General features: G+C 39.5%; 6 non-coding genes across 6 annotated transcripts; 2 read left to right on the top strand and 4 right to left on the bottom strand.

Annotated features, from left to right (window-relative positions):
* Positions 1-3,057: 3,057 nt before the first annotated feature.
* Positions 3,058-3,165, bottom strand: LOC130971945 (small nucleolar RNA R71). Its single transcript, XR_009083149.1, has one exon. It is a non-coding gene; the product is annotated as a small nucleolar RNA R71 (small nucleolar RNA).
* Positions 3,166-14,907: 11,742 nt separating this feature from the next.
* LOC130971061 (small nucleolar RNA R71) lies at positions 14,908-15,011 on the bottom strand. Its single transcript, XR_009082296.1, has one exon. It is a non-coding gene; the product is annotated as a small nucleolar RNA R71 (small nucleolar RNA).
* A 29,014-nt stretch (positions 15,012-44,025) lies between these two features.
* On the top strand, positions 44,026-44,133 carry LOC130971623 (small nucleolar RNA R71). The gene has a single exon (XR_009082835.1). It is a non-coding gene; the product is annotated as a small nucleolar RNA R71 (small nucleolar RNA).
* Positions 44,134-51,472: 7,339 nt separating this feature from the next.
* Positions 51,473-51,580, top strand: LOC130971622 (small nucleolar RNA R71). The gene has a single exon (XR_009082834.1). It is a non-coding gene; the product is annotated as a small nucleolar RNA R71 (small nucleolar RNA).
* Positions 51,581-64,990: 13,410 nt separating this feature from the next.
* On the bottom strand, positions 64,991-65,094 carry LOC130970975 (small nucleolar RNA R71). The gene has a single exon (XR_009082216.1). It is a non-coding gene; the product is annotated as a small nucleolar RNA R71 (small nucleolar RNA).
* Positions 65,095-71,143: 6,049 nt separating this feature from the next.
* On the bottom strand, positions 71,144-71,247 carry LOC130972464 (small nucleolar RNA R71). The gene has a single exon (XR_009083630.1). It is a non-coding gene; the product is annotated as a small nucleolar RNA R71 (small nucleolar RNA).
* Between the last annotated feature and the right edge of the window lie 842 nt (positions 71,248-72,089).

Genomic DNA, 72,089 nt, shown 5'->3' with positions numbered 1-72,089 from the left:
TGCCTAGACCTTGTTCTTATGTATTTTCAACGGTAGAGTTTCTACACACCATAGATTAAGGTGTGGAGCTCTGCTGTACCTCGAGTATTAATGCAATTACTATTGTTCTTCTATTCAATTCAGCTTATTCTTGTTCTAAGATATCACTTGCTCCTCAACTTCATGAATGTGATGATCCATGACACTCATCATCATTCACACCTATGAACGTGTGTCTGACAACCACCTCCGTTCTACCTTAGATTGAGTGGATATCTCTTGGATTCCTTAATCAGAATCTTCGTGGTATAAGCTAGAATCCATTGGCGGCCATTCTTGAAAATCCAGAAGGTCTAAACCTTGTCTGTGGTATTCTGAGTAGGATGCAGGGATTGAATGACTGTGATGAGCTTCAAACTCGCGATTGTGGGGCGTTAGTGACAGACGCAAAAAAATTACTGGATTCTATTCCGACATGATCGAGAATCGACAGATGAATAGCCGTGCTGTGACAGAGCGCGTTGAACATTTTCACTGAGAGGACGGGTGTAGCCATTGACAACGGTGATGCCCAACATACAGCTTGCCATGGAAAGGAGTAAGAAGGATTGCATGAAGACAGTAGGAAAGCAGAGAGACGGAAGGGACAAAGCATCTCCATACACTTATCTGAAATTCTCACCAATGAATTACATAAGTATCTCTATCTTTATTTTATGTTTTATTTATCTTTTAATCATTAATCCTCCATAACCATTTGAATCCGCTTGACTGAGATTTACATGATGACCATAGCTTGCTTCATACCAACAATCTCCGTGAGATCGACCCTTACTCGCGTAAGGTTTATTACTTGGACGACCCAGTGCACTTGCTGGTTAGTTGTGCGAAGTTGTGATAAAGAGTTGAGATTGCAATTGAGCGTACAATGTTGATGGCACCATTGATGATCACAATTTCGTGCACCAAGTTTTTGGCGCCGTTGCCGGGGATTGTTTGAGTTTGGACAAATGACGGTTCATTTTGGTACTTAGATTAGGTAATTTTATTTTATGTTTAAGCTTTTTACTTTTCGAAAATTTTTCAAAAATACAAAAAAATATTTCTATTTTGTTCTTCAGAGTTTTTAAGAATGGATTCTAGAGTTTCATGATGATTTGTTGAAGTATGGCTGGCTGTGAAGCCATGTCTAATTCCTGGACCGGAGTCTTAGACTAGCATTGCAATGATTCCTGGAATTCTCATTAAGAATTTTGAACCCTTGTTTTTCTTTTCCACTCAATTTTCGAAAAAGCACAAAAAAATTTATAAAATCTTAAAATCAAAAATATTTTTATGTTTCTTGTTTGAGTCTAGTGTCTAATTTTAAGTTTGGTGTCAATTGCATGTCTTTATTCTTCTAATTTTCGAAAAAAATTACATGCATTATGTTCTTCATTGATCTTCAAGTTGTTCTTGATGATTTCCTTGCTCTGATCTTTAAATTCTCTTGTCTTGAGTGTTTTGTTGTTTCTCATATGCATTCTCAATTTGTTAGTGTCAATAGTATACAAACTTCTAAGTTTGGTGTCTTGCATGCATTGTTTATTTGATCTTAGTTGCATTTTGATTATTCCTCATCATTAAAAAATTCAAAAAAAATTTTAATTTCTGTCTTTTCAAGTCAATAATACAGAGAATTGAAGACTCAGAACATGCAGCAGAGGAATTACACAAAAAATGCTGGGCATTCAAAACGCCCAGTGAAGAAGGAAAACTGGCGTTTAACGCCCAAAAGGGTAGCATTTTGGGCGTTAAACGCCAGAATGGATACCATTCTGGGCGTTTAACGCCAGGATGATACAAGAGGGAAGATTTTGTTTTTAATTCAAATTTTTTTTCAAGTTTTCATAATTTTTCAAAATCAAATCTTTTTCAAACCATATCTTTTCAATCATATATTTTCAAAATCAATTTCTTTCCATTCTCAAAAATACTTGCCTACAATTAATGATTTGATTCAACATTTCAAGTATGTTGCCTTTTCTGTTAAGAAAGGTTTAATGTTTGAATCATATCCTTTAAATTTCTTGTTAGCCAAGTCATTAATTTTAAAAATCAAATCTTTTTAAATTGTTTCTCAATCATATCTTTTCAATCATATCTTTTTAAAACCATAACTCTTCAATCATATCTTCTTAATCACATCTTTTTCCAAATAATTTTCAATCTTTTTGATTTCTAATTTCAAAATCTTTTTCAAAAATCACTTTATTTCTTTCCCAACTTTAATTTTCGAAAATCATTCTTCAATTTTTCAAAATTTCTTCAAAATCTTTTAATTTATTTTCGAAAATTCTTCCCCTCTTCTCACATCCTTCTATTTAAGGACTAACACTCCTCCACTATCAACAATTCGAACTCTATCTCTCTTGATAAGTTCGAATTCTTCTTCTTCTACCTCCTCCTTATATTCTTCTTTTCTTCTGAAATCTCAAGAAATCTCTATACTGTGACATAGAAGATTCCATATTTTCTTGTTCTCTTCTCTTTCATATGAGCATGAGCAAAGACAAAAGCATTCTTGTTGAGGCTGACCCTGAACCTGAAAGGACATTGAAGCGAAAGCTAAGAGAAGCTAAAGCACTACTCTCTGTAGAGGACCTAACAGAAATCTTCAAACAAGAAGAAGACATGGCAGCCGAAAACAACAACAATGCCAACAATGCAAGGAAGGTGCTGGGTGACTTTACTGCACCTACTCCCGACTTCTATGGGAGAAGCATCTCTATCCCTGCCATTGGAGCAAACAACTTTGAGCTTAAGCCTCAACTAGTTTCTCTAATGCAACAGAATTGCAAGTTCCATGGACTTCCATTGGAAGATCCTCATCAGTTTTTAGCTGAATTCTTGCAAATCTGTGACACTGTCAAGACCAATGGGGTTGACCCTGAGGTCTACAGACTTATTCTATTCCCTTTTGCTGTAAGAGACAGAGCTAGGATATGGTTGGACTCACAACCTAAGGAAAGCCTGAACTCTTGGGAAAAGCTAGTCAATGCCTTCTTGGCAAAGTTCTTTCCACCTCAAAAATTGAGTAAGCTTAGAGTGGAAGTCCAAATCTTCAGATAGAAGGAAGGTGAATCCCTCTATGAAGCTTGGGAAAGATACAAACAATTGATCAGAAAGTGTCCTTTTGACATGCTTTCTGAATGGAGCATCATAGGTATCTTCTATGATGGTCTGTCTGAACTGTCCAAGATGTCATTGGACAACTCTGCTGGAGGATCTCTTTATCTGAAGAAGACGCCTGCAGAAGCTCAAGAACTCATTGAAATGGTTGCAAATAACCAATTCATGTACACTTCTGAAAGGAATCCTGTTAACAATGGGACGAATCAGAAGAAAGGAGTTCTTGAGATTGATACTCTGAATGCCGTATTGGCTCAGAACAAAATATTGACTCAGCAAGTCAATATGATTTCTCAAAGTCTTTCTGGAATGCAAGCTGCACCAGGCAGTACTAAGGACGCTTCATCTGAAGAAGAAGCTTATGATCCTGAGAACCCATCAATGGAAGAGGTGAATTACATGGGAGAACCCTATGGAAACACCTATAATCCTTCATGGAGAAATCATCCAAATCTCTCATGGAAGGATCAACAGAGACCTCAAAAAGGTTTCAACAACAATAATGGTGGAAGAAACAGGTTTAGTAATGGCAAGCCTTTTCCATCATCTTCTCAGCAACAGACAGAGAATTCTAAGCAGAGCCACTCTGACTTAGCAACTATGGTCTCTGATCTAATCAAAACCACTCAAAGTTTCATGACTGAAACAAGGTCCTCCATTAGAAACTTGGAGGCACAAGTGGGTCAGTTGAGTAAGAAAGTTACTGAACTCCCTCCTAGTACTCTTCCAAGCAATACAGAAGACAATCCAAAAGGAGAGTGTAAGGCCATCAACATGGCTGAATTTGGAGAGGAGGGAGAGGCAGTGATCGCCACTGAGGAAGACCTCAATGAACGTCCACTGGCCTCCAATGAGTTCCCTAATGAGGAACCATGGGAATCTGAGGCTCACACTGAGACCATAGAGATTCCATTGGATTTACTTCTGCCATTCATGAGCTCTGATGAGTATTCTTCCTCTGAAGAAGACGAAGATGTCACTGAAGAGCAAGTTGCTAAGTACCTTGGAGCAATCATGAAGCTAAATGACAAGTTATTTGGTAATGAGACATGGGAGGACGAACCCCCTTTGCTCACTAAAGAACTGGATGACTTGACTAGGCAGAGATTACCTCAAAAGAGATAGGACCCTGGGAAGTTCTCAATACCTTGCACATTAGGCACCATGACCTTCGAGAAGGCTCTGTGTGACCTAGGGTCAAGCATAAACCTCATGCCTCTCTCTGTAATGGAGAAGCTAGGGATCTTTGAGGTACAAGCTGCAAGAATCTCACTAGAGATGGCAGACAATTCAAGAAAACAAGCTTATGGACTTGTAGAGGATGTTCTGGTAAAGATTGAAGAACATTACATCCCTGCTGATTTCATAGTCCTAGAGACTGGGAAGTGCATGGATGAATCCATCATCCTTGGCAGACCCTTCCTAGCCACAGCAAAGGCTGTGATTGATGTTGACAGAGGAGAATTGATCATTCAAGTGAATGAAGAATCCTTTGTGTTTAAGGCTCAAGGATATCCCTCTGTAACCATGGAGAGGAAGCATGAAGAGCTTCTCTCAAAACAGAGTCAAACAGAGCCCCCACAGTCAAACTCTAAGTTTAGTGTTGGGAGGCCACAACCAAATTCTAAGTTTGGTGTTGAACCCCCATATTCAAACTCTAAGTTTGGTGTTGGGAGGTTCCAACATTGCTCTGAACATCTGTGAGGCTCCATGAGAGCCCACTGTCAAGCTACTGACATTAAAGAAGCGCTTGTTGGGAGGCAACTCAATGTTATATTTATCTATTTTCCATTGCTATTTTATGTTTTCTATAGCTTGATGATCATGTGAAGTCACAAAAATAATTGAAAAAGCAAAAACAGAATGAAAAATAGAATGAAAAATAGCACACCCTGGAGGAAAAACTTGCTGGCATTTAAACGCCAGTAAGGGCAGCAAATGGGCATTTAACGCCCAGTCTGGCACCATTCTGGGCGTTTAATGCCAGAAAGGGGCACCAGACTGGCGTTTAACGCCAGGAATGGGCAAAAAACTGGCGTTTAACGCCAGAAAAGGGCAGCAGCCCGGCGTTTAATGCCAGGATTGGCAGAAAGGGCATTTTGCACGCCACTTGGTGCAGGGATGAGCTATCTTTGACACCTCAGGATCTGTGGACCCCACAGGATCCCCACCTACCCCACCACTCTCTCTCTTCTTCACCCATTCACCAATCACCTCAATACCTCTTCCCAAAAAAAAAACCCCTCACCTATCAAATCCCATCATTCTCTTCACCACTCACATCCATCCTTCATAAAACCCCACCTACCCCACCATCCAAATTCAAACCACTTTCCCTCCCAAACCCACCTATAATGGCCGAACCCTACCCCTCTCTCCACCCCTATATAAACCCTTCTTCACTCCTTCATTTTCACACAACCTAAACACTACTTCTCCCCCTCAGCCGAACCACAAAAGCCCCCTCCATCTCCTCTATTTCTTCTTCTTCTACTCTTTTCTTTCCTCTTTTGCTCGAGGACGAGCAAACCTTCTAAGTTTGGTGTGGTAAAAGCGTTGCTTTTTTTCATAACCATTTATGGCACCTAAGGCCGGAGAAACCTCTAGAAAGAGGAAAGGGAAGGCAAAAGCTTCCACCTCCGAGTCATGGGAGATGGAGAGATTTATCTCAAGGGTGCATCAAGACCACTTCTATGAAGTTGTGGCCATGAATAAGGTGATCCTCGAGGTCCCTTTCAAACTCAAAAAGAGTGAATATCCGGAGATCCGACATGAGATCCGAAGAAGAGGTTGGGAAGTTCTTACCAACCCCATTCAACAAGTCGGAATCTTAATGGTTCAAGAGTTCTATGCCAATGCATGGATCACCAAGAACCATGATCAAAGTGTGAACCCGGACCCAAAGAATTGGCTTACAATGGTTCGGGGAAAATGATTAGATTTTAGTTCGGAAAATGTAAGGTTGGCATTCAACTTGCCCATGATGCAAGGAGATGAACACCCCTACACTAGAAGGGTCAACTTTGATCAAAGGTTGGACCAAGTCCTTATAGACATTTGTGAAGAGGGCGCTCAATGGAAGAGAGATTCAAGAGGGAAGCTGGTTTAACTGAGAAGGCATGATCTCAAGCCCGTGGCTAGGGGATAGTTAGAGTTTATCCAATGCTCAATCATTCCCACTAGCAACCGGTCCAAAGCTACTATAGACCGGGCTATCAGGATTCATAGCATCATGATTGGAGAGGAAGTAGAAGTTCATGAGGTTATATCCCAAGAACTTTATAAGGTGGCGGACAAGTCCTCTACCTTGGCAAGGTTAGCCTTCCCTCATCTCATTTGTCACCTCTATAATTCAGTTGGAATTAACATAGAGGGAGACATCCTCATTGATGAGGACAAGCCCATCACTAAGAAGAGGATGGAGCAAACAAGAGATCCCACTCATGGACATGAGGAAGTTCCTCATCATGAAATCCCTGAGATGCCTCAAGGGATGCACTTTCCTCCACAAACTATTGGGAGCAAATCAACACCTCCCTAGGAGAATTGAGTTCCAACATGGGACAACTAAGGGTGGAGCACCAAGAACATTCAATCCTCCTCCATGAAATTAGAGAAGATCAAAGAATCATGAGAGAGGATCAACAAAGGCAAGGAAGAGACATTGAGGAGCTCAAGCACTCCATAAGATCTTCAAGAGGAAGAATAAGCCACCATCACTAAGGTGGACCCGTTCTTTAATCTCCTTGTTCTTTATTTTTCTGTTTTTCGAAAATTATGCTTTATGTTTTATTTCTGTTTGTGTCTTATGATCATTAGTGTCTTAGTATGCCTTAAAGTTATGAATGTCCTATGAATCCATCACCTTTCTTAAATGAAAAATGTTCTTAATTGAAAAAGAGAAGAATTGCATGAATTTCGAATTTTATAACAGATTAATTATTTTGATGTGGTAGCAATACTTTTGATTTCTGAATGTATGCTTGAACAGTGCATATGTCTTTTGAATTTGTTGTTCATGAATGTTAAAATTGTTGGCTCTTGAAAGAATGATGAAAAAGGAGACATGTTACTGAGGATCTGAAAAATCATAAAAATGATTCTTGAAGCAAGAAAAAGCAGTGAATTAAAAAAAAAAAAGAAGAAAAGCAAGCAGAAAAAGCCAATAGCCCTTTAAACCAAAAGGCAAGGATAATAAAAAGGATCTAAGGCTTTGAGCATCAGTGGATAGGAGGGCCTACAGGAATAACATCCTGGCCTAAGCGGCTAAACCAAGCTGTCCCTAACCATGTGCTTGTGGCGTGAAGGTGTCAAGTGAAAACTTGAGACTGAGCGGTTAAAGTCGTGATCCAAAGCAAAAAGAGTGTGCTTAAGAACCCTGGACACCTCTAATTGGGGACTCTAGCAAAACTGAGTCACAATCTGAAAAGGTTCACCCAGTTATGTGTCTGTGGCATGGATGTATCCGGTGGTAATACTGGAAAACAGAGTGCTTTGGGCCACGGCCAAGACTCATAAAGTAGCTGTGTTCAAGAATCATCATACTTAACTAGGAGAATCAATAACACTATCCGGATTCTGAGTTCCTATAGAAGCCAATCATTCTGAACTTCAAAGGATAAAGTGAGATGCCAAAACTGTTCAGAGGCAAAAAGCTAAAAGCCCCGCTCATCTAATTAATACTGATCTTCATAGATGTTTTTGGAATTTATTGTATATTCTCTTCTTTTTATCCTATTGATTTTCAGTTGCTTGGGGACAAGCAACAATTTAAGTTTGGTGTTGTGATGAGCGGATAATTTATACGCTTTTTGGCATTGTTTTTAGTATGCTTTTAGTATGTTTTAGTTAGTTTTTATTATATTTTTATTATTTTTTTTTTAAAATTCACTTTTCTGGACTTTACTATGAGTTTGTGTGTTTTTCTGTGATTTCAGGTATTTTCTGGCTGAAAATGACGGACCTGAGCAAAAATCTGATTCAGAGGCTGAAAAGGGCTGCAGATGCTGTTGGATTCTGACCTCACTGCACTCGAAGTGGATTTTCTGGAGCTATAGAAGCCCAATTGGTGCGCTCAAAAATGCGTTAAAAAGTAGACATCCAGGGCTTTCCAGCAATATATAATAGTCTATACTTTGCTCTAGATTTGATGGCCCAAACAGGCGTTCCAGGTCAGCTTTAGAATTCCCAGTGTTAAACGCCGGAACTGGCACAAAAGTGGGAGTTAAACGCCCAAACTGGCACAAAAGCTGGCGTTTAACTCCAAGAAAAGTCTCTACACATGGAAGCTTCAATGCTCAGCCCAAGCACACACCAAGTGGGCCCGGAAGTGGATTTTTATGTCATTTACTCTTTTCTGTAAACCCTAGGCTACTAGTTCTCTATAAATAGGACCTTTTGCTATTGTATTTGGGGGAATCTTTCAATCTTCGGATCATCTTTTGATCATGTTTTTATGATTGAATCCTCTTTGGGAGGCTGGCCATTCGGCCATGCCTAGACCTTGTTCTTATGTATTTTCAACGGTAGAGTTTCTACACACCATAGATTAAGGTGTGGAGCTCTGCTGTACCTCGAGTATTAATGCAATTACTATTGTTCTTCTATTCAATTCAGCTTATTCTTGTTCTAAGATATCACTTGTTCCTCAACTTGATGAATGTGATGATCCATGACACTCATCATCATTCTTACCTATGAACGTGTGTCTGACAACCACCTCCGTTCTACCTTAGATTGAGTGGATATCTCTTGGATTCCTTAATCAGAATCTTCGTGGTATAAGCTAGAATCCATTGGCGGCCATTCTTGAGAATCCGGAAGGTCTAAACCTTGTCTGTGGTATTCTGAGTAGGATTCAGGGATTGAATGACTGTGACGAGCTTCAAACTCGCGATTGTGGGGCGTTAGTGACAGACGCAAAAGAATCACTGGAATCTTTTCTGACATGATCGAGAACCGACAGATGAATAGCCGTGCTATGACAGAGCGCGTTGAACATTTTCACTAAGAGGATGGGACTGTAGCCATTGACAACAGTGATGCCCAACATACAGCTTGCCATGGAAAGGAGTAAGAAGGATTGGATGAAGACAGTAGGAAAGCAGCGAGATGGAAGGGACAAAGCATCTCCATACGCTTATCTGAAATTCTCACCAATGAATTACATAAGTATCTCTATCTTTATTTTATGTTTTATTTATCTTTTAATCATTAATCCTCCATAACCATTTGAATCCGCCTGACTGAGATTTACAAGATGACCATAGCTTGCTTCATACCAACAATCTCCATGGGATCGACCCTTACTCGCGTAAGGTTTATTACTTGGACGACCCAATGCACTTGCTGGTTAGTTGTGCAAAGTTGTGATAAAGAGTTGAGATTGCAATTGAGCGTACCATGTTGATGGTGCCATTGATGATCACAATTTCGTGCACCATCCATACAAACATATTGTTAGTTTGACAGACTTGGTAATCTAACTTGGATATTGAATGCTTGATCCATGCTACTCATGCCTTTGCCGGCATGCCACTAAACACCTTGCATTCAATTGTCATCACATGCACTTGCTATAATTCCATTGATGGACTTTTCACATGTAGTCTAGACCATATGATAACGGCATCTTTCTTTCCCATGCATTGATTACCACCCATTATATTCGCTCCCTTGCTCGAACCATTAGCTTTATATATTACTTTCTCTTTTCTTTTTTAGGATGGCCACCAAGAAAGGCAAAGAGAAAGCTACTCCCAAACCACCAGCAAGGAGAGGAACAAAACGAGCATTAGTGGCAGAGCCATCTTCAACAGCAGTAAAACCCTCAACAAAAAGAATCAAGAGGATCATCAAGGTCAATGAAAAAGAAAAAGCCTTCCCAGCGAAGGACACTGCGCGTTTTCCTAACCGCTACTGTGAGCAGATGTTCCCTATCCTGGCAGAGAGGAATTACAACAATGAATACCTTCTTATCCTCCCGACCAACATTGCTACCTTTGTTGAGCCGCAAATTGAATGAAGACAATGGGGATTCCTATGGAGACAGTCACGGCAGGTTAATCTTTCATGGGTAGTTAAATTCTATTCCAATTTCCACTTGCCAACCCTGTAGTCTGTCTATGTCCGTCAGAAGTAAGTCCCCATTACAGAAGAGGCCATTCAGCGAGCTCTAGATCTTCCCCCTACTCCAGAAGGATTGGACGCATTCCAAGAAGCCTCACTCAAGCGCCAGACATACCAATTTGACTGGGACGCCATTCTCAGAGTTATCATGCAATCTGGCAGCAGATGGATCTACGGACACCATCAATCCTGACCTAAGGGGATCTCGGCTTCCGCACTTACCTTGGAGGCTCGCGTATGGGCACAGATTATGTTCCATTACGTCTTTCTGAGCACTCATGAGTCCTCCTTCACTGCAGACATGGCCGTTCTACTATGGTGCATCCTTACAGACCAGCCTTTAAACTTACCAAGACACATCCAGGATGCTATGGGACATGTACAAATTGCGGGCAACTTACCTTTTTCCTCCTTGGTCTCAGATCTTGTCTCAGTAGCTGGAGTCTCCTACAGAGCTGGGGACACCAAAGCCATGCTTCCACGTGATGATCAGTACGTCCCTAACGAAAAATATCTCAGGCCACCAACAGCCACTACCAGCCTGCCTACAGAACCAGCTACAGACATTCCTCCTTCCACACCACAAGCAACTTCAACAAGTCAACTGCTCCATCAGATACTGGAGAGGTTGGACCGACAAGAACAGAAAGCGAAGCTACAAGAGCGCCGCAACCAGCCCCATTTCAAATACCTCAAGGAGCTACTCACAGGAAACCACATACCTGACAAAGACCCAGACACTCCGGACTCCACTTCATTTACTAGCACAGGGAGCCATGACGGTCCCTGATGAGCGGATAATTTATACGCTTTTTGGCATTGTTTTTAGATAGTTTTTAGTGTAATCTAGCTACTTTTAGGGATGTTTTCATTAGTTTTTATGCTAAATTCACATTTCTGGACTTTACTATGAGTTGGTGTGTTTTTCTGTGATTTCAGGTAATTTCTGGCTGAATTTGAGGGACTTGAGCAAAACTCTGATAAGGAGGCTGACAAAGGACTACTGATGCTTTTGGAATCTGACCTCCCTGCACTCAAAATAGATTTTCTAGAGTTATAGAACTCCAAATGGCGCGCTCTCAACGGCGTTGGAAAGTAGACATCCAGAGCTTTTCAGCAATATATAATAGTATATACTTTATTCGTGATTAGACGATGTAAACTGGCACTCAACGCCAGTTCCATGCTGCATTCTGGAGTCAAACGCCAGAAACACGTCACGAACCGGAGTTGAACGCCAGAAACACGTTACAACTTGGCGTTCAACTCCAAAAGAAGCCTCTGCACGTGGAAAGCTCAAGCTCAGCCCAAGAACACACCAAAGTGGGCCCCGGAAGTGAATTTATGCATAAATTACTTACTTCTGTAAACCCTAGTAGCTAGTTTAGTATAAATAGAACTTTTTACTAATATATTAGACATCTTTTGACTATCTAGCCTTTTTACCATTTGGTCTTTTGATTACGTTTGGGGGCTGGCCATTCGGCCATGCCTGAACCCTCATCACTTATGTATTTTCAACGGTGGAGTTTCTACACACCATAGATTAAGGGTGTGGAGCTTTGCTGTACCTCAAGTTTTAATGCAATTACTACTATTTTCTATTCAATTCAGCTATTCCTGTTCTAAGATATTCGTTGCACTTCAACATGATGAATGTGATGATCCGTGACACTCATCATCATTCTCACTTATGAATGCGTGACTGACAACCACTTCCGTTCTACTTTAGACTGGGCACATATCTCTTGGATTCCTTAATCAGAATCTTCGTGGCATAAACTAGATTGATGGCGGCATTCATGAGAATCCGGAAAGTCTAAATCTTGTCTATGGTATTCCGAGTAGGATTCAGGGATTTAATGACTGTGACGAGCTTCAAACACGCGATTGTTGGGCATGATGACAAACGCAAAAGAATCAAGGGATTCTATTCCAACATGATCGAGAACCGACAGATGATTAGTCATGCCGTGACAGAGCATTTGGACCTTTTTCACTGAGAGGATGGGATGTAGCCATTGACAACGGTGATGCCCTACATACAGCTTGCCATGGAAAGGAATAAGAAGGATTAAAGGAAGGCAGTAGGAAAGCAGAGATCCAACAAGGACAAGCATCTCCATACACTTATCTGAAATTCCCACCATTGAATTACATGAGTAACTCTATCTTTATTTTCTGCTTTATTTATTATTCGAAAACTCCATAACATTTACTATCCGCCTAACTGAGATCTACAAGATGACCATAGCTTGCTTCATACTAACAATCTCCGTGGGATCGACCCTTACTCACGTAAGGTATTACTTGGACGACCCAATACACTTGCTGGTTAGTTATGCGGAGTTGTGACTAAGTGTGATTCACGTTTGAGAGCGCTACCAAGTTTTTGGTGCCATTGTTGATGATCACAATTTCATGCACCAAGTTTTTGGCGCCGTTGCCAAGGATTGTTCGAGTTTGGACAACTGACGGCTCATCTTGTTGCTCAGATTAGGTAATTTTCTTTTTATTTTCTTTTCAAAAAGTTTTCAAAATGGTATGCTGATGCTTGGCTGGCCATCAAGCTTTAGACTAACCTGGTATGATTCCTGGGATTTTGATTGAGGACTTTGAATTCATTACTTCCTTTTTCCTATATGTTTTCGAAAAAAATAAAATAAAATCTATAAAAAATTTTCATAAAATCATAAAATCAAAAATATTTTGTGATTCTTGTTTGAGTCTTGTGTCATGTTTTAAGTTTGGTGTCAATTGCATATTCATATTGTTCTTGCATTTTTCGAAAAAAATTCATGCATTCATAGTGTTCTTCATGATCTTCAAGTTGTTCTTGGTAAGTCTTCTTGTTTGATCTTGATGTTTTCTTGTTTTGTGTCTTTTATTGTTTTTCATGTGCATCTTTGCATTCATATTGTCTAAGCATTAAAGATTTCTAAGTTTGGTGTCTTGCATGTTTTCTTTGCATCAAAATTTTTTCAAAAATATGTTCTTGATGTTCATCATGATCTTCAAAGTGTTCTTGGTGTTAATCTTGACATTCATAGTGTTCTTGCATGCATCATTGGTTTTGATCCAAAATTTTCATGTTTCGAGTCATATTTGTGTTTTTCTCTCTCATCATTAAAAATTCAAAAATAAAAAAATATCTTTTCCTTTTTTCTCTCAAAATTTCAAAAATTTGGGTTGACTTAGTCAAAAATTTTTAAAATTAGCTAGTTCTTATAAGTCAAGTCAAATTTTCAAATTTTAAAAATCTTATCTTTTTAAAACTTTTTCAAAATTCAAATCTTTTTCATTTTTCTTTCATGATTTTTTGAAAATTTCAAAAATTATTTTCAAAATCTTTTCTTAATTTTATTTCAAAATTTTCGAAACTTAACTAACAAGTAATGTGATTGGTTCAAAAATTTGAAGTTTGTTACTTTCTTGTTAAGAAAGGTTCAATCTTTAAATTCTAGAATCTTATCTTTTAGTTTCTTGTTAGTTAAGTAATTAATTTTAATTTAAAAAAAATTAAATCTTTTCTAACCATATCTTTTTAATCATATCTTTTTATTTTATCTTTTATATCATATCTTTTTTTTTAAATTTTATCTTTTTTTCAAAAATTTGATTTTGAAATATCTTTTCTAACTTCTTACCTTCTTATCTTCTTATCTTTTCAAATTTGATTTTCAAATCTTTTTCAACTAACTATTTGACTTTTTGTTTGTTTCTTATCTTTTTCAAAACCACCTAACAACTTTTCTCTCTCTAATTCTCAAAAATACCTCCATCTTTTTCAAAAAAAAAATTCTTTTTAATTAATTAATTGTTTTAAATTTTAATTTTAATTTTATTTCTTATCTTAATTTTCGAAAATCATTAACTCCTTTTCAAAAATTATTTTCGAAAACTTCTGTCTCTCATCTTATTTATTTATTCATTCACTAACACTTCTCTTCATCTCAAATCTCTGCCCCTATCCACACCTTTGTGTTTGGATTCTCCTTTCTTTATTCCCTTTCTTCTTCTACTAACAATAAGGAACCTCTTTACTGTGACATAGAGGATTTCTCTTCTTTTTTCTGTTCTCTTCTCTTTCATATGAGCAGGAACAAGGAAAAAGGCATTCTTGTTGAAGCTTATCTAGAACCTGAAAGGACTCTAAAGAGGAAACTAAGAGAAGCTAAATTACAATAATCCAGAGATAACCTTGCTGAAATTTTTGAACAAGAAAAGGAGATGGCAGCCGAACCCAACAACAATAATGCAAGGAGGATGCTTGGTGATTATACTACACCTACTTCCAAGTATGATGGAAGAAGCATCTCAATTCCTGCCATTGGAGCAAACAATTTTGAGCTGAAACCTCAATTAGTTGCTCTAATGCAACAAAACTGCAAATTTCATGGACTTCCATCAGAAGATCTCTACCAGTTCTTAACTGAGTTCTTGCATATCTATGAGACTGTTAAGACTAATGGAGTAGATCCTGAAGTCTACAGGCTCATGCTTTTCCCTTTTGCTGTAAGAGACAGAGCTAGAGCATGGTTGGACTCTCAACCTAAAGATAGCCTGGACTCCTGGGATAAGCTGGTCATGGCCTTCTTGGCTAAATTCTTTCCTCCTCAAAAGCTGAGCAAGCTTAGAGTGGATGTTCAGACCTTCAAACAAAAAGATGGTGAATCCCTCTATGAAGCTTGGGAAAGATACAAGCAGATGACCAAAAGATGTCCTTCTGACATGTTTTCAGAATGGACCATGATAGATATATTCTATTATGGTCTATCTGAGTTCTCTAAGATGTCACTGGACCATTCTGCAGGTGGATCCATTCACCTAAAGAAAACGCCTGCAGAAGCTCAAGAACTTATTGACATGGTTGCAAATAACCAGTTCATGTACACTTCTGAGAGGAATTTCATGAATAATGGGACGCCTCAAAGGAAGGGAGTTCTTGAAATTGATGCTCTGAATGCCATATTGGCTCAGAACAAAATGTTAACTCAGCAAGTCAACATGATTTCTCAAAGTCTGAATGGATGGCAAAATGCATCCAACAGTACTAAAGAGGCATCTTCTGAAGAAGAAGCTTATGATCCTGAGAACCCTGCAATAGCAGAGGTAAATTATATGGGTGAACCTTATGGAAACACCTATAATTCATCATGGAGAAATCATCCAAATTTCTCATGGAAGGATCAACAAAAGCCTCAACAAGACTTTAATAATGGTGGAAGAAATAGGCTCAGCAATATCAAACCTTATCCATCATCTTCTCAGCAACAGATAGAGAATTATGAACAGAGTACCTCTAACTTAGCAAATTTAGTCTCTGATCTGTCTAAGGCCACTTTAAGTTTCATGAGTGAAACAAGGTCCTCCATCAGAAATCTGGAGGCACAAGTGGGCCAGCTGAGTAAGAAAATCACTGAAACTCCTCCTTGTACTCTCCCAAGCAATACTGAAGAGAATCCAAAAAGAGAGTGCAAGGCCATTGATATAATCAATATGGCCAAACCTAGAGAGGAAGGAGAGGACGTGAATCCCAATGAGGAAGACCTCATGGGACATCTCTCAAGCGAAAAGGAGTTCTCTATTGAGGACCCAAAGAAATCTGAGACTCATATAGAGACCATAGAGATCCCATTAAACCTCCTTCTGCCATTCATAAGCTTTGAAGACTATTCTTCCTCTGAAGAGGATGAAGACGTAACTGGAGAGCAAGTTGCTCAATATTTAGGAGCTATCATGAAGCTGAATGCCAAGTTATTTGGTAGTGAGACTTGGGAAGGTGAACCTCCATTGCTCATTAGTGAACTAGATACATGGGTTCAACAAACTTTACCTCAAAAGAGACAAGATCCTGGAAAATTCGTAATACCCTGCACCATAGGCACCATGATCTTTTTAAAAGCTCTGTGTGACCTGGGGTCAGGTATAAATCTTATGCCACTCTCTGTAATGGAGAAGCTGGAAATCATTGAGGTATAACCTGCCATGTTCTCATTACAAATGGCAGACAAGTCAGTAAGACAGGCTTATGGATTAGTAGAGGACGTATTAGTAAAGGTTAAAGGCATTTACATCTCTGCTGATTTCATAATCTTAGACACTAGGAAGGAGGAGGATGAATGCATCATCCTTGGAAGACCTTTCCTAGCCACACCAAGAGCTGTAATAGATGTTAACATAAGACAATTAGTCCTTCAATTGAATGGGGACTACCTTGTGTTTAAGGCTCAAGGATCTTCTTCTTTAACAATGGAAAGGAAGCATGAAAAGCTTCTCTCAGTACAGAGTCAAACAAAGCCCCCACAATCAAACTCTAAGTTTAGTGTTGGGAGGCTACAGCCAAACTCTAAGTTTGGTGTTGAATCCCACATCCAAACTCTAAGTTTGGTGTTGGGAGTCTACAACATTGACCTGATCACCTGTGAGGCTCCATGAGAGCCCACTGTCAAGCTATTGACATTAAAGAAGCGCTTATTGGGAGGCAACCCAATTTTTTTTATTTATCTAATTTTATTTTATTTTCATTGTTCTTTTATGTTTTATTAGGTTTATGATCATGTGGAGTCACGAAAAAAAATACTAAAATTAAAAACAGAATCAAAAACAGCAGAAGAAAAATCACACCCTGGAGGAAGGACTTACTAGCGTTCAAACGCCAGTAAGGAGCATCTGGCTGGCGTTCAACGCCAGAACAGAGCATGGATCTGGCGTTGAACGCCAGAAACAAGCAACATCCTGGCGTTCAGACGCCAGGAATACAAACTGAGGAGAACTGGCGCTGAACGCCAGAAACAAGCATGGAACTGGCGTTCAACGCCAGAAACATGCTGCAATTGGGCGTTGAACGCCCAAAACGAGCATCACTTCGGCGTTTAAATGCCAGAATTGCATGTAAAGGCGTTTTACATGCCTAATTGGTGCAGGGATGTAAATCCTTGACACCTCAGGATCTGTGGACCCCACAGGATCCCCACCTACCTCTACTCATATTCTTCCCTCTTCTCAACATTCATCCTCTCTTTCCCATAAACACTCTTTCTCAAAAACCCTTCACCAATCACCTCAATCTCTCCTCACAATTTACCCCCTTCACCACTCACATCCATCCACTCTTTCCCATAAACCCCACCTACCTTCAAAATTCAAAATTTCTTTCCCACCCAAACTCACCCTAAATAGCCAAACCCACTCCCTCTCCCCTCACTATATAAACCCCTCCATTCTCCTTCATTTTCACACAACACAACCCCCCTCTTCTATACCTTGGCCGAATACACCTCCCCCTCACTCTCCTCCATATTTTCTCTTCTTCTTCTTCTTTTCTTTCTTCTCTTGCTCGAGGGCGAGCAATGTTTTAAGTTTGGTGTGGTAAAAGCATAGCTTTTTGTTTTTCCATAACCATTAATGGCACCTAAGACCGGAGAAACCTCTAAAAAGGAAAAGGGAGGACAAAAGCTTCTACCTCCGAGTCATGGGAGATGGAGAGATTCATCTCCAAAGCCCATCAAGACCACTTCTATGATGTTGTGGCCAAGAAGAAGGTGATCCCTGAGGTCCCTTTCAAGCTCAAGAAAAATGAGTTTCCAGAGATCCGACATGAGATCCAAAGAAGAAGTTAGGAAGGTTTGACCAACCCCATTCAACAAGTCGGAATCTTGATGGTTCAAGAGTTCTATGCCAATGCATGGATCACTAGGAACCATGATCAAAGTATGAATCTGAATCCAAAGAACTATCTTACAATGGTTCGGGGGAAATACTTAGATTTTAGTCCCAAAAATGTGAGGTTGGCATTCAACTTGCCCATGATGCAAGGAGATGCACACCCCTATACAAGAAGGGTCAACTTTGATCAAAGGTTGGACCAAGTCCTTATGGACATATGTGTTGAAGGAGCTCAATGGAAAAGAGACTCCAAAGGCAAGCCGGTTCAATTAAGAAAACTGGACCTCAAGCCTGTGGCTAGAGGATGGCTGGAGTTCATCCAACGCTCCATCATCCCCACTAGCAACCGATCTAAAGTTACTGTGGATCGGGCCATCATGATTCATAGCATCATGAATGGAGATGAAGTAGAAGTTCATGAAGTCATCATCCTTGAATTCTACAAAATAGCCGAAAAGCCCTCTACCTTGGCAAGGCTAGCTTTTCCTCATCTCATTTGCCATCTATGTTACTCAGCTGGAGTCATCATAGAAGGAGACATCCCCATTGAGGAGGACAAGCCCATCACTAAGAAAAGGATGGAGCAAACAAGAGAGCCCACTCATGGAACCCAAGAGACGCATGAGGAAGCTCATCACCAAGAAATCCCAGAGATGCCTCAAGGGATGCACTTTCCTCCCAACAACTATTGGGAACAACTCAACACTTCTCTAGAAGATTTGAGTTACAATATGGATCAATTAAGGGTGGAACATCAAGAGCACTCCATCATTCTCCATGAAATTAGAGAAGATCAAAGAGCAATGAGGGAGGAGCAACAAAGGCAAGGAATAGACATAGAAGAACTCAAGGACATCATTGGTTCTTCAAGAAGAAAGCGCCACCATCACTAAGGTGGATTCATTCCTTGTTCTTAATTTTCTGTTTTTCGGTTTTTATGCTTATTATGTCATCTATGTTTGTGTCTTTGTTACATGATCATTAGTATTTAGTAACTATGTCTTAAGGGTATGAATAATTCCATAAATCCTTCACCTCTCTTAAATAAAAAAATGTTTCTAATTCAAAAGAACAAGAAGTACATGAATTTTGAAAGTATCCTTGAATTTAGTTTAATTATATTGATGTGGTGACAATACTTTTTGTTTTCTGAATGAATGCTTGAACAGTGCATAATTTTGATCTTGTTGTTTATGAATGTTAAAATTGTTGGCTCTTGAAAGAATGATGAATAAAGAAAAATGCTATTGATAATCTGAAAAATCATAAAATTGATTCTTGAAGCAAGAAAAAGCAGTGAAAAATCAAAAGCTTGCGAAAAAAAATGGCGAAAAAAAATTAGAAAGAAAAAGAAAAAGTAAGCGGAAAAAGCCAATAGCCCTTAAAACCAAAAGGCAAGGGTAAAAAGGATCCAAGGCTTTGAGCATCAATGGATAGGAGGGCCCAAGGAAATAAAATCCAGGCCTAAGCGGCTAAACCAAGCTGTCCCTAACCATGTGCTTGTGGCATGCAGGTCTAAGTGAAAAGCTTGAGACTGAGTGGTTAAAGTCGTGATCCAAAGCAAAAAGGGTGTGCTTAAGAGCTCTGGACACCTCTAACTGGGGACTTTAGCAAAGCTGAGTCACAATCTGAAAAGGTTCACCCAGCTATGTGTCTGTGGCATTTATGTATCCGGTGGTAATATTGGAAAACAAAGTGCTTAGGGCCACGGCCAAGACCCATAAAAGTAGTCGTATTCAAGAATCAACAAACTTAACTAGGAGAATCAATAACACCATCTGAAATTCTAAGTTCCTAGAGATGCCAATCATTCTAAACTTCAAAGGAGAAAGTGGGATGCCAAAACTGTTCAGAAGCAAAAAGCTACAAGTCCCGCTCAACTAATTAGAATTAATATTCATTGATATTTTGAAATTTATAGTATATTCTCTTCTTTTTATCCTAATTGATTTTCAGTTGCTTAGGGATAAGCAACAATTTAAGTTTGGTGTTGTGATGAGCGGATAATTTATATGCTTTTTGGCATTGTTTTTAGATAGTTTTTAGTGTAATCTAGCTACTTTTAAGGATGTTTTCATTAGTTTTTATGCTAAATTCATATTTCTGGACTTTACTATGAGTTGGTGTGTTTTTCTGTGATTTCAGGTAATTTCTGACTGAATTTGAGGGTCCTAAGCAAAACTCTGATAAGGAGGCTGATAAAGGACTACTGATGACAAACGCAAAAGAATCAAGGGATTCTATTCTAACATGATCGAGAACCGACAGATGATTAGCCATGCCGTGACAGAGCATTTGGACCTTTTTCACTGAGAAGATGGGATGTAGCCATTGACAACGGTGATGCCCTACATACAGCTTGCCATGGAAAGGAATAAGAAAGATTGAAGGAAGGCAGTAGGAAAGCAGAGATCCAACAGGGACAAGCATCTCCATACACTTATCTGAAATTCCCACCATTGAATTACATGAGTAACTCTATCTTTATTTTCTGCTTTATTTATTATTCAAAAACTCCATAACATTTACTATCCCCCTTGATGTGCGGAAAACGATCCAACACAAAACTCACCGGCAAGTGTACCGGGTCGCATCAAGTAATAATAACTCACATGAGTGAGGTCGATCCCACAGGGATTGAAGGATTGAGCAATTTTAGTTTAGTGGTTGATTTAGTCAAGCGAATCAAGTTTTGGTTGAATGATTTGTGTTTAACAGAAAGTAAATGACAGTAAATGTAAATGGAGAAGGGAAAAGTGCAGTAAATTGAGGAACAGAATTGTAAAAGTGCAGAATCTTAAAGAGCAAGAAAGTAAATGACTGAAACTTAAAGTGCAAGAAACTTAAATTGCAGTAACTTAAATGGCAAGAAAGATAAATGGCTTGAATATAAAAGGGAATTGAGGACTGGGATTTCAAGATCTAAACAAAGAAGAAGTAAATTGTAGCAATTAATTGAACAGAATTTAGATTAGAAGCCAATAGCATTCAAACAGAAAGGAAATTAAATGCAGTAAAGGTTCACAGAAGAACCCAAGTGAATTTTTGGTCTCAGGTCTCAAGAGACTAGGTAGCAGAGCCTAGATCTCTATTTGCCTTCTTAGATCCAAGTTCACAAAACAATTGACAGAAAATTAAAGAAGAAGCAATAGAAGAACAGAATTGGAATTGAATTATGCAGAAAGCAAAGTGCAAAGAGCTTGAATGGGAATTGGGACAGAATTTCCCCAATTTCACACACCCAATACTCAAAAAAAATAGAAGAGTAGAATTGCCCAAGGGAAATGAGGAAGGAGATCAGTCAATTCTCCCTTGATCCTCTTAGTGCTCGGACAAATCTCTCAAGAAAGCTCAAAGAAATTGAAAAGTTCAAAGCAAAGGTAAAAGTCAAAAGTAAAAATTAAAAAGTGGGAGTAAAGGTCCTAATTCAATCAAACTAACTCCTATTTATACACTTTCTATTCTTGGATTTTGGGATTTGGATGGGCTTTTGAATTGGTGAAGAAATGAATTAAAATGGGAATTTAATTTGAATTTTCGGCCCATTAGAATTCACTCCCAGGAGGCTGCCCTGCCCTTGTGGAGGGCAGGGCAGAAAAATGAGGCTTGGTGCTAGCAATTGGTGCGGCCATGTTGCGTGTTGGTGCGAGTTGGTGCGCGGTTGGTGCGCCAGAGGCTGCCCTGCCCGCGCCGAGGGCAGGGCGGGAAAGCTGATGCGCCAGGATGTGAGGCGTGCGTGCGGATGGTGCTGCCAGAAGGAAATTTGGTGCGCCAGGAGGAATGTTTGGTGCGTGGGACGCTAAACGCTGCCCTGCCCGCGCCAAGGGCAGGGCAGGAACGGTTTGGTGCGCCAGGGAAGGAACGCGCGCGCCAGATGCTGCCAAGTCGAGGAAATTGGTGCGCCAGATTGAGAAATGGTGCGCCAAGATCGTGCCAATTCAAATGCTGCCCTGCCCGCGCCAAGGGCAGGGCAAAGTTGCTTCCTTCACGTCTCGGGTTCGAACCTGGGAGGGTGCAAACACGCTAATATTTTCTTGGCTTCTTGGCACGACAATCACCTTTAGTCTTTGGCTTCCTCATGGTTCTTGGTTCGAACCTTGTGGCATGCATGGGTGACTTTTTTTCTTTGATTTCTTTCCTTGAGGTGCCCGATTCTGCTCTCCACAAGGGCAGGGCAGAATTTGCTTTCTCTTGGTTCCAAGGCACATTTTGTGCTCTGCCTTTGGAGTGGGCAGGGCAGAGTTGCCTATTCTTGTTTGGTCACCTAGTGTTGCTCTCCTAAAGGGCAGCCTGCCCTTGTGGAGGGCAATGTTGCTTCCCCCCTTAGTTGCGGCACGCTTCTCCTCTTCTTTGCCACGCTTTCCTTTTCTTGTGTTACACTTTTTAGGCCACGCTTTTCATTTTCTTTTCTTTTCTTCACCTACAATAAACCAAACAACCACTCAAAGTATCACTAAATTCAAGAGGCTTATAAATCAATTAAAATGCAATTAAAATTAGCTTAAACCTCATGATTTAACATTAATTTCATGGTGGTTGCTTGATTTAAAGAGTTTATGCATTTTCACTCCAAATCCCTTACTTAGGATGCAAGAAAGTGCATAAATGCTAACAAAACAAGTGAAATTAGCTTGAAAAATGGGTATATGATGACTTGTCATCACCCCTAACTGAGATCTACAAGATGACCATAGCTTGCTTCATACCAACAATCTTCGTGAGTGGTGCGCGAAATTGTGATCACTACAACTTCGCACAACTAACCAGCAAGTGCACTGGGTCGTCCAAGTAATACCTTACGTGAGTAAGGGTCGATCCCACGGAGATTGTTGGTATGAAGCAAGCTATGGTCACCTTGTAAATCTCAGTCAGGCAGACTCAAATGGGTATAGATGATGAATAAAGCTTAAAGATAAAGATAGAGATACTTATGTATATCATTGGTGAGAGCTTCAGATAAGCGTATGAAGATGCCTTCCCTTCCGTCTCTCTGCTTTCCTACAGTCTTCATCCAATCCTTCTTACTCCTTTCCATGGCAAGCTCGTGTAGGGTTTCACCGTTGTCAATGGCTACCTCCCATCCTCTCAGTGAAAATACGTCCCTGATGCTCTGTCACAGCATAGGCTAATCAGCTGTCGGTTCTCGGTCAGGCCGGAATAAAATCCATCGATCCTTTTGCGTCTGTCACTAACGCCCCGCCTGCTAGGAGTTTGAAGCACGTCACAGTCATTCAATCATTGAATCCTACTCAGAATACCACAGACAAGGTTTAGACCTTCCGGATTCTCTTGAATGCCGCCATCAGTTCTCGCCTATACCACGAAGATTCCAGTTAAAGAATCCAAGAGATATTCACTAGAGCCTGATGCAATTGCATATTTGTTATATTAGCTAGTTAGTTTAGTTGGTTTTAGCTTAATTTCACTCATTTTCTCTAAATAAACAAGTCCTCTTATGAGTTTTATCTTCATGCATGAGAACACCAAGGAACATGTTGATTCTAGCCAAATTCATGCAAATGATTTAAAGAATATATACATGAATGAGTATGAATGAATCTCATGAAATTTATTGCATGAATTGGTAAGACTTTGAAGCTATTTCCTTTGTTGATGGTAGGTGATGAAACAAGGAAGCATGGAAGCAAGAATGATACAAGCTGGGCAAGAAGAAGAAAAGTTGTTGGCGTTGCCAACTTGGGAAAAGGGGGCGTTGTTGAAGGCAACGCCAGGCAGCCCTGGAGAAGCACAAGTTGGCGTTGCCAACTTGGAGAATGGAGGGCGTTGTTGAAGGCAACGCCAGGCAGCCCTGGAGAGCAAATGTTGGCATTGCCAACTTGGAGAAAGGAGTGAGTTTTTATGAGCAACGCACACAAGCAAGGAACTTGGGCCATGAAGAAGCTTCGAGGGCGTTGCCAACGCCAGGAACCATAGGCGTGTCCCTAGGCAACGCCACACAAGCAAGGAACTTGGGCCATGAAGGAGCTTCGAGGGCGTTGCCAACGTGGGGAGTATGGGCGTTGTTCAAGGCAACGCTAAGCTAGAAGAATTTGCCCAGCCAAGAAGCTCGAGCACGTTGCCAACGTGCTACTTCATTGGCGTGTCTCAAGGTAACGCACATGAGTGAGCTTGGCCCAAGAGGAGAAGAAGCTGGCGTTGCCAACGCCAAGAACCATAGGCGTTATTCAAGGCAATGCCAAGCAACAAGAATGAAGCCTTGAAGAGGAGATCGAGGGCGTTGCCAACGCCAGGAAGCCTTGCCAATCAAGTTGCCAACGCCAGGAAGCCTTGCCAATCAAGTTGCCAACGCCAGGAAGCCTTGCCAATCAAGTTGCCAACGCCAGGAAGCCTTGCCAACCACGTTGCCAACGCCAAGAAGAGCTGCCAACCACGTTGCCAACGCCAGCTTCTATAGGCGTGTTCAATGGCAACGTGGGAAGCAATATTTAGAGCCTTGAAGAAGCATCGGGCACGTTGCCAACTCAAGAAAACATTGGCGTGTTTGGCAACAACGCCAGGAAGCTTTGGATGGTGAAGAATGGAGGTAGCACGTTGCCAACTTGGAATATAGGGGCGTTATCCACAACAACTCCAACAAGGCAGCCTGACCTTACCTTCTTCAATGGAAGATATCCTGAGCTACAGAGATCCAAATTGAATGCTTCCAGTTGCGTTGGAAAGCTAACATTCAGAGCTTTCCAACCATATATAATAGTCTATGGTGGAGCACAAAATTGAAGCCAAACCAGAGTCATCTTTAGGCCCTAAAAACAAGAATATGAAGTTGAAATTCAAGAAGGCTAGAGATGAGCCCTGGAGGGGGGCACGAGCACGTTGCCAACGTGCTAGCAAGGGTGCGTTTTTGGCAACAACGCCAGCCTCATTTCCCTGCTTTGGGAGGCTAGGCACGGGCACGTTGCCAACTTGGCAAAATGGGTGCGTTTTCGGCAACAACTTGGCAGCTTGACCTTACTTTCTTTGAAGAAGCATAACTTGAGCTAGGAAAGTCCAATTGAGGTGATTCCAGTGGCATTGGAAAATAGACATCAAGAGCTTTCCAATGATGTATAATAGTCCATATTGAAGCAGAAGGTTGACACTCAAATTCTGGGCTACATTTAGCATGAAAGTAGAGCTAAGAAGAGGAAGAGCAAGTTGTTAGCAACAACTTGGGCTAGCAACGCCCAAGTCTCAAAGCTTACTCCAGGAAAACACCAACCACGTTGCCAACGTGCATTAAGCCTGGAGTTATTGCCAATAACGCCCCTCAATGGGCCAGAATGGTTGCCAACTTGCTCTGCTTCCCCTATTCCTCACAAAGGCCAGCAATTTCTTCAATTGAACCAAGAATTCAACAATGAGAAAGCCCACATTGCTAGCCCAAATTGAAGATCTCTGAAGAAGTTTTGGGAGTAGTATAAATAGAAGAGATTGGTGTACTTGTAAAGGACTTTTTGACACTTAGAATTTTTATACTTTTTGCTTTTACTTTGAGAACTCTTTTAGCACTTCCGGGAGGATACCCGGAGAGCTATTTTGTTTCTTCTTGGAACTCTTCTTCTTCATTTCTTAAGCTTTAAGCATTTCCTTATTCTTCATCATCTTTCTTTGCATTTTAGTTAAAATTTTGGTTTATGGCAATTGTTGTTGAAATTGGAGCGATGACTCACTAAACCCCACTTTCATTAGGGGGAAGAGCTCTGCTTGTTGGAATGCATTGGTGAACTCATCTTTTCCTCCTCAATTCTAGTGGTTGATCTAAAGAGGGAACTCTTGTTCTTCAAAGATTCAACCACCATCGAGAGAGGGGTTAATCTATATGAATTATGTGGTGAATTTGAGGAATGAGCCACATAATTCAGCTTAGAGTTCATCCTTTCATGATTTCTTTAATCAATACACCTTGGTTAGTATGTGAGATGTAACTCTCCTTGGTTGAGATTATGGGAGTTGTGTGGCTGGATTAGATTTGAGCTTCATCTCTTCTCATGAACAATTAGATCACGAGAGTGGCAATTGGTTATGTTGAGAGAAATTGAATCACCAAGAGATTGGGATTCAATTACCCATTTGCCATGGATCTATACCCATGATTGAGAAGGATTCGACTAACATCAACTCATGAAAACTAGCATCTCTGATCCCTAATGATTATCTCTATCATTAATTCTCATTTCTTTTGCTCTTAGTGCTTGAATACCCATTGCCCAATTCCCTTCTACACTCTTGCAATTTATTATTCTTGTCATTTACATTCTGCTTCTTTATTTCTTGCTATTTACTCTTTTGCTCTTTAGAATTCAGCACTCTATTTTCATGCAATTTACTTTTGATGTCATTTAAGTTTCTTGCCATTTAAGTTTCCGTTATTTACTTTCACTTTATTTCTCTCTTCTAGTTCTTTACATTCTTTGCCATTTAAATTCTTGCAATTATGTCCACAAATCAAAATGCTCATGAAATCAAAACTATGTTTGCTTGACTAAATTTACCATTTAACTAAAGTTGCTTAATCTACCAATCTCCGTGGGATCGACCTCACTCTTAGTGAGTTTTATTACTTGATATGACCCGGTATACTTGCCGGTTATACGTGAAATCTTAATTTTTACGTATCAAGTTTTTGGCGCCGTTGCCGGGGATTGGAAAAGATTGACAATGATTAAGTGAAAGGTGGTTTAGATTGAGCATTTTTTTTTAGTGTTTTTGTTAAGCCTACTAACTGTTTGATACTTTGTTTCACTAACCCCAATTCCACTCTAATTTTAGAGTGTCTCACTTGTGATTTTGGTTTTGTTTGTGTATGTCAGGAACTAATAGACGTAATATTGAGGACGAGAGAACTCTCCGAAGAATAAGGAGAGCAGAAAGAGGAAAGGGAATAGTTGGTAAAGAGGAGTCAGAGGGAGAAGATCAAGTCATGGAGGATGAGATGCACAATCCTCCTGGAGGGGTCAACAACAATGATGGACCACCTAGAAGGGTGTTATCTTCATATACTATCCCTGATCCAAGACATTGTGGGAGCAGTATTGCTACACCAAATGTCCATGCCCATAACTTTGAGTTGAAACCTCAGCTTATCACTTTGGTACAGAACAACTGCTCTTATGGGGGAGGACCTCTTGAAGACCCAAATCAACATCTATCTGTTTTTCTGAGGATATGCAATACAGTGAAGACGAATGGAGTGCATCCAGATGTCTACAAACTGCTACTATTTCCATTCTCTTTGAGGGACAAGGCCACTCAATGGCTAGAGTCATTCCCCAAGGAAAGCCTCAACAATTGGAATGATGTGATGGGCAGATTTCTAGCAAAGTTTTACCCACCTCAAAGAATCATCAAGTTGAAGACAGAGGTACAAACTTTCAGGCAAATGGAAGGGGAGTCATTGTATGAAGCCTGGGAAAGATATAAGGCACTAATGAGAAGATGTCCACCTGATATGTTTAGTGACTGGGTCAAACTCCAAAACTTCTATGAAGGTTTAAGCTTAGAAGCAAGGAAGGGGCTAGACTACTCATCAGGAGGATCACTCAACATGATGAAAACTGCTGAGGAGGCTCAAGACCTCATTGAGATCGTGGCAAACAATCAGTATTATTACTCATCAGAGAGGCAACATAACCCGGCCCCAAAGAAAGGTGTAATGGAGCTTGAAGGTGTTGACGCTATCTTGGCACAAAATAAGTTAATGCACCAACAAATCCAACAACAAATGGAGATGATAACAAAGAGAATGGATGGCTTCCAGCTAGCATCAGTGAACACAACAAATCAACCATCACTTGAATGGAGCCAAGGTGAAGGGACCACTGTTGACCAGCCACAAGAACAAGTTCAATACATGCAAAATACTTCAAATTCTCAGGATGAATTTCATGGTGATACCTACAACTCCTCTTGGAAAAATCACCCCAATCTAAGGTGGGGTGAAAACCATTGGCAAAAGAACAACAACCACAACCACACCCGCAACACAAATAACCAAAATCACCATGCCAACAACACTAACCAATATAGAAAAACACAAAACACATATCAACCACCTCATAACAACTCACAAACTCACCAAAGCAACTTTCCTGCACCAACATCCAACGCACAGAATTACCACACTAATCCACCCAACAACTTTCAACAACAATCAACCCCCATCATATCCCCAATTGACCACCATGAGACTAGAATTTTAAGTCTTGAAGCAACCTTGCAAGCACTTGCTCAAACCACTCAAGCCTTAGCTAAGGGACAAAAGGAACATGAGGTCACCATGAAGAATATTGAGAGACAAGTGGGACAACTAGCCAAGCAAGTCAAGCGACCAACCAATGTTCTCCCAAGTGATACAATACCCAACCCAAGAGAAGAATGTAAAGCTCTGCAGTTAAGGAGTGGCAAGGTAGTTGGTGAAAGTTCGAATAAAGAAGCAACAAAACCCAAAGAGCGAGACACAGTGGAGATACAAGTGGAAAGGCAGGATGAGGAAAAGGATTCAACATCTAACAAAGGCAAAGAGGTTGTCAAGCCACAAGGCAACCCACCCACTCGAGGAAGTAACCATGCTAGCAAGGAGAATGTGAATCCACAACAAGAAAACAAAAATGAAGGAGTAAAAGCCTATGTACCCAAGCTTCCATACCCAACTAGGGTACATAAAGGAGCAAAGGACCAACAATTCCCAAGGTTCTTAGAAATCTTCAAGAAACTTGAAATCAACATCCCATTGGCAGAAGCTCTGGAACAGATGCCATTATATGCAAAGTTTCTTAAGGAATTGATCACCAAGAAGAGAAGTTGGCAAGAAAAAGAAACGGTGGTTCTCAATCAAGAGTGTAGTGCCATCATTCAAAAAGGGCTACCTCCAAAACTCAAAGATCCTGGCAGCTTCCTCATACCCTGCACGATTGGGAGCATGGCCGTTGACAAATCACTTTGTGACCTGGGAGCAAGCATTAACCTAATGCCCCTTACCATGATGAAGAAAATGATGATTGAAGAGCTTAAACCCACAAGGATGTCACTCCAACTTGCTGACAGATCCATCAAAATACCAAATGGAGTAGTTGAGAACCTCTTGGTGAAGGTGGGAAACTTCATATTCCCAGCTGATTTTGTGGTCCTAGACATGGATGAAGAGGGAAACAATTCAGTCATTCTTGGTAGACCCTTTTTGGCTACAGCTAGAACAATCATTGATGTGGAAAAGGGAGAAATGATTTTTAGAGTGCATGATGAGCAAATGACCATAAATGTTTTCAAAGCAATGCAACACCCCGTTGAGAAAGAAAGTTGCATGAGGATTGATGTAGTGGATTCGTTGGTTGAAGAGGTACTTAACACAAACCATCAAGTGAAATAGGAGGAAGTCCAGAATGTTAAAGGACAAGAAGAAAACAAATTGGAAGCACCAGAGGAACCAAGTGAAGCTATGAAAGAAGAGGCACCACAACAAGAGTTGAAACCACTACCCCCTCATCTTAAATATGCATTCCTTGGTGAGAAGGACAGCTTCCCAGTGATCATCAATTCCACATTGAGTGCAGAGGAAGAAGAAAAGCTCCTTGTGGTTTTGAAAGCTCACAAAGAGGCGTTGGGATGGACCATTGATGACTTGAAAGGCATAAGCCCTGCTGTATGCATGCACAAGATACTTTTAGAGGAGAATTCCAAACCAGTGGTACAACCCCAAAGAAGATTGAATCCCACAATGAAGGAGGTTGTTCAAAAGGAAGTCCTGAAGTTGTGTAAAGCTGGGATCATCTACCCTATATCTGACAGCCCGTGGGTCAGTCCAGTGCAAGTAGTACCTAAGAAAGGGGGGATGACTGTCATTGTTAATGAGAAGAATGAGCTTATTCCAACACGAACAGTGACAGGGTGGAGGATGTGCATAGACTATAGGAGGCTGAATGATGCCACACGAAAAGATCACTTTCCTCTCCCTTTCATTGATCAGATGCTCGAAAGGTTGGCTGGCCATGCCTATTACTGCTTTCTTGATGGATATTCTGGGTATAATCAGATAGTGGTTGACCCCATGGATCAAGAGAAGACTTCCTTTACTTGTCCCTTTGGAGTCTTTGCATACAGGAGAATGCCATTTGGACTGTGTAATGCCCCAGCTACCTTTCAAAGGTGCATGCTATCAATCTTCTCAGACATGGTAGAAAAATTTATTGAAGTATTTATGGATGATTTCTCTGTTTTTGGTGATTCCTTCAATACTTGCTTGCATCATCTTACCCTAGTCTTGAAAAGATGCCAAGAAACCAATTTAGTTTTGAATTGGGAGAAATGCCATTTCATGGTACCCGAAGGCATCGTTCTTGGTCATAAAATTTCAAGAAAGGGTATAGAAGTTGACAAGGCAAAAGTAGAAATTATAGAAAAACTTCCTTTGCCAACTAGTGTGAAAGCCGTTAGAAGTTTCTTAGGACATGCTGGATTTTATAGGAGATTCATCAAAGATTTTTCCAAAATAGCAAAGCCACTAAGCAATTTGCTAGTGGTAGACAATCCTTTTCTCTTTGATGATGAGTGTAAACAGGCCTTTGAAACTCTAAAGGCTAAGCTCACCACAGCACCAATCATCACACCCCCAAGTTGGGGACTACCTTTTGAACTCATGTGTGATGCAAGTAACCTTGCAATTGGTGCTGTGTTGGGGCAGAGGAAGGAAAAGAAGCTTCATGTTATCTACTATGCAAGTAAGGTATTGAATGAAACTCAAAAAAACTACACCACAACAGAGAAAGAGCTACTAGCTGTGGTATATGCTTTTGATAAGTTTAGACAATATTTGATTGGATCTAAAGTCTTAGTGTATACTGACCATGCTGCTCTTAAGTATCTTATGTCAAAACAGGATGCCAAACCAAGGCTAATCAGATGGGTGCTACTCCTACAAGAGTTTGACATTGAGATAAAAGATAGAAAGGGCAATGAAAATCAAGTTGCTGATCACTTATCAAGGGTACCACAAGATGCATGCCAAGACAACCTTCCATCAATAAATGAAGAATTTCCAGATGAGCACCTCTTGCAAATTCAACATGTCCCTTGGTTTGCAGACATGGCCAACTACAAGGCCGGAAGAATCTTTCCACAAGAGTACACAAAGCAACAAGTCAAGAAGCTGCTGCATGAGGCTAAGTTCTTCTTTTGGGATGAACCATTCTTGTTCAAAAGATGCCCAGATGAAATGATAAGAAGATGCGTGTCAGAAGGTGAGATGAAGGACATACTATGGCATTGTCACAACTCTAGTTATGGTGGTCATTTTGGAGCGGAAAGAACAGCTGCAAAGGTCCTTCAAAGTGGTTTCTACTGGCCTTCAATCTTCAAGGATGCTAGGGAGTTTGTGGGCCAATGCAATGAATGTCAAAGAACAGGGGGTTTGTCAAAGAAAAATGAGATGCCTCAGAAGTTCATTTTGGAAGTGGAACTCTTTGATCTGTGGGGAATAGATTTCATGGGACCTTTTCCTCCATCTTACACATTCAAATACATCTTGGTAGCAGTAGAGTATGTCTCCAAATGGGTAGAAGCAATAGCCACCACCACATGTGATACCAACGTGGTCTTGCAATTCCTCAAGAAGAACATCTTCACTAGATTTGGAGTGCCCAAAGGACTTATAAGTGATGGGGGAAGCCACTTCTGCAACAAGCAACTAAACTCCTTACTCCACAAATATGGTGTTACTCACAAAGTAGCTACCCCATATCACCCACAAACCAATGGGCAGGCTGAACTTGCCAACAGAGAGCTAAAAAGGATTTTGGAGAAAACTGTGGGAACAACAAGAAAGGATTGGGTTAGGAAGCTGGATGATGCACTCTGGGCATATAGGACAGCCTTCAAGACACCCATAGGAAAATCTCCATTTCAGCTGGTGTATGGAAAGGCATGTCACCTCCCTGTGGAGCTTGAACATAAGGCCTTTTGGGCCACCAAACTTCTGAATTTAGATGCTCAAGCAGCAGGAGAGAAGAGGTTGCTACAACTCAATGAACTTGAGGAGTTCAGATTGGAGGCATATGAAAATGCCAAAATATACAAAGAGAGAGCAAAGAGATGGCATGATAAGAGGATCTCTCAAAGAACATTCGAACCAGGCCAAAGGGTGTTGTTATTCAATTCAAGATTGAAGATCTTTCCTGGGAAGCTGAGGTCTAGATGGACTGGGCCATACACCATCATCAAAGTATCACCTCATGGCTATGTCGAATTACTTGATGAAGCCTCTAAACAAACTTTCACAGCTAATGGACACAGGGTGAAGCACTATTTTGGTGGCCCCTGGAGCAAGGAAGAGAGTGTGCAACTCTTAACATGAGCAAAGAAGCTGCAGTGTCAAGCTAAGGACAATAAACAAGCGCTTCATGGGAGGCAACCCATGCACAGGGAGTCTTTTATTTTCATACTTTAGTAACCAATAATGATTAAGTAGACTAGTACATGGTGTATGCAAAACACTAAGTTTGGTGTGGCCAATCTTGAAGTAATGGCAAAAGTGTGTTCTACAACACTTAGCCACAGACTAAGTTTGGTGTCCATACATACACGAAAATGCTAGACTATGAAAGTACAGTCATCATTTTAGTTATATATATATAAAAAAAAAACGTGAAATAGCATATAATGTAGGTAAAATACTAAGCTTGATGTGGCTATCTTTGTAATTAACTCCATAGATCACTTAGTCACAAACTAAGTTTGGTGTCTTTACTTACATTACTAATGCTAGAAAAAATAGATTAGGGAATCAATTCATAAATTTTAATTTTAGTTTAGTCAATTTTGCATAGGAATATCATCATAAGTTGTTAGCTAGTAATGTCACTTTAAGAATCTCAAGCTTTTGGAATTTTGTTGCAGGAAAGAAAGAAAGAAGTGATGGGAAATCTTGGAGAGAGAGGTCACGGATACACAAGGAAGAGAAAGTCACATGAGTCTTGAACTTTGTGCATGGGAAAAACAACTCAACATGCATTGGGCACAAGGAAGCATGCTCCCCATGCTATGACCGAACCCTTAGAGCCATGCATAGCACCACGGAACTCACTAGAATCATGCATCCCCACCAAAGTTCACTTTAAATACTTCAACCATATTCATCAAACCTCAATCTTCATCACTCATTCTTCTACCCCCCATAACCTCATTTCATCACCCGAAGTCACACTACACCCCCAACTCATTCCATGTTTCCTATATTCTTACCTTAGGCCTAATCTTTACCCAATAAAACTCATGAAGCACTACATCCCCTCACATAACCGAAACACTCCACCTCCCCTCACCATCATTTTCTAGCTTGCCTAAGTCACGTTGTTATCATATATCTCTCCCATTCACAACCATTTTTCTTGTGCTTGAGGACAAGCATTCATCTAAGTTTGGTGTGGAAGATTCAACCCTTGCAAGTGAATTTCAATGGCCTCATCATCAAGGGATAGGAGAGGAGATGAAGGACAAGACACCTTTGATCAAAGAAGATTCAAATCCAAACACAACGAGCGTATCTTCAGCTGGATGTCAAGCAAAGATGTTGTTCCAGAGTTACCATTCAAGCTAAGAAAAGATGAATACCCTGAAATACAAAAAATAATCAGAAAAAGGGGATGGGAGCTTCTCTGTGACCAACCTCAAGAAGTGAGCATGCTTCTCATCCATGAGTTCTACACTAATGTGATAAGAGAATATGATGATGAAGAACCATACATGAGTTATGTAAGAGGTGTGACTGTTGATTTTAGCCCGGACACCATCAACAGGGTGCTAAAGGTCAAGGCAAAACAGTTCAAACGAGCTAGCTATGAAGAAAGGGTTGAAAATGACCCAAGATATATGGATGTGGTAAGTGACTTATGCAGAGTAGGCACGGATTGGGTGTTGGATTCACATGGACAACCACTCAAACTTTGGAGAGGTGATCTCATACCTCAAGCAAAAGGATGGCATGACATAGTGAGGAGATCATTGATGTCCACTTCAAATAATTCTGAGGTAACGGTGAATAGAGCAATAATGATCCATTGTATAATGAAAGGAGGGGAAATCAATGTTGGAGACATTATAGCCAAGAACATCATTGACATAGCTCAAAAAGTCAAACAGGACAGCTGGCTAGGATATCCCAGTACTATTCTGCGCCTATGTGAAGAAGCTGGAGTGCCTCTGGAAGAATTTGGAGAAACTGATGTGGTCTCTGTTGGAAAACCTCTTACCCGAGAAAGGTTGGAATTCATTACCACAACCCAATTGGAAAGGCAACCTTTAGCAAGAAGGAAGAAAAGGAAAGAAGCAAGACAAGAGGAGGAGCCTCAAGAAATGGAAGAACCTCATACCTTGAACATGAATCAACTCCAAGCCGCTTTAGAAGGAATTTCTGGGCAATATTCACAAATTCAAAGAAGCCAAGAGGAACAAGCTCAACAACAAAGGGACCTTTGGCAATTGATGGATCAACAAAGAGGGGTTCAAGTTCAATGGATGAACCAACAAAATGAATACCAAGCACACATGATGGAACTACAACAAGAACAATATGCCAAGATGCATGAAGCCATCAACAATTCAACTGTTGAATATGGAAAAGCCATGGAGAAAGTAATACAAGAACAAGCTCAACTAAGGAAAGAGCAAGCTCAGCAAAGGGAGCTTCTCCATAGGTTGGATGCTAGACATGATACATTTCACAAAGATTTCAATGAAAGCAGAATGTTCAGGGAAGCCAGGCATAAAGACAGACTTGACTATGATATATGCACCCAAGAAAAGCTCAGTTACCTCTGTTCCACACCCCCATTACTCAACCCACAAATTAAAACCTTTAATGAAGCTCGCAAGATATTTGAAGAGCAGGAACTTGCAAGGGTGAGATTTAATCAACAGAGGCTAAAGGAGACAATGATAAGCTCAGGAATTTGGCAAAGAGAAGAGGGGGATTCAACAACAAAGCAACAAGGAGAGCTAAGAAGGAAAAAGAAAGAAGATTCAAAGGGGGATTCAACAACAAAACAGCAAGGAGAGTTGAGGAAGAAAAAGAAAGAAGACCCAAAGGGCAAAGGAAAGCAAGGAGAATCAAGCAAAGAAAAAGGGACATGAAGACTAAAGGTGGTGAAGTTCCTTTGTTTTTATTTATGTTTTATTAAATAAAGAAGATATATGTCTGAAATATGGTATACCTTCTAGGATGCATTTTCTTTTTGAAGCATTTTCTTTTATGTTGCCCATTCCATGCATCATCACTCACAGATTTGGAATGGTTGCTTGTCTTAAGTACTTTTACTTGTCAATGGAATAAAAGATGTAGTTTGAGCAAGAACAGAGAGAATTCTAGTTTAAAAAGAATCATGTTGTCCCATGAGAAAAGTGCTAGTATATATACATTTATTGTGAAAGAATCAAGGCTCAATAAGTTCAAAAGAATGCTTGCTTATACAAGACTAGTTCGGTTAAGGGTCACAAAGACTTTATCAGTAATAGCACAAATAACCTTGACAATAAAGAAAACAAAAGACAAAGAATGAAAGGCTAGGCATCAATGACAAAATTTGGATATGTGTCTGTGGTGATTGATGTTAGGAGACATACTTGGGCTAGTAAATCCGAGGGGTGCTTCATCACCCGATAACTTGAGTTAACTAACTCGGGATTATCGATTGAAAACTCACAATCAAGAGTAGCTCTATAACAGAACATTTAGCAACCCAAAGAGGTGCTGGACACCACTATCCAAACAAAAATTTCAATGTTATATGCCTGTGATTGAATGTGTTAAGGAGAGAGGCTTGAGTTAGTAAATCTTTAAGAGTGTCTCAACACTTAACAACTTGAACCAACTGGTTTGGGATTGTTGATTGAAAGCTTATGCTAAAGAGCCGCCTTAAGACAAGATTTCGAGCTCAATTGAAAAAAAAAGGAAAGAAAAAGAAGCAGAAAAAAAAAAGAATGATTCAAGGATCATGTGCTACGGTATAGAAAAAGAAGTCTAGTGAAGTTAACCAATTTAGTATTGAAGCAAGCATTTTAATTGAAAAATTGAATAGCCATGTTCATTTACAATAAATCAAGGACCACACAAATGAGGATGACATGTTCAATGAAAAATTGCTCTCTGGTAGAACATTCAAGTCTCACATCTTGGATTCTTGTGACAAAGTTTTTTTATATTTTGCTTGAGGACAAGCAACACTTTAAGTTTGGTGTTGTGATGCAATTGCATATTTGTTATATTAGCTAGTTAGTTTAGTTGGTTTTAGCTTAATTTCACTCATTTTCTCTAAATAAACAAGTCCTCTTATGAGTTTTATCTTCATGCATGAGAACACCAAGGAACATGTTGATTCTAGCCAAATTCATGCAAATGATTTAAAGAATATATACATGAATGAGTATGAATGAATCTCATGAAATTTATTGCATGAATTGGTAAGACTTTGAAGCTATTTCCTTTGTTGATGGTAGGTGATGAAACAAGGAAGCATGGAAGCAAGAATGATGCAAGCTGGGCAAGAAGAAGAAAAGTTGTTGGCGTTGCCAACTTGGGAAAAGGGGGCGTTGTTGAAGGCAACGCCAGGCAGCCCTGGAGAAGCACAAGTTGGCGTTGCCAACTTGGAGAATGGAGGGCGTTGTTGAAGGCAACGCCAGGCAGCCCTGGAGAGCAAATGTTGGCGTTGCCAACTTGGAGAAAGGAGTGAGTTTTTATGAGCAACGCACACAAGCAAGGAACTTGGGCCATGAAGAAGCTTCGAGGGCGTTGCCAACGCCAGGAACCATAGGCGTGTCCCTAGGCAACGCCACACAAGCAAGGAACTTGGGCCATGAAGGAGCTTCGAGGGCGTTGCCAACGTGGGGAGTATGGGCATTGTTCAAGGCAACGCTAAGCTAGAAGAATTTGCCCAGCCAAGAAGCTCGAGCACGTTGCCAACGTGCTACTTCATTGGCGTGTCTCAAGGTAACGCACATGAGTGAGCTTGGCCCAAGAGGAGAAGAAGCTGGCGTTGCCAACGCCAAGAACCATAGGCGTTATTCAAGGCAACGCCAAGCAACAAGAATGAAGCCTTGAAGAGGAGATCGAGGGCGTTGCCAACGCCAGGAAGCCTTGCCAATCAAGTTGCCAACGCCAGGAAGCCTTGCCAATCAAGTTGCCAATGCCAGGAAGCCTTGCCAATCAAGTTGCCAACGCCAGGAAGCCTTGCCAACCACGTTGCCAATGCCAGGAAGAGCTGCCAACCACGTTGCCAACGCCAGCTTCTATAGGCGTGTTCAATGGCAACGTGGGAAGCAATGTTTAGAGCCTTGAAGAAGCATCGGGCACGTTGCCAACTCAAGAAAACATTGGCGTGTTTGGCAACAACGCCAGGAAGCTTTGGATGGTGAAGAATGGAGGTAGCACGTTGCCAACTTGGAATATAGGGGCGTTATCCACAACAACTCCAACAAGGCAGCCTGACCTTACCTTCTTCAATGGAAGATATCCTGAGCTACAGAGATCCAAATTGAATGCTTTCAGTTGCGTTGGAAAGCTAACATTCAGAGCTTTCCAACCATATATAATAGTCTATGGTGGAGCACAAAATTGAAGCCAAACCAGAGTCATCTTTAGGCCCTAAAAACAAGAATATGAAGTTGAAATTCAAGAAGGCTAGAGATGAGCCCTGGAGGGGGGCACGAGCACGTTGCCAACGTGCTAGTAAGGGTGCGTTTTTGGCAACAACGCCAGCCTCATTTCCCTGCTTTGGGAGGCTAGGCACGGGCACGTTGCCAACTTGGCAAAATGGGTGCGTTTTCGGCAACAACTTGGCAGCTTGACCTTACTTTCTTTGAAGAAGTATAACTTGAGCTAGGAAAGTCCAATTGAGGTGATTCCAGTGGCATTGGAAAATAGACATCAAGAGCTTTCCAATGATGTATAATAGTCCATATTGAAGTAGAAGGTTGACACTCAAATTCTGGGCTACATTTAGCATGAAAGTAGAGCTAAGAAGAGGAAGAGCAAGTTGTTAGCAACAACTTGGGCTAGCAACGCCCAAGTCTCAAAGCTTACTCCAGGAAAACACCAACCACGTTGCCAACGTGCATTAAGCCTGGAGTTATTGCCAATAACGCCCCTCAATGGGCCAGAATGGTTGCCAACTTGCTCTGCTTCCCTATTCCTCACAAAGGCCAGCAATTTCTTCAATTGAACCAAGAATTCAACAATGAGAAAGCCCACATTGCTAGCCCAAATTGAAGATCTCTGAAGAAGTTTTGGGAGTAGTATAAATAGAAGAGATTGGTGTACTTGTAGAGGACTTTTTGACACTTAGAATTTTTATACTTTTAGCTTTTACTTTGAGAACTCTTTTAGCACTTCCGGGAGGATACCCGGAGAGCTATTTTGTTTCTTCTTGGAACTCTTCTTCTTCATTTCTTAAGCTTTAAGCATTTCCTTATTCTTCATCATCTTTCTTTGCATTTTAGTTAAAATTTTGGTTTATGGCAATTGTTGTTGAAATTGGAGCGATGACTCACTAAACCCCACTTTCATTAGGGGGAAGAGCTCTGCTTGTTGGAATGCATTGGTGAACTCATCTTTTCCTCCTCAATTCTAGTGGTTGATCTAAAGAGGGAACTCTTGTTCTTCAAAGATTCAACCACCATCGAGAGAGGGGTTAATCTATATGAATTATGTGGTGAATTTGAGGAATGAGCCACATAATTCAGCTTAGAGTTCATCCTTTCATGATTTCTTTAATCAATACACCTTGGTTAGTATGTGAGATGTAACTCTCCTTGGTTGAGATTATGGGAGTTGTGTGGCTGGATTAGATTTGAGCTTCATCTCTTCTCATGAACAATTAGATCACGAGAGTGGCAATTGGTTATGTTGAGAGAAATTGAATCACCAAGAGATTGGGATTCAATTACCCATTTGCCATGGATCTATACCCATGATTGAGAAGGATTCGACTAACATCAACTCATGAAAACTAGCATCTCTGATCCCTAATGATTCTCTCTATCATTAATTCTCATTTCTTTTGCTCTTAGTGCTTGAATACCCATTGCCCAATTCCCTTCTACACTCTTGCAATTTATTATTCTTGTCATTTACATTCTGCTTCTTTATTTCTTGCTATTTACTCTTTTGCTCTTTAGAATTCAGCACTCTATTTTCATGCAATTTACTTTTGATGTCATTTAAGTTTCTTGCCATTTAAGTTTCCGTTATTTACTTTCACTTTATTTCTCTCTTCTAGTTCTTTACATTCTTTGCCATTTAAATTCTTGCAATTATGTCCACAAATCAAAATGCTCATGAAATCAAAACTATGTTTGCTTGACTAAATTTACCATTTAACTAAAGTTGCTTAATCTACCAATCTCCGTGGGATCGACCTCACTCTTAGTGAGTTTTATTACTTGATACGACCCGGTATACTTGCCGGTTATACGTGAAATCTTAATTTTTACGTATCAGAGCCTCGTATGCTTGTAGAACAAGAGTGGTTGTCAGTCACTTTGTTCATGAGTGAGAATGATGATGAGTGTCACAGATCATCACATTCATCAAGTTGAAGAACAAGTGATATCTTGGACAAAGAACAAGCGGAATTGAATAGAAGAACAATAATAATTGCATTAATACTCGAGGTACAGCAGAGCTCCACACCTTAATCTATGGTGTGTAGAAACTCCACCGTTGAAAATACATAAGAACAAGGTCTAGGCATGGCCGAATGGCCAGCCTCCCAAAGAGGGTTCAATCATAAAAACATGATCAAAAGATGAAAATACAATAGTAAAAGGTCCTATATATAGAAAACTAGTAGCCTAGGGTGTACAGAGATGAGTAAATGACATAGAAATCCACTTTCGGGCCCACTTGGTGTGTGCTTGGGCTGAGCAATGAAACATTTTCGTGTAGAGACTCTTCTTGGAGTTAAAAGCCAGCTTTTATGCCAGTTTGGGCGTTTAACTCCCATTTAGGTGCCAGTTCCGGCGTTTAACGCTGGGATTTCTGAGGGTGACTTTGAACGCCGGTTTGGGCCATCAAATCTTGGGCAAAGTATGGACTATCATATATTGATGGAAAGCCCAGGATGTCTACTTTCCAACGCCGTTGAGAGCGCGCCAATTGGGCTTCTGTAGCTCCAGAAAATCCACTTCGAGTGCAGGGAGGTCAGAATCCAACAGCATCTGCAGTCCTTTTGAGTCTCTGGATCAGATTTTTGCTCAGATCCCTCAATTTCAGCCAGAAAATACCTGAAATCACAGAAAAACACACAAACTCATAGTAAAGTCCAGAAAAGTGAATTTTAACTAAAAACTAATAAAAATATAATAAAAAACTAACTAAAAGATACTAAAAACATACTAAAAACAATGCCAAAAAGCATACAAATTATCCGCTCATCACAACACCAAACTTAAATTGTTGCTTGTCCCAAGCAACTGAAATCAAATAAGATAAAAAGAAGAGAATATACTATAGACTCCAAATTATCAATGAAACTTAGCTCCAAATTAGATGAGCGGGACTAGTAGCTTTTTGCCTCCGAACAGTTTTGGCATCTCACTCTATCCTTTGAAATTCAGAATGATTGGCTTCTTTAGGAACTCAGAATCCAGATAGTGTTATTGATTCTCTTAGTTAGGTATGATGATTCTTGAACACAGCTACTTTATGAGTCTTGGCCGTGGCCCAAAGCACTCTATCTTCCAGTATTACCACCGGATACATACATGCCACAGACACATAATTGGGTGAACCTTTTCAGATTGTGACTCAGCTTTGCTAGAGTCCCCAATTAGAGATGTCCAGGGTTCTTAAGCACACTCTTTTTGCCTTGGATCACAACTTTATTTCTTTCTTTTCTTTCTTTTTCTTTTCCCTTTTTTTTTCTTTTTCGTTTTTCTCTTCTCTTCTTTTTTTTTCTTTTGTATTCACTGCTTTTTCTTGCTTCAAGAATCATTTTTATGATTTTTCAGATCCTCAGTAACATGTCTCCTTTTTCATCATTCTTTCAAGAGCCAACAATTTTAACATTCATGAACAACAAATTCAAAAGACATATGCACTGTTCAAGCATACATTCAGAAAACAAAAAGTACTGTCACCACATCATACTAATTAAGCTAGTTTTAAAGATGAATTCGAAATCCTGTACTTCTTGTTCTTTTGTAATAAAAACAGTTTTCATTTAAGAAAGGTGATGGATTCATATTCATAACTTTAAGGCATAGACACTAAGACACTAATGATCATAAGACACAAACATGGATAAACATAAAGCATAATTTTCGAAAAACAGAAAAGCAAAGAACAAGGAGATTAAAGAACGGGTCCACCTTAGTGATGGCGGCTTGTTCTTCCTCTTGAAGGTCTTATGGAGTGCTTGTGCTCCTTAATGTCTCTTCCTTGTCTTTGTTGCTCCTCTCTCATGATTCTTTGATCTTCTCTAATTTCATGGAGGAGAATGGAGTGTTCTTGGTGCTCCACCCTTAGTTGTCCCATGTTGGAACTCAATTCTCCTAGGGAGGTGTTGATTTGCTCCCAATAGTCTTGTGGAGGAAAGTGCATCCCTTGAGGTATCTCAGGGATCTCTTGATGAGAGGGGTCTCTTGTTTGCTCCATCCTTCTCTTAGTGATGGGCTTGAGGTCATGCCTTCTCAGTTGAACCGGCTTTGGATGCCATAAATGGTTATGGAAAAAAAAAGCAATGCTTTTACCACACCAAACTTAAAAGGTTTGCTCGTCCTCGAGCAAAAGAAGAAAGAAGAGAGTAGAAGAAGAAGAAATGAGGAAGAAGGGAGTGGCTTGTGTTTCGGCCATAGAGGGGGAGAAGTGGTGTTTAGGTGGTGTGAAAATGAAGGAGTGAAGAAGGGTTTATGAGGAAGAGGTATTGAGGTGATTGGTGAATGGGTGAAGAAGAAGAGAGAGTGTGGTGGGTTGGTGGGGATCCTGTGGGGTCCACAGATCCTGAGGTGTCAAGGAAAAGTCATCCCTGCACCAAATGGCACTCAAAATCACGTTTGAGCCATTTCTGGCGTTAAACGCCGGGCTGATGCCCATTCCTGGCGTTTAACGCCAGTCTGGTGCCCCTTTCTGGCGTTAAACGCCCAGAATGGTGCCAGACTGGGCGTTAAACGCCCAACTGCTAGGTTTACTGGCGTTTGAACGCCAGCAACATCTTCCTCCAGGGTGTGCTGTTTTTCTTCCTGTTTTTCATTTTGTTTTTGCTTTTTCAATGGATTTTGTGACTTCTTATGATCATCAACCTACAAAAAACATAAAATAACAAAAGAAACTATATAAAATATAATCATTGGGTTGCCTCCCAACAAGCGCTTCTTAATGTCAGTAGCTTGACAGAGGGCTCTCATGGAGCCTCACAGATACTCAGAGCAATGTTGGAACCTCCCAACACCAAACTTAGAGTTTGAGTGTGGGGGTTCAACACCAAACTTAGAGTTTGGTTGTGGCCTCCCAACACCAAACTTAGAGTTTGACTGTGGGGGCTCTGTTTGTCTCTGATTTGAGAGAAGCTCTTCATGCTTCTTCTCCATGGTGACAGAGGGATATCCTTGAGCCTTAAACACCAAGGATTCTTCATTCATTTGAATGATCAGTTCACCTCCATCAACATCAATCACAGCCTTTGCTGTGGCTAGGAAGGGTCTGCCAAGGATGATGGATTCATCCATGCACTTCCCAGTCTCTAGGACTATGAAATCAGTAGGGATGTAATGGTCTTCAACTTTCACCAAAACATTCTCTACAAGTCCATGAGCTTGTTTTCTTGAGTTGTCTGCCATCTCTAGTGAGATTCTTGCAGCTTGTACCTCAAAGATCCCTAGCTTCTCTATTACAGAGAGAGGCATGAGGTTTACACTTGACCCTAAGTCACACAGAGCCTTCTTGAAGGTCATGGTGCCTATGGTACAAGGTATTGAAAACTTCCCAGGATCTTGTTTCTTTTGAGGTAATCTCTGCCTAGACAAGTCATCCAGTTCTTTGGTGAGCAAAGGAGGTTCATTCTCCCAAATCTCATTTCCAAACAACTTGTCATTTAGCTTCATGATTGCTCCAAGGTATTTAGCAACTTGCTCTTCAGTGACATACTCATCCTCTTCAGAGGAAGAATACTCATCAGAGCTCATGAAAGACAGAAGTAAGTCCAATGGAATCTCTATGGTCTCATTTTGAGTCTCAGATTCCCATGGTTCCTCATTGGGGAACTCATTGGAGGTTGGTGCACGCCCATTGAGGCCTTCCTCAGTGGCGTTCACTTCCTCCCCTTCCTCTCCAAATTCGGCCATATTGATGGCCTTGCACTCTCCTTTTGGATTTTCTTTTGTATTACTTGGGAGAGTACTAGGAGGGAGTTCAGTAACTTTCTTGCTCAGCTGTCCCACTTGTCCTTCCAAATTCCTAATGGAGGACCTTGTTTCAGTCATGAAACTTTGAGTGGTTTTGATTAGATCAGAGACCATGGTTGCTAAGTCAGAGGGGTTCTGCTTAGAATTCTCTGTCTGTTGCTGAGAAGAGGATGGAAAGGGCTTGCCATTGCTAAACCTGTTTCTTCCACCATTATTGTTGTTGAAACCTTGTTGAGGTCTCTCTTGATTCTTCCATGAGAAATTTGGGTGATTTCTCCATGAAGAATTATAGGTGTTTCCATAGGGTTCTCCTAGGTAGTTCACCTCTTCCATTGAAGGGTTCTCAGGATCATAGGCTTCTTCCTCAGATGAAGCATCCTTAGTACTGCTTGGTGCATTTTGCATTCCAGACAGACTTTGAGAAATCAAATTGACTTGTTGAGTCAATATTTTATTCTGAGCCAATATGGCGTTCAGAGTGTCAATCTCAAGAACTCCTTTCTTCTGACTAGTCCCATTGTTCACAGGATTCCTTTCAGAAGTGTACATGAATTGGTTATTTGCAACCATTTCAATGAGCTCCTGAGCCTCTGTAGGCGTCTTCTTCAGATGAAGAGATCCTCCAGCAGAGCTATCCAAAGACATCTTGGATAGTTCAGAGAGACCATCATAGAAAATACCTATGATGCTCCATTCAGAAAGCATGTCTGAGGGACATTTTCTGATTAATTGTTTGTATCTTTCCCAGGCTTCATAGAGGGATTCTCCATCCTTCTGTCTGAAGGTTTGGACTTCCACTCTAAGCTTACTCAATTTTTGAGGTGGAAAGAACTTTGCCAAGAAGGCATTGACTAGCTTTTCCCAAGAGTCCAGGCTATCTTTAGGTTGTGAGTCCAACCATATTCTAGCTCTGTCTCTTACAGCAAAAGGGAATAGCATCAGTCTGTAGACCTCAGGGTCAACCCCATTAGTCTTGACTGTGTCACAGATTTGCAAGAACTCAGCTAAAAACTGATGAGGATCTTCCATTGGAAGTCCATGGAACTTGCAATTCTGTTGCATTAGAGAAACTAATTGAGGCTTAAGCTCAAAGTTGTTTGCTCCAATGGCAGGGATAGAGATGCTTCTCCCATAGAAGTTGGGAGTAGGTGCAGTAAAGTCACCCAGCACCTTCCTTGCATTGTTTGCATTGTTGTTGTTTTCGGCTGCCATGTCTTCTTCTTCTTTGAAGAATTCGGTTAGGTCCTCTATAGAGAATTGTGCTTTAGCTTCTCTTAGCTTTCGCTTCAAGGTCCTTTCAGGTTCAGGGTCAGCTTCAACAAGAATGCCTTTGTCTTTGTTCCTGCTCATATGAAAGAGAAGAGAACAAGAAAATGTGGAATCCTCTATGTTACAGTATAGAGATTCCTTGAGGTGTCAGAGGAAAAGAAAAGTGGAAGACAGAAGTAGAAAATTCGAACTTATCAAAGAAGATGGAGTTCGAATTTTGCATTAAGGAATAGAGTTAGTTCATAAATAGAAGGATGTGAGAAGAAGGGAAGTATTTTTCGAAAATTAAGTAAAAGATTTTGAAAACATTTTGAAAAATTGATTGATAATTTTCGAAAACTCAAAGTGGAAAAGAAATCAAGTGATTTTTGAAAAAGATTTTGAAATTTAGAAATTAAAAAGATTTGATTGAAAACTTATTTTGAAAAAGATGTGAAAAAAGATATGATTGAAAAGTTATGGTTTTAAAAAGATGTGATTGAGAAGATATGATTTGAAAACAATTTTAAAAGATATGATTTGAAAACAATTTGAAAAGATATGATTTTAAAAATTAATGACTTGCCTAACAAGAAAAGATATGATTCAAACATTAAAACCTCTCTCAACAGAAAAGGCAACATACTTGAAATGTTCAATCAAATCATTAATTATTAGCAAGTATCTTTTAAAAAGGAAAGAAATTGATTTTGAAAACATTTGATTGAAAAGATATGATTTGAAAAAGATTTGATTTTGAAAAACTTTGAAAACTTGAAAAAAATTGATTTTGAAAACAAAATCTTCCCCCTAGTGCCATCCTGGCGTTAAACGCCCAGAATGGTATCCATTCTGGCGTTTAACACCCAAAACTCTACCCTTTTGGGCATTAAACGCCCAGCCAGGTACCCTGGCTGGCGTTTAAACGCCAGTCTGTCTTCTTCACTGGGCATTTTTGAATGCCCACCTTTTTCTGTATAATTCCTCTGCAGTATGTTCTGAATCTTTAATTCTCTGTATTATTGACTTGAAAAGACACAAATTAAAAATATTTTTGGATTTTTAATAATAAGGAATAATCAAAATGCAACTAAAATCAAATAACAATGCATGCAAGACACCAAACTTAGCAGTTTGTATACTACTGACACTATATGAGACACATAAATACTCAAGTCAAAAGAATTCAAAGATCAGAGTAAGAAATCATCAAGAATTACTTGAAGATCCTTAAGACACATGAATGAATGTATGCAATTGACACCAAACTTAAGATGAGACACTAGACTCAAGAAACATCAAATATTTTTGGTTTTTATGATTTTGTAATTTTTTTTGGGTTTTTCGAAAATTAAGTGAAAAGGAAAATAAAGGTATCAAAATTCTAAATGAGAATTCCAGGAATCATGCAATGTTAGTCTAAAGCTTTAGTCTAAAGGAATTAGACATGGCCGGCTAAGCTTCAGCAGGACATTGCATTCAAGAGCTAAATTGATGATGATCAATCAGCTTTGGTGATGATAAGAACATCACCTTGAAACACTAGAATTCATTCTTAAGAACTCTGAAGAAAAATAATACCTAATCTAAGCAACAAGATGAACCGTCAGTTGTCCATACACAAACAATCCCCGGCAACGGCGCCAAAAACTTGGTGCGCGAAATTGTGATCACTACAACTTCGCACAACTAACCAGCAAGTGCACTGGGTCGTCCAAGTAATACCTTACGTGAGTAAGGGTCGATCCCACGGAGATTGTTGGTATGAAGCAAGCTATGGTCACCTTGTAAATCTCAGTCAGGCAGACTCAAATGGGTATAGATGATGAATAAAGCTTAAAGATAAAGATAGAGATACTTATGTATATCATTGGTGAGAGCTTCAGATAAGCGTATGAAGATGCCTTCCCTTCCGTCTCTCTGCTTTCCTACAGTCTTCATCCAATCCTTCTTACTCCTTTCCATGGCAAGCTCGTGTAGGGTTTCACCGTTGTCAATGGCTACCTCCCATCCTCTCAGTGAAAATACGTCCCTGATGCTCTGTCACAGCATAGGCTAATCAGCTGTCGGTTCTCGGTCAGGCCGGAATAAAATCCATCGATCCTTTTGCGTCTGTCACTAACGCCCCGCCTGCTAGGAGTTTGAAGCACGTCACAGTCATTCAATCATTGAATCCTACTCAGAATACCACAGACAAGGTTTAGACCTTCCGGATTCTCTTGAATGCCGCCATCAGTTCTCGCCTATACCACGAAGATTCCAGTTAAAGAATCCAAGAGATATTCACTAGAGCCTCGTATGCTTGTAGAACAAGAGTGGTTGTCAGTCACTTTGTTCATGAGTGAGAATGATGATGAGTGTCACAGATCATCACATTCATCAAGTTGAAGAACAAGTGATATCTTGGACAAAGAACAAGCGGAATTGAATAGAAGAACAATAATAATTGCATTAATACTCGAGGTACAGCAGAGCTCCACACCTTAATCTATGGTGTGTAGAAACTCCACCGTTGAAAATACATAAGAACAAGGTCTAGGCATGGCCGAATGGCCAGCCTCCCAAAGAGGGTTCAATCATAAAAACATGATCAAAAGATGAAAATACAATAGTAAAAGGTCCTATATATAGAAAACTAGTAGCCTAGGGTGTACAGAGATGAGTAAATGACATAGAAATCCACTTCCGGGCCCACTTGGTGTGTGCTTGGGCTGAGCAATGAAACATTTTCGTGTAGAGACTCTTCTTGGAGTTAAAAGCCAGCTTTTATGCCAGTTTGGGCGTTTAACTCCCATTTAGGTGCCAGTTCCGGCGTTTAACGCTGGGATTTCTGAGGGTGACTTTGAACGCCGGTTTGGGCCATCAAATCTTGGGCAAAGTATGGACTATCATATATTGATGGAAAGCCCAGGATGTCTACTTTCCAACGCCGTTGAGAGCGCGCCAATTGGGCTTCTGTAGCTCCAGAAAATCCACTTCGAGTGCAGGGAGGTCAGAATCCAACAGCATCTGCAGTCCTTTTGAGTCTCTGGATCAGATTTTTGCTCAGATCCCTCAATTTCAGCCAGAAAATACCTGAAATCACAGAAAAACACACAAACTCATAGTAAAGTCCAGAAAAGTGAATTTTAACTAAAAACTAATAAAAATATAATAAAAACTAACTAAAAGATACTAAAAACATACTAAAAACAATGCCAAAAAGCATACAAATTATCCGCTCATCACAACACCAAACTTAAATTGTTGCTTGTCCCCAAGCAACTGAAAATCAAATAAGATAAAAAGAAGAGAATATACTATAGACTCCAAATTATCAATGAAACTTAGCTCCAAATTAGATGAGCGGGACTAGTAGCTTTTTGCCTCCGAACAGTTTTGGCATCTCACTCTATCCTTTGAAATTCAGAATGATTGGCTTCTTTAGGAACTCAGAATCCAGATAGTGTTATTGATTCTCTTAGTTAGGTATGATGATTCTTGAACACAGCTACTTTATGAGTCTTGGCCGTGGCCCAAAGCACTCTATCTTCCAGTATTACCACCGGATACATACATGCCACAGACACATAATTGGGTGAACCTTTTCAGATTGTGACTCAGCTTTGCTAGAGTCCCCAATTAGAGATGTCCAGGGTTCTTAAGCACACTCTTTTTGCCTTGGATCACAACTTTATTTCTTTCTTTTTCTTTCTTTTTCTTTTTCCCTTTTTTTTTCTTTTTCGTTTTTCTCTTTCTCTTCTTTTTTTTTTCTTTTGTATTCACTGCTTTTTCTTGCTTCAAGAATCATTTTTATGATTTTTCAGATCCTCAGTAACATGTCTCCTTTTTCATCATTCTTTCAAGAGCCAACAATTTTAACATTCATGAACAACAAATTCAAAAGACATATGCACTGTTCAAGCATACATTCAGAAAACAAAAAGTACTGTCACCACATCATACTAATTAAGCTAGTTTTAAAGATGAATTCGAAATCCTGTACTTCTTGTTCTTTTGTAATAAAAACAGTTTTCATTTAAGAAAGGTGATGGATTCATATTCATAGCTTTAAGGCATAGACACTAAGACACTAATGATCATAAGACACAAACATGGATAACATAAAGCATAATTTTCGAAAAACAGAAAAGCAAAGAACAAGGAGATTAAAGAACGGGTCCACCTTAGTGATGGCGGCTTGTTCTTCCTCTTGAAGGTCTTATGGAGTGCTTGTGCTCCTTAATGTCTCTTCCTTGTCTTTGTTGCTCCTCTCTCATGATTCTTTGATCTTCTCTAATTTCATGGAGGAGAATGGAGTGTTCTTGGTGCTCCACCCTTAGTTGTCCCATGTTGGAACTCAATTCTCCTAGGGAGGTGTTGATTTGCTCCCAATAGTCTTGTGGAGGAAAGTGCATCCCTTGAGGTATCTCAGGGATCTCTTGATGAGAGGGGTCTCTTGTTTGCTCCATCCTTCTCTTAGTGATGGGCTTGAGGTCATGCCTTCTCAGTTGAACCGGCTTTGGATGCCATAAATGGTTATGGAAAAAAAAAAGCAATGCTTTTACCACACCAAACTTAAAAGGTTTGCTCGTCCTCGAGCAAAAGAAGAAAGAAGAGAGTAGAAGAAGAAGAAATGAGGAAGAAGGGAGTGGCTTGTGTTTCGGCCATAGAGGGGGAGAAGTGGTGTTTAGGTGGTGTGAAAATGAAGGAGTGAAGAAGGGTTTATGAGGAAGAGGTATTGAGGTGATTGGTGAATGGGTGAAGAAGAAGAGAGAGTGTGGTGGGTTGGTGGGGATCCTGTGGGGTCCACAGATCCTGAGGTGTCAAGGAAAAGTCATCCCTGCACCAAATGGCACTCAAAATCACGTTTTGAGCCATTTCTGGCGTTAAACGCCGGGCTGATGCCCATTCCTGGCGTTTAACGCCAGTCTGGTGCCCCTTTCTGGCGTTAAACGCCCAGAATGGTGCCAGACTGGGCGTTAAACGCCCAACTGCTAGGTTTACTGGCGTTTGAACGCCAGCAACATCTTCCTCCAGGGTGTGCTGTTTTTCTTCCTGTTTTTCATTTTGTTTTTGCTTTTTCAATGGATTTTGTGACTTCTTATGATCATCAACCTACAAAAAACATAAAATAACAAAAGAAACTATATAAAATATAATCATTGGGTTGCCTCCCAACAAGCGCTTCTTTAATGTCAGTAGCTTGACAGAGGGCTCTCATGGAGCCTCACAGATACTCAGAGCAATGTTGGAACCTCCCAACACCAAACTTAGAGTTTGAGTGTGGGGGTTCAACACCAAACTTAGAGTTTGGTTGTGGCCTCCCAACACCAAACTTAGAGTTTGACTGTGGGGGCTCTGTTTGTCTCTGATTTGAGAGAAGCTCTTCATGCTTCTTCTCCATGGTGACAGAGGGATATCCTTGAGCCTTAAACACCAAGGATTCTTCATTCATTTGAATGATCAGTTCACCTCCATCAACATCAATCACAGCCTTTGCTGTGGCTAGGAAGGGTCTGCCAAGGATGATGGATTCATCCATGCACTTCCCAGTCTCTAGGACTATGAAATCAGTAGGGATGTAATGGTCTTCAACTTTCACCAAAACATTCTCTACAAGTCCATGAGCTTGTTTTCTTGAGTTGTCTGCCATCTCTAGTGAGATTCTTGCAGCTTGTACCTCAAAGATCCCTAGCTTCTCTATTACAGAGAGAGGCATGAGGTTTACACTTGACCCTAAGTCACACAGAGCCTTCTTGAAGGTCATGGTGCCTATGGTACAAGGTATTGAAAACTTCCCAGGATCTTGTTTCTTTTGAGGTAATCTCTGCCTAGACAAGTCATCCAGTTCTTTGGTGAGCAAAGGAGGTTCATTCTCCCAAATCTCATTTCCAAACAACTTGTCATTTAGCTTCATGATTGCTCCAAGGTATTTAGCAACTTGCTCTTCAGTGACATACTCATCCTCTTCAGAGGAAGAATACTCATCAGAGCTCATGAAAGACAGAAGTAAGTCCAATGGAATCTCTATGGTCTCATTTTGAGTCTCAGATTCCCATGGTTCCTCATTGGGGAACTCATTGGAGGTTGGTGCACGCCCATTGAGGCCTTCCTCAGTGGCGTTCACTTCCTCCCCTTCCTCTCCAAATTCGGCCATATTGATGGCCTTGCACTCTCCTTTTGGATTTTCTTTTGTATTACTTGGGAGAGTACTAGGAGGGAGTTCAGTAACTTTCTTGCTCAGCTGTCCCACTTGTCCTTCCAAATTCCTAATGGAGGACCTTGTTTCAGTCATGAAACTTTGAGTGGTTTTGATTAGATCAGAGACCATGGTTGCTAAGTCAGAGGGGTTCTGCTTAGAATTCTCTGTCTGTTGCTGAGAAGAGGATGGAAAGGGCTTGCCATTGCTAAACCTGTTTCTTCCACCATTATTGTTGTTGAAACCTTGTTGAGGTCTCTCTTGATTCTTCCATGAGAAATTTGGGTGATTTCTCCATGAAGAATTATAGGTGTTTCCATAGGGTTCTCCTAGGTAGTTCACCTCTTCCATTGAAGGGTTCTCAGGATCATAGGCTTCTTCCTCAGATGAAGCATCCTTAGTACTGCTTGGTGCATTTTGCATTCCAGACAGACTTTGAGAAATCAAATTGACTTGTTGAGTCAATATTTTATTCTGAGCCAATATGGCGTTCAGAGTGTCAATCTCAAGAACTCCTTTCTTCTGACTAGTCCCATTGTTCACAGGATTCCTTTCAGAAGTGTACATGAATTGGTTATTTGCAACCATTTCAATGAGCTCCTGAGCCTCTGTAGGCGTCTTCTTCAGATGAAGAGATCCTCCAGCAGAGCTATCCAAAGACATCTTGGATAGTTCAGAGAGACCATCATAGAAAATACCTATGATGCTCCATTCAGAAAGCATGTCTGAGGGACATTTTCTGATTAATTGTTTGTATCTTTCCCAGGCTTCATAGAGGGATTCTCCATCCTTCTGTCTGAAGGTTTGGACTTCCACTCTAAGCTTACTCCATTTTTGAGGTGGAAAGAACTTTGCCAAGAAGGCATTGACTAGCTTTTCCCAAGAGTCCAGGCTATCTTTAGGTTGTGAGTCCAACCATATTCTAGCTCTGTCTCTTACAGCAAAAGGGAATAGCATCAGTCTGTAGACCTCAGGGTCAACCCCATTAGTCTTGACTGTGTCACAGATTTGCAAGAACTCAGCTAAAAACTGATGAGGATCTTCCATTGGAAGTCCATGGAACTTGCAATTCTGTTGCATTAGAGAAACTAATTGAGGCTTAAGCTCAAAGTTGTTTGCTCCAATGGCAGGGATAGAGATGCTTCTCCCATAGAAGTTGGGAGTAGGTGCAGTAAAGTCACCCAGCACCTTCCTTGCATTGTTTGCATTGTTGTTGTTTTCGGCTGCCATGTCTTCTTCTTCTTTGAAGAATTCGGTTAGGTCCTCTATAGAGAATTGTGCTTTAGCTTCTCTTAGCTTTCGCTTCAAGGTCCTTTCAGGTTCAGGGTCAGCTTCAACAAGAATGCCTTTGTCTTTGTTCCTGCTCATATGAAAGAGAAGAGAACAAGAAAATGTGGAATCCTCTATGTTACAGTATAGAGATTCCTTGAGGTGTCAGAGGAAAAGAAAAGTGGAAGACAGAAGTAGAAAATTCGAACTTATCAAAGAAGATGGAGTTCGAATTTTGCATTAAGGAATAGAGTTAGTTCATAAATAGAAGGATGTGACAAGAAGGGAAGTATTTTTCGAAAATTAAGTAAAAGATTTTGAAAACATTTTGAAAAATTGATTGATAATTTTCGAAAACTCAAAGTGGAAAAGAAATCAAGTGATTTTTGAAAAAGATTTTGAAATTTAGAAATTAAAAAGATTTGATTGAAAACTTATTTTGAAAAAGATGTGAAAAAAGATATGATTGAAAAGTTATGGTTTTAAAAAGATGTGATTGAGAAGATATGATTTGAAAACAATTTTAAAAGATATGATTTGAAAACAATTTGAAAAGATATGATTTTAAAAATTAATGACTTGCCTAACAAGAAAAGATATGATTTAAACATTAAAACCTCTCTCAACAGAAAAGGCAACATACTTGAAATGTTCAATCAAATCATTAATTATTAGCAAGTATCTTTTAAAAAGGAAAGAAATTGATTTTGAAAACATTTGATTGAAAAGATATGATTTGAAAAAGATTTGATTTTGAAAAACTTTGAAAACTTGAAAAAAATTGATTTTGAAAACAAAATCTTCCCCCTAGTGCCATCCTGGCGTTAAACGCCCAGAATGGTATCCATTCTGGCGTTTAACGCCCAAAACTCTACCCTTTTGGGCATTAAACGCCCAGCCAGGTACCCTGGCTGGCGTTTAAACGCCAGTCTGTCTTCTTCACTGGGCATTTTTGAATGCCCACCTTTTTCTGTATAATTCCTCTGCAGTATGTTCTGAATCTTTAATTCTCTGTATTATTGACTTGAAAAGACACAAATTAAAAATATTTTTGGATTTTTAATAATAAGGAATAATCAAATGCAACTAAAATCAAATAACAATGCATGCAAGACACCAAACTTAGCAGTTTGTATACTACTGACACTATATGAGACACATAAATACTCAAGTCAAAAGAATTCAAAGATCAGAGTAAGAAATCATCAAGAATTACTTGAAGATCCTTAAGACACATGAATGAATGTATGCAATTGACACCAAACTTAAGATGAGACACTAGACTCAAGAAACATAAAATATTTTTGGTTTTTATGATTTTGTATTTTTTTTGGTTTTTTCGAAAATTAAGTGAAAAGGAAAATAAAGGTATCAAAATTCTAAATGAGAATTCCAGGAATCATGCAATGTTAGTCTAAAGCTTTAGTCTAAAGGAATTAGACATGGCCGGCTAAGCTTCAGCAGGACATTGCATTCAAGAGCTAAATTGATGATGATCAATCAGCTTTGGTGATGATAAGAACATCACCTTGAAACACTAGAATTCATTCTTAAGAACTCTGAAGAAAAATAATACCTAATCTAAGCAACAAGATGAACCGTCAGTTGTCCATACACAAACAATCCCCGGCAACGGCGCCAAAAACTTGGTGCGCGAAATTGTGATCACTACAACTTCGCACAACTAACCAGCAAGTGCACTGGGTCGTCCAAGTAATACCTTACGTGAGTAAGGGTCGATCCCACGGAGATTGTTGGTATGAAGCAAGCTATGGTCACCTTGTAAATCTCAGTCAGGCAGACTCAAATGGGTATAGATGATGAATAAAGCTTAAAGATAAAGATAGAGATACTTATGTATATCATTGGTGAGAGCTTCAGATAAGCGTATGAAGATGCCTTCCCTTCCGTCTCTCTGCTTTCCTACAGTCTTCATCCAATCCTTCTTACTCCTTTCCATGGCAAGCTCGTGTAGGGTTTCACCGTTGTCAATGGCTACCTCCCATCCTCTCAGTGAAAATACGTCCCTGATGCTCTATCACAGCATAGGCTAATCAGCTGTCGGTTCTCGGTCAGGCCGGAATAAAATCCATCGATCCTTTTGCGTCTGTCACTAACGCCCCGCCTGCTAGGAGTTTGAAGCACGTCACAGTCATTCAATCATTGAATCCTACTCAGAATACCACAGACAAGGTTTAGACCTTCCGGATTCTCTTGAATGCCGCCATCAGTTCTCGCCTATACCACGAAGATTCCAGTTAAAGAATCCAAGAGATATTCACTAGAGCCTCGTATGCTTGTAGAACAAGAGTGGTTGTCAGTCACTTTGTTCATGAGTGAGAATGATGATGAGTGTCACAGATCATCACATTCATCAAGTTGAAGAACAAGTGATATCTTGGACAAAGAACAAGCGGAATTGAATAGAAGAACAATAATAATTGCATTAATACTCGAGGTACAGCAGAGCTCCACACCTTAATCTATGGTGTGTAGAAACTCCACCGTTGAAAATACATAAGAACAAGGTCTAGGCATGGCCGAATGGCCAGCCTCCCAAAGAGGGTTCAATCATAAAAACATGATCAAAAGATGAAAATACAATAGTAAAAGGTCCTATATATAGAAAACTAGTAGCCTAGGGTGTACAGAGATGAGTAAATGACATAGAAATCCACTTCCGGGCCCACTTGGTGTGTGCTTGGGCTGAGCAATGAAACATTTTCGTGTAGAGACTCTTCTTGGAGTTAAAAGCCAGCTTTTATGCCAGTTTGGGCGTTTAACTCCCATTTAGGTGCCAGTTCCGGCGTTTAACGCTGGGATTTCTGAGGGTGACTTTGAACGCCGGTTTGGGCCATCAAATCTTGGGCAAAGTATGGACTATCATATATTGATGGAAAGCCCAGGATGTCTACTTTCCAACGCCGTTGAGAGCGCGCCAATTGGGCTTCTGTAGCTCCAGAAAATCCACTTCGAGTGCAGGGAGGTCAGAATCCAACAGCATCTGCAGTCCTTTTGAGTCTCTGGATCAGATTTTTGCTCAGATCCCTCAATTTCAGCCAGAAAATACCTGAAATCACAGAAAAACACACAAACTCATAGTAAAGTCCAGAAAAGTGAATTTTAACTAAAAACTAATAAAAATATAATAAAAACTAACTAAAAGATACTAAAAACATACTAAAAACAATGCCAAAAAGCATACAAATTATCCGCTCATCAGTGAGATCGACCCTTACTCACGTAAGGTATTACTTGGACGACCCAGTGCACTTGCTGGTTAGTTGTGCGGAGTTGTGACTAAGTGTGATTCACGTTTGAGAGCGCTACCAAGTTTTTGGCGCCATTGTTGATGATCCCAATTACGTGCACCAGTCCCGACTGTGGAGATACTGTTACCAGCCCACCTTTATTCCTGACAGATGGCACCGAGGACGGTGCAAAGCCGTAAATGTGGGGAGGTCGGTCAGTACCTGACTTCCGGAGGTAATTTCTCTTCCTTAACACCAATAAAATAGGATATTTAGTTAGTTTTTCTTTTATAGAATAGGATAGATTGCATAGTAATAGGTTAATTGCATGCATTTTCTACTTGATTGAAAAGATAATAAGTTTCTTCTAAGACCCTATTTTTTGAAAAAAAATTCACTAATTTAAATCAAAACTTTTATGTTAAATTTGCTTGAAGTTGTATCTGAAACATAATTTAAAAAGCCAAGAACACACAAACCGTGAGATTTTGAGCCTAAGTACATGGTTACATTATTTAACCATAATTATTTTATTCTTGTGTGTTTACTTCTCTATGATTGTAATCGATATTTTGCTTTATCCTATATGTCCAATATTTAATATATTTATATGCTTGCATATGATTGAGGCCATTATTTGTTTAGCTCACTTATCCCAAATAGGCCTACCCTTTAAATTACCTTTGTTAGCCACTTTGAGCCTTTAAATCCTATTTATTCTATATTTTGCCATATTACTAGCTTTAAGCGAAAAAACAATTAAAAATCCCAATTGAATCTTTGGTTAGCTTAAGATAGAATTGTGTGTTAATTGAGTATGGGAAGATTGTGGGAACAAAGGTTAATAAGGGAATGTGTCATGATAAAATAATGGAAATTTGGGTACCTACTCATGTGAAACTATAAGAAAAATTAAAAATCTATGTGCATTGATAAGCTATGTTTATTTTCATGTTAAAAAAAATCCAAAAATATTCAATAAATAAATAAGGGGACAAAATTACCCCAATACTAAGTTAAAGTTCAAAGATCAATACATATGTGATAAAATTAAAATAAAAGTTAATACATGAGTATGGAATGTGAAAGTGAAATTTTGGGTAGTTAGGTATGAAATTTGAAGTTATATAGAATATATATATGATAGGTGAAAGCTTAGGTTAATTAAAGATTCAATTTATAAGTTCACTTGGCCATATATACCCTTACCCTTACCTTAGCCCCATTATAACCTAGAAAAGACCTCATGATGTTTGCATTGGTACATTAAATGTTGTTGATTGGTTAGGTGTAGAACAAAATTTAGAAAGCATGATTAGAGAAGAGTAGAATGATTACCCTATACACTTGAGAGACTAGAGTGCACATACATCATCAGTGAGGGTTCAATGCTTAAATTCTATGTTCCTTGCTTTCATGAGCTATCTTCTTGCATTTTTATCTGTTCTTACTGTATAAATTAAATTGGTAGAATTTGATTTATGATTGTCTTAAAGAGCTTACTTACTTTTGACCAAGTGGACAAGAATCATATATATATATATATATATATATATATATATATATATAGGTTGCATTGCATTGCATAAGTCTTATATGTCCCTATTCATTCATATTTATCTCCTTCAACTAAGCATGAGGACATGCTAATGTTTAAGTGTGGGGAGATTGATACACCATTATTTTATAATTTATATTATATTTAATTGTGTGGTTTTATTAAGTCTGTACCCACTTATTCATATGATTTGCATGTATTTATAATTCCTTCCCGAAATTGTTCTATGATTGAAAACTTGCTTCCTAAAGATCTTTTAATTGTATATTTTTATTCTCCTTTATACCATTCGATGCCGTGATCTGTGTGTTAAGTGTTTCAGGCTTCATAGGGCAGGAATGGCTTAGAGAATGGAGAGGAAGCTTGCAAAAATGGAAGGAACACAAGAAATTGAGGAGATGACCAGCAAGAAGCGATGCGGACGCATGGCTCACGCATCCGCACGAATTGGAGAAAATCACAGCGGCGCGAAAGCGTGCCTGATGCGAGCGCATGGATTGGAACCTGCACGAGTGACGCGAATACGTGGACGACGCGGTCGCGTGACGTGCGCGATCTGCAGAATTTGCAGAAATCACTGGTGTGGATTTTGGGCTGCGTTTTAACCCAGTTCTCGGCCCAGAAACGCAGATTAGAGCCAGGGAACATGCAGAGACTAAGGACGATTCTCATTTCGCATAATTTTAGTTTTTTTAGTTTTTAGATCTGATTTTACTCCTCATCTAGGTTTTCTCTCTACACATTCATAGTTCTTAGAATTTTGTTTTATTGCTTTTTGGATTGGGATATTGAGAAGAGTTATTACCTCCGCCAAGACTTCATCATTCTAGTTTGTTTTCTTACTTTTCGCTTACTCTTTCATATCCTTAATTTGTCCAGAGTTATAATTGGATTATTTTTATAATTTATTAATACAAGAACCATTTTTAATTTTAATTGATCTTTTTTATTGTTGTTTATCATGTCTTTCCTTATTTTCCTTTTTAATTTTGTAAAGTTTACATTCATGATAATGGAGTAGTTCTCTAACTTGATTGGGAGTTGATTAAAAGGAGAACCTTGAGTTGGAATACTCAAGAGCTAAATTGTAATTGGATTTATTGTTGGCTGGCTCTCTAGTCACTAACATTAAAATCCTTCCCAAGGGAGAGGATCAGAACTTGTGAATAGAAGTAGACTTCCAACTTACTTGACTTTCCTTTACTCAGTAAAGGATAACTAAGTAGAACAACTTTCAATTATCAATTAATCTTGAGAGAAATCCAACAAGGATAGAACTTCTGATTAATCTACTCCCGGTCAAGATTTTTATTTGAATTACATAAATTCTCTGATTTAATTTCCTGTTTATCGAACTCAAAAACATTTTGGAAAACCTCTGATTAATAAAATAGCACATCTTTCTGCAACTCGTTGGGAGACGACCTGGGACGCCTACTCCCAGTATTTTTATTCTAATTTTGTGACAACCCTTCTAAATTGATGAGCAAATTTTTGTTGGTTAAGAACTGTACTTGCAATGTATCTCTTACATTAATTTCTTAATCTGCCAATTTTTGCCACGTCAATATGCCCTTAATATAGCCTCTCAAACCAGCCTTTAGCACTTCAGAAATGGGCCTAGAAACCCCCAAAATGTGAGTCCACGTGACTTTTTAATGGAGGCATGCGCTGGTACCTATGCGTACGCACACTTTGCTGAATTTCCACTTGTGCGTACTCACAGAAAGTTATACGCACGTATGCTTGCTAATTTCAAGAAGGTGATTGATGGAAAGATAGTTGACATAGTATAATCTTGTAAAAAATCCCTTAGTAATTTTTGTTTTGGCATTCAGTTTTTGCCTTTATGGACAAATGGACAAATTTCTTCCCATTTTTTTTGGGAATCATTATAACTTTTGTCAAACAAACCTTATTTAAGTATTTACACTTAATCGCTTTAGATTTGTTTGCATGTTTCATCATTTTCCCACTTTGATGTGTTCTGCTATTAAAATAATGCTCATATGCTTATCTTCCTATTAGGTCGGTATTTAAGCTTTTTATACTAATTTAAATTCAACAATTTATAACGCATGCAAATAATTGGAGAAATTTATCAAATAAATTATTTTATGGATGTACTTTCATTCATAACTTCTAAATAAAGCCTCATTAAAAATCTAAAATAATAGGAAAAGAGTTCCTTTTATTACAACATTAGGAACGCTCAAGAATAGTACCTTTTTAAATGGATGGCATTCCAAGTCCAAAGAATCTCAGACCCATCCAAATTTTCCAACACATAGGCTCCCTTACCCAGATTTGCTCGATTTCTGAATGGCTCTTTCCAAGCAGGACTGAGTTTCCCTTGACTTCCTAGAGTGTCGGCATCAGCTTGTTTTAACACCAAGTCACCTGCCTGGAAGCTCCTAACTCTAACATTTGCATTGTACCTTTTTGCTACTCTCTATTTCAATGCTTGTTCTATCAAATTAGTAGTTGTCTTTACCTCACCGACAAGTTCCATGTTAGAGTGATTTTTCGTGCTTCCAAGGAGTAACATTGGACTAGGCTCTCCGACTTCTATCATAATCATACCTTCATCTCCATAAGTGAGCTTAAATGGTGTCTCTAGTAGAAGACTGAGGTGTGGTCTGATAAGACCAAAGTACTGATCACACCTCACCGGCCCATAAATTCGAAAAGTCTTCTAGCCTTTTCCTCAATTCGTTAAGGATCACCTTATTGGCAGGTTCTACCTGGACATTGATTTGAGGGTATTCTACAGACACGAATACTTGACGAATTCCCAATTTGTTAAAAAACTCACAGAACTTGGCATCTACGAACTTAGTTCCATTATCTGTGACAATCACTTATGGAATCCCAAATTTTGTCAGTACTCTCGCCATATGAACTCTCGACATTGAGTTGCCGTTATTTTTTATAGTGGCATGGCTTCAACCCATTTGGTAAAATAATCTATTGCCACTATTAAGAACTTAACCTAACCAGGTTCTTGGAAAAATGGTCCCAAGATATCAACTTCCCATTTTGCAAAAGGCCTGGTTGGAATGACAGAAACGAGCTCCTGAGGTGTAGCTTGATGCAAATTCCCGTGAAACTGACATTACTAGCATTTCTTCACGTAATCAATTACATCTTTCATTATTGTTGGCTAGTAATATCCAGTCCTGACAACCTTCTGGGCAAATGATTTTCTCTTATGTAATATCCACAACACCCTTCATGAATCTCTTACAGTACATACATTGTTTGCTAGGGTGTTAAACATTTCAATAGGGGCTGTGAGATGTCTCTTTTATACAACTGACCATTAATCATGGTGTAGTTTGTTGCTTTCATTCTAAAATTCTTAGCTTCTTTGGAATCACTAGGTAAAATTCGGTGCTTTAAATACATGCAAATTGGATCTAGCCAAGTTTTAGTATTACTAGAGTGTGAGATTGTGACCTGGAGATGCCAACCGAAGGTTTGAAGAGCACCTCTTGTATTAGGCTCTGATTTCCACCTCCAGGTTTATTACTTGCTAGTTTTGATAATACATAAGCTCATATGTTTTATTCTCTTGGCACATGCTTGATACAAAGGAATTAAAATGTGAAATTTCATGTTGTACCTTCTTCAGGTATAGCTATAACAGAGAATCTCGAACTAGATATTCACCATTGACTTGGGAAGTTACAATTTGAGAATCACTAAATATTGTGAGATCCGTTACGCCGACTTCCCTAGCTAATGCCAATCCTACAATTAAATCTTCATACTCAACTTGGTTGTTTGAAATAGGAAAATTGAATTTAATAGAGGCCTCAATAACCATGTCATCTCCATTGGTGAGGATCAAACCAGCACCTCCATTTTTTGTATTGGACGCTCCGTCAACATAGAGTTCCCATCTCGGAAAATCGGTAGACGAATACGTCATCTCAGCTAGAAAGTCAACAATTGCTTGTACTTTTATAGCAAAACGTAGCTCGTATTGAATATCAAATTGTGATAATTCAATCGACCAACTTATCATGTGACCCGCCTAATTTGGCTTTTGCAAAATGTTTTGTATCGGTTGATCGGTTCGAACGATTATTAGGTGACTTTGGAAATATTGTCTCAACCTCATGCCGATGTTAATAATGCAAAAGCCAGCTTTTCTAACTTTGTGTATCTTAATTCTGATCCTTGAAGGACTTTACTGATAAAATACATAAGTCGCTGATGTTTACTTTCATCCTCTAATATTAGAGCTAAGCCATTGACTCATTAGTTATTGACAAATATAGGTATAACAGCTTTCCGATTTTTGGTCTCTCTAGGACCAGAAGAGATGATAGTAAGTTTTTAAAATGGTTGAAAGCATTTTCACATTCCTCTGTCCACGTTGATGAGCGGATAATTTATACGCTTTTGGCATTATTTTTAGGTAGTTTTTAGTATGTTTTAGTTACTTTTTAGTATAGTTTTATTAGTTTTTATGCAAAAATCATATTTCTAGACTTTACTATAATTTTGTGTATTTTTTAGTGATTTCAAGTATTTTCTAGCTGAAATTGAAAGACCTGAGCAAAAATCTGACTCAGAGGCTGAGAAAGAACTACAGATGTTGTTGGATTCTGACCCTCCTGCACTCGAAGTATATTTTCAGGAGCTACAGAAGCCCAATTAGCGCGCCCTCAATTGAATTGGAAAGTAGACATCTTGGGCTTTCCAGAAATGTATAATAGTCCATACTTTGCCCGAGATATGATGGCCAAAACAGGCGTCCAAACGCCCACCAGAGACCCTTTTCTGGCGTAAAACGCCGGAACTGGCACCAAAGCTAGAGTTAAACTCCAAGGATGGCCTATACACGTGAAAGCTTCAAGGCTCAGCCCAAACACACACGAAGTGGGCTCCGGAAGTGAATTTCTACACTGTCTACTCATTTTCTATAAACCTAGTTTACTAGTTTAGTATAAATAGCACTTTTTACTATTGTATTCGAGGCCTTTGACCTTTTGGGAGTTCTTCGAACCCTTTTTTGGAGGCTGGCCATTCGGCCATGCCTAGACCATTGTGTTCTTATGTATTTTCAATGGTGGAGTTTCTACACTTCATAGATTAAGGTGAGGAGCTCTGCTGTTCCTCATGAATTAATGCAAGTACTATGGTTTTTCATTCAATTTACGCCTACTTCTTCTCTAAGATATACTTTTGTACTTAATTCAGTTAAGTCAAACTGAAGCGGTGACCCGTGACAATCACCCTCTATCTTCAGTACTCGCTTAGCCAAGATATGCGTGCCTGACAACAACAAAGCGATCTACATGATGTTCAATGTAGTCATTGGATGCCAGCTGGAGTATATTCTCTTGGGTCTCTGATCCATGTGTTTGACTAGCATCTCCGGACAACAGAGCATTCAAATCAGTGAAATCAGAACCTTCGTGGTATAGGCTACAAATAATTGCCAGCATTCCTGAGATCTGGAAAGTCTAAACCTTGTCTGTGGTATTCCGAGTAGGATCTAGGAGGGGATGACTGTGACGAGCTTCAAACTTGTGACTGTTGGGCGCAGTGATAGTGTGCAAAAGGATCAATGGATCTTATTCTGACACAAGCGAGAACCGACAGATGATTAGCCTTGCGGTGAGAACCGTAACCGGACCATTTTCACTGAGAGGACGGATGCTAGCCATTGACTCCACCAACTGACAGCTTGCCATGGAAGGGAGTACGCATGATTGGATGAGGACAGTAGGAAAGCAGAGGTTTAGAGGCAACAAAGCATCTCCAAATGCTTATCTGAAATTCTCACCAAGGAACTACATAAGTGACTTTATTTTATTTTATATTTTATTGTTTTTTTACTATCAAACCTCATAACCATTTGAATCCGCCTGGCTGAGATTTACAAGATGACCATAGCTTGCTTCAAGCCGACAATCTCTGTGGGATCGACCCTTACTCACGTAAGGTATTACTTGGACGACCCAGTGCACTTGCTGGTCAGCTATGCGGAGTTGTGAAAATTGTGAATCACAATTTTGCATACCAAGTTTTTGGCGCCGTTGCCGGGGATTGTTCGAGTTTAGACAACTGACGGTTCATCTTGTTGCTTAGATTAGGTAATTTTCTTCTTGTTTCAACCTTTATTTTATTTTCAAAAAGTTTTCAAAAATCTTTTAAAAAATTTTTCTTCTTTTTCGATTTTCCAAAAATTTTTCGAAAATTTTTTTTTTATAAAATCATAAAAAACCAAAAAAATATTTTTGTGTTTCTTGTTTGAGTCTAGTGTCAAATTCTAAGTTTGGTGTCAATTGCATGTTTTCAAATTTTCTCAAGTTTTCGAAAAAAAAATTTCATGCATTGTGTTCTTTGTTGATCTTCAAGTTGTTCTTGATGATTTTCCTTGTTCTGATCTTTAACTTCTCCTGTTTTGTGTCTTTTCTTGTTTTTCATATGCATTTTCAAATCCATAGTGTCTAAACATTAAAAATTTCTAAGTTTGGCGTCTTGCATATCTTTCTTTTCTTAAAAATTTTCAAAAATATGTCCTTGATGTTCATCATGATCTTCAAAGTGTTCTTGGTGTTCATCTTGATATTCAAAGTGTCCTTGCATGCATTACTTATTTTGATCTTGCATTTTTATGTTTTATTTCATTTTGTTGTTTTTCTCTCTCTTCATTAAAAATTCAAAAAATCAAAAATATCTCTTTTCAAGTAAATAATACAAAGAAATGAAGATTCAGAACATACAGCAGATGAATCATAGAGAAAAAGCTGGACGTTTAGAAAAATGCCCAGTAAAGAAGGAATGGATAGCATTCTGGGCGTTAAACGCCGGGGATTAAAACCCAAAGAGGTAGCATTCTGGGCGTTAAACGCCGGAATGGATAGCATCCTGGGCGTTTAATGCCAGGATGACACAAGGGAGGTAATTTCGTTTCAAATTCAAATTTTTTTCAATTTTTCATGTTTTAAATCATAATTTTAAAATCTTATCTTTTCACATTTTCAAAAATCCTTGCTAACAATTAATGTTTTGATTCAAAAATTTCAAGTTTGTTACTTTCTTGTTAAGAAAGGTTTAATCTTTGAATTCTAGAATCATATCTTTTAGTTTCTTGTTAGTCAAGTCATCAATTTTAAAAATCAAATATTTTTCAATCATATCTTTTTAAAAGCAAATCTTTATCAATCAAATCTTTTTCAATCATATCTTTTCAATCATATCTTTTTAAAATCAAGTCTTTTTCAATCATATCTTTTTAAATTTTGATTTCAAAATCTTTTTTCTAACTTCTTATCTTTTCAAAATTATTTTCAAATCTTTTTCAACTAATTACTATTTCTTATCTTTTTCAAAACCACGCAACCACTTTTCCACTTACAATTTTTGAAAATCACTAACCACTTTTGAAAACTCTCTCTCTCTCTCTCTCATCTCTTTCTATTTATCTGCTAACACTTCTCTTTTACTTATAATTCGAACCCTCTCTCTTCCTCTGTGTTCGAATTCTTCTCATTCTCTCTCTACCTCATTCTTCTTTTCTTCTGACATCTCAAGGAATCTCTATACTGTGACGTAGAGGATTCCACAACCCCCTTTTGTTCTCTTCTTTTTCATATGAGCAAAAACAGGGATAAAAACATTCTTGTTGAAGCTTATCCTGAACTTGAAAGGACTCTGAAGAAGAAGCTAAGAGAAGCTAAAGCACAACACTCCGGAGAGGACCTTTCAGAGAATTTCGAAAAAGAAGTAGACATGGCAGTCGAACCCAACAACAATGCTAGAGATGCAAGGAAGATGCTTGGTGACTATGCTGCACCAACTTCCAACTTCTATGGAAGAAGCATCTCAATTCCTGCCATTGGAGCAAACAACTTTGAGATTAAGCCTCAATTAATTTCTCTAATACAGCAGAACTACAAGTTTCATGGACTTCCATCAGAAGATCCTCATCAGCTCTTAGCTGAATTCTTGCATATCTTTGATACTGTTAAGACCAATGGGGTTGATCCTGAGGTCTACAGACTTATGTTTTTCCCCTTTGCTGTGAGAGACAGAGCTAGGACATGGTTGGACTCACAACCTAAAGAAAGCCTGAACTCTTGGGAAAAGTTGGTCAATGCCTTCTTGACCAAATTCTTTCCACCTCAAAAGATGAGTAAGCTCAGAGTGGACGTCCAATCCTTCAGACAGAAGGAAGGTGAATCCCTCTATGAAGCTTGGAAAAGATACAAGCAATTAACCAAAAGATGTCCTTCTGACATGTTTCCAGAATGGAGCATCATATGTAAATTCTATGATGGTCTACCTGAAATATCAAAGATGTCATTGGATCATTCTGCTGGTGGATCCCTTCATCTGAAAACACCTGTAAAAGCCTAGGAACTCATTGAGATGGTTGCAAATAACCAGTTCATCTACACTTCTGAAAGGAATCCTGTGAATAATAGGGTGACTCAGAAGAAAGGAGTTCTTGAGATTGATACTCTGAAATATCATATTGGCTCAGAATAAAATATTGACTCAGCAAGTCAATATGATTTCTCAGAATATGACTGGATTGCAAGCTACATCTGGTAGTGCTAAAGAAGCCTCCTCTGAAGGAGAAGCTTATGACCCTGAGAATCCTGCAATGGAAGAGGTGAACTACATGGGAGAATCCTATGGAAACACCTATAATCCTTCATGGAAGAATCATCCAAATTTCTCATGGAAGGATCAATAGAAGCCTCAACAAGGCTTCAATAACAATAATGGTGGGAGAAATAAGATTAGCAATAGAAAACCTTTTCCATCATCTTATTAGCAACAGGCAGAGAATTCTGAGCCGAGCCTTTCTGGCTTAGCAACCATTGTCTCTGATCTATCTAAGACCACTCTCAGTTTCATGACTGAGGCACGGTCCTCCATAAGAAATTTGGAGGCACAAGTGGGTCAACTGAGTAAAAGAGTTTCTGAAACTCCTCCTAGTACCCTCCTAAGCAATACAAAAGAGAATCCCAAAAGAGAGTGCAAGGCCATAACCATATCCAAAGTGGCTGAACCTGGAGAGAGTGAAAAGGCAGTGATTCCCAGTAAGGAAGACCTCAAGGGACGTCCACTGACTAATAAGAAGTTCCCTATTAAGGAACCAAAGGAATCTGAGGCTCATACAGAGACCATAGAGATTCTATTAAACTTACTATTGTCATTCGTGAGCACTGATAAGTATTTTTCCTTTGAAGAGGACGAAGACACTATTGAAGAGAAAGTTGCTCAGTATCTAGGAGCAATCATGAAGCTGAATACCAAGTTATTTGGTAATGAGACTTGAGAGGATGAACCTCTATTGCTCATCAATGAACTGAATACATGGATTCAGCAGACATTGCCTCAAAAGAAACCGGATCCCGGAAAGTTCTTAATACCTTGCACTATAGGCACATGAACTTTGAAAAGGCTCTGTGTGACCTGGGGTCAGGTATCAACCTAATGCCACTCTCTGTAATGGAGAAACTAGGGATCTTTGAGGTACAAGCTGCAAGAATCTCACTAGAGATGGCAGACAAATCAATGAAACAGGCTTATGGACTTGTAGAGGATGTCTTAGTGAAGGTTGAAGGCCTTTACATCCCTGCTGACTTCATAATCATAGACACTGGGAAGGATGAGAATGAATCTATCATCCTTGGAAGACTCTTCCTAGCCACAGCAAGGGCTGTGATTGATGTGGCCAGAGGAGAGTTAGTCCTTCAATTGAATAAGGACTACCTTGTGTTCAAGACTCAAGGATCTTCTTCTGTAAACATGGAGAAGAAGCATGAAAAGCTTCTCTCAATACAGAGTTAGACAGAGCCCCCACACTCAACTTCTAAGTTTGGTATTGGGAGGCCACAACCATGCTCTGAGCATCTGTGAAGCTTTGTAAGAGCTTCTTGTCAAGCTATTGACATTAAAGAAGCGCTTATTGGGAGGTAACCCAATTTTATTTATCTATATTAATCACTTTCTCATTTTTATTTTCTAGTGTTAGTCTATGTTTTCTATAGGTTGATGATCATGTGAAGTCATAAAAACAACTACAAAATTGAAGCTGAATGAAAAACAGCATCAAAAATAGCACACCCTGAAAAACAGGCTTACTGAAGTTTAAATGCCAGTAAGGATAGCAGAATGGGCGTTTAACGCCCAGTCTGGCAGCATTGTGGGCGTTAAAAGCCAGAATTGGCAGCCAGACTGGCGTTTAACGCCAGAAAGGGCTGTCTAGTGTCTGGCTGGCATTAAATGCCAGAAAGGGGCACCAGCCTGGCGTTTAACGCCAGGAAAGGTAGCAGAACTGGCGTTTAACGCCAGATTTGGCACACAGTGGGCGTTTAAACGCCAAGAAGGTGTAGGGATAAGAATTCCTTGACACCTCAGGATCTGTGGACTCCACAGGTGATGAGCGGATAATTTGTACGCTTTTTGGCATTGTTTTTAGTATGTTTTTAGTAGTTTTAGTTGAGTTCTTAGTATATTTTTATTAGTTTTTAGTTAAAATTCACTTTTCTGGACTTTACTATGAGTTTGTGTGTTTTTCTGTGATTTCAGGTATTTTCTGGCTGAAATTGAGGGACCTGAGCAAAAATCTGATTCAGAGACTGAAAAGGACTGCAGATGCTGTTGGATTCTGACCTCCCTGCGCTCGAAGTGGATTTTCTGGAGCTACAGAAGCCCAATTGGCGCGCTCTCAACGGCGTTGGAAAGTAGACATCCTGGGCTTTCCAGCAATATATGATAGTCCATACTTTGCCCAAGATTTGATGGCCCAAACCGGCGTTCAAAGTCACCTACAGAAATTCCAGCGTTAAACGCCGGAACTGGCACCTAATTGGGAGTTAAACGCCCAAACTGGCATAAAAGCTGGCGTTTAACTCCAAGAGAAGTCTCTACACGAAAATGCTTCATTGCTCAGCCCAAGCACACACCAAGTGGGCCCGGAAGTGGATTTTTATGTCATTTACTCATCTTTGTACACCTTAGGCTACTAGTTTTCTATAAGTAGGACCTTTTACTATTGTAATATAGAGAGTCTTTTGATCATGTTTTGATGATCGAACTCACTTTGGGAGGCTGGTCATTCGGCCATGCCTAGACCTTGTTCTTATGTATTTTCAACGGTGGAGTTTCTACACACCATAGATTAAGGTGTGGAGCTCTGCTGTACCTCGAGTATTAATGCAATTACTATTGTTCTTCTATTCAATTCCGCTTGTTCTTTGTCCAAGATATCACTTGTTCTTCAACTTGATGAAGGTGATGATTGACACTCATCATCATTCTCACCTATGAACAAGGTGACTGACAACCATTCTTGTTCTACAAGCATCTGAGGCTTAGTGAATATCTCTTGGATTTCTGATAACATGATGCATGGTTGATCGCCTGACAACCGAGTGCTCGCCTGACAAACGAGCCAGCCATTCCGTGAGATCAGAGTCTTCGTGGTATAGGCAAGAACTGATGGCGGCATTCAAGAGAATCCGGAAGGTCTAACCTTGTCTGTGGTATTCTGAGTAGGATTCAATGATTGAATGACTGTGACGTGCTTCAAACTCCTGAGGGCGGGGCGTTAGTGACAGACGCAAAAGAATCACTGGATTCTATTCCGGCCTGATTGAGAACCGACAGATGGATAGCCGATGCTGTGACAGGGCATCAGGAACGTATTTCCAATGAGAGGATGGGAGGTAGCCACTGACAACGGTGAAACCCTTGCATAAGCTTGCCATGGAAAGGAGTAAGAAGGATTGGATGAAGACAGTAAGAAAGCAGAGAGACGGAAGGGAAGGCATCTTCATACGCTTATCTGAAGCTCTCACCAATGATATGCATAAGTATCTCTATCTTTATCTTTATGCTTTATTCACCATCTATACCCATTTGAGTCTGCCTGACTGAGATTTACAAGATGACCATAGCTTGCTTCATACCACCAATCTCCGTGGGATCGACCCTTACTCGCGTAAGGTTTATTACTTGGACGACCCAGCGCACTTGCTGGTTAGTTGTGCGAAGTTGTGTTTATGCCATGGTAGTGAGCACCAAGTCTTTGGAGCCATTACTAGGGATTGTTTATGTTTTGAAAAGTATTGATCACAATTTCGTGCACCAAGTTTTTGGCGCCGTTGCCGGGGATTGTTCTTGTGTATGGACAACTGACGGTTCATCTTGTTGCTTAGATTAGGCATTTATTTTTCTCGAAATTCTTGAAGAAGAATTCTAGAGTTTCATGATGATTTGCTGAAATCTGGCTGGCTGAGAAGCCATGTCTAATCTCATTGGACCGAGGTTTCAACTTATCATCACAGAAGCTTGTTGATTTTTTATCAATCTTGCTTTTGGAGCAGTGATCTGCTAAGGCTTGGCTGGCCTTTGGCCATGTTTAGTGTTTTGGACCGAAGCTTTCTTTGAAAGCTTGGCTGGCTGTGAAGCCATGTCTAATTCCTGGACCGGAGTCTTAGACTAGCATTGCACTGATTCCTGGAATTCTCATTAAGAATTTTGATGTTTTCACTTAATTTTCGAAAAACACAAAAAAAAAATAGAAAATCATAAAAACCAAAAATATTTCTTACTTGAGTCTAGTGTCTCATTTTAAGTTTGGTGTCAATTGCATGCATTCATTCATGTGTCTTAAGGATCTTCAAGTAATTCTTGATGATTTCTTACTCTGATCTTTGAATTTTCTTGACTTGAGTGTTTATGTGTCTCATATAGTGTCAGTAGTATACAAACTGCTAAGTTTGGTGTCTTGCATGCATTGTTATTTGATTCTTGTTGCATTTTGATTATTAAAAATCCAAAAATATTTTTTATTTTGTGTCTTTTCAAGTCAATAATCCAGAGAATTGAAGATTCAGAACATACTGCAGAGGAATTATACAGAAAAAGCTGGGCATTCAAAAATGCCCAGTGAAGAAGGCAGACTGGCGTTTAAACGCCAGCCAGGGTACCTGGTTGGGCGTTTAAACGCCCAAAAAGGGTGCATTTTGGGCGTTAAACGCCAGAATGGATACCATTCTGGGCGTTTAACGCCAGGATGGCAAAGGGGGAAGATTTTGTTTTTCAAATCAATTTTTTTCAAGTTTTCAAAGTTTTTCAAAATCAAATCTTTTTCAAATCATATCTTTTCAATCAAATGTTTTCAAAATTAATTTCTTTCCTTTTTCAAAGATACTTACTAACAATTAATGATTTGATTGAACATTTTTTGCCTTTTCTGTTGAGGAAGGTTTTATGTTTGAATCATATCTTTTCTTGTTAGGCAAGTTATTTATTTTCAAATCAAATCTTTTTTTTTTAAATTGTTTTCAAATCAAATCTTTTTTTTTTAAATTGTTTTCAAATCATATATTTTCAATCACATCTTTTTAAAACCAATCATATCTTCTTAACTACATCTTTGTCAAAATAAGTTCTCAATCAAATCTTTTTGAGTTCTAATTTCAAAATCTTTTTCAAAAATCACTTGATTTCTTTCTTACTTTTAATTTCGAAAATCAATTAGTGGTTTTCAAAAATGTTTTCAAAATATTTTAATTAATTTTCGAAAAATTACTTCCCTCCTTCTCACATCCTTCTATTTATGGAGTACCACTCCTTCTTAATGCACAATTCGAACCTTATCTAAGTAAAGTTCGAATTCTCCTTCTCCTTCTTCTTTCTATTTCTCTTTTCCTCTGACACCTCAAGGAATCTCTATACTGTGACATAGAGGATTCCACATTTTCTTGTTCTCTTCTCTTTCATATGAGCAGGAGCAGAGACAAAGGCATTCTTGTTGAAGCTGACCCTGAACCCGAAAGGACCTTGAAGAGAAAACTAAGAGAAGCCAAAGCACAACTCTCTTTAGAGGACCTGACCGAATTCTTCAAAGAAGAAGAAGACATGGCAGCCGAAAACAACAAAAATGCAAACAATGCAAGGAAGGTGCTGGGTGACTTTACTGCACCTACTCCTGATTTTTATGGGAGAAGCATCTCTATCCCTGCCATTGGAGCAAACAACTTTGAGCTTAAACCTCAATTAGTTTCTCTAATGCAACAGAATTGCAAGTTCCATGGACTTCCAATGGAAGATCCTCATCAGTTCTTAGCTGAATTCTTGCAAATCTGTGACACAGTCAAGACTAATGGGGTTGACCCTGAGGTCTATAGACTGATGCTATTCCCTTTTGCTGTAAGAGACAAAGCTAGGATATGGTTGGACTCTCAACCTAAAGAAAGCCTGGACTCTTGGAAAAAGCTAGTCAATGCCTTCTTGGCAAAGTTCTTTCCACCTCAAAGATGGAGCAAGCTTAGAGTGGAAGTCCAAACTTTCAGACAGAAGGATGGAGAATCCCTCTATGAAGCTTGGGAAAGATACAAACAATTAATCAGAAAATGTCCTTCTGACATACTTTCTGAATGGAGCATCATAGGTATTTTCTATGATGGTCTCTCTGAACTATCCAAGATGTCTTTGGATAGCTCTGCTGGAGGATCTCTTCATCTGAAGAAGACGCCTACAGAGGCTCAAGAGCTCATTGAAATGGTTGCAAATAACCAATTCATGTACACTTCTGAAAGGAATCCTGTGAACAATGGGACAAGTCAGAAGAAAGGAGTTCTTGAGATTGATGCTCTGAATGCCATATTGGCTCAGAACAAGATATTGACTCAACAAGTCAATTTGATTTCTCAAAGTCTGTCTGGAATGCAAAATGCACCAAGCAGTACTAAGGAGGCTTCATCTGAGGAAGAAGCTTATGATCCTGAGAACCCTTCAATGGAAGAGGTGAATTACCTAGGAGAACCCTATGGAAACACCTATAATTCTTCATGGAGAAATCACCCAAATCTCTCATGGAAGAATCAAGAGAGACCTCAACAAGGTTTCAATAATAATGGTGGAAGAAACAGGTTTAACAATGGCAAACCTTTTCCATCATCTTCTCAGCAACAGACAGAGAATTCTAAGCAGAACCCCTCTGACTTAGCAACCATGGTCTCTGATCTAATCAAAACCACTCAAAGTTTCATGACTGAAACAAGGTCTTCCATTAGGAATTTGGAAGGACAAGTGGGACAGCTGAGCAAGAAAGTTACTGAACTCCCTCCAAGTACTCTTCCAAGCAACACAGAAGAAAATCCAAAAGGAGAGTGCAAAGCTATAAACATGGCCGAATTTGGAGAGGAAGGAGAGGAGGTGAACGCCACTGAGGAAGGCCTCAATGGGCGTGCACTGACCTCCAATGAGT

The sequence above is a fragment of the Arachis stenosperma genome, chromosome 3, assembly GCF_014773155.1.
Source record: "Arachis stenosperma cultivar V10309 chromosome 3, arast.V10309.gnm1.PFL2, whole genome shotgun sequence".
In the NCBI taxonomy this organism is placed as follows: domain Eukaryota; kingdom Viridiplantae; phylum Streptophyta; class Magnoliopsida; order Fabales; family Fabaceae; genus Arachis; species Arachis stenosperma.
This window is presented reverse-complemented; position numbering and strand designations above follow the sequence as displayed.